Consider the following 59,621-nt stretch of genomic DNA (forward strand, 5'->3'; position numbering starts at 1 on the left):
ATTCCAGCGTAGGTCCTGGGAGACAGATGTGTTGTGACTTCTGTAGACTCCTGATGCATCACTCCTGTGCATGCTGCTGTAATGACCAACTTCCCATCAGCAAATCTGGGTCATTACATTAAAACTTCAGTCATAGTGTAAGGGAACACAAGCTCATAATGTGACATCAAACTATAATAGTGCAAAGATATAAGAATACTAAATTATTATACACAGCACTGAAGTCAATAGTAGTTTGCAATATTTTATCCTGCTGTGTCCTATTTTAGGTAAAGATAATCAGCTTGTTTTAGAACATAGAACATAGAAAAGTACAACACAGAGCAGGCCGTCTGGCCCATGGTGTTGTGCTGAGGTTTGATCCTAAAGTAAAATATAGTAACTTAATCTATGCACCCCTCAACTCACTCCTGTCCATGTGCATGTCTAGCAGTTGCTTAAATGTCCCCAATGACTCTGCTTCCAACACCACCGCTGGCAATGCATTCCATGCATTCACAACTCTCTCTGTAAAGAACCTACCTCTGACGTCTCCTTTATACCTTCCTCCTAATACCTTCAAACTATGACCCCTCGTACCAGTCAATCCTGCCCTGGGGAAAAGTCTCTGGCTATTGACTCTGTCAATTCCATTTATTATTTTGTACACCTCAATCAGGTCTCCTCTCTTTCTCCTTCTCTCCAGAGAGAAAAATCCGAGCTTATTCAACCTTTCTTCAAAAGGCAAGCCCTCCAGTCCAGGCAGCATCCTGGTAAACCTTCTTTGCACCCTCTCTAAAGCCTCTGTTTCTTTCCTATAGTACGGCAACCAGAACTGGACACAATATTCCATGTGTTTTAAATGGCTCAAAAGGATTGACTTATGAAGTGACTATTTAATTCAGCATTCCATTGTTTAATCAATAAAGAAATGCTTCATTTTGTCACTGCAAATATATAACTTGTGAATGTGGGCAACCGTCAAATTTATTCACACTCAATTGTCCTTGGCCTGCCTTCCATTGTAGTTAATGCAGGTAAATCCATGGAGCTGTTAGGTAGGAAGTTTCTGGGGTGTTGATAAATTGCCAATGTTGGTACAAGGATGTATATCCAAGTTAGTCTTATGTGTGGCTTGTACAGGAGCATATACAGACAGTGTTAATTCATGCAGGGGTGGAAGACCCAGTTAGAGTCACAGAGTCATAGAGATGTACAGCACAGAAACAGACCCTTCAGTCCAACTTGCCCATGCCAACCAGATATCCTAACCTGATCTACTCCCATTTGTTAACACTTGGTCCATATCCCTCTATACCCCTTCCTATTCATGTAACCATCCTGATGCCTTTTAAATGTTGCAATTGTACCAGCCTCCACCACTGCCTCTGGCAGCTCATTCCATCCTCTCCATCAAAAGGTTGCCCCTCAGGTCCCTCTTAAGTTTTTCCCCTCTCACCTTAAACTAATGCCGTCTAGTTCTGGACTCCCCCACCCCAGGGAAAAGACCTTGTCTATGCCCCTCATGATATTATAAATCTCCAAAAATCATCCCTCAGCCTCCTCAGGAAAACAGCCCCAGTCTATTCAATCTCTCCCTATAACTCAAATCCGCTAACCCTAGTGAAATCCTTGTAAATCTTTTCCAAACCCTTTCAAGTTTCACAACATTCTTCTGATAGGAGGGAGACAAGAATTCCAAAAGTGGCCTAACCAATATCCTCCACACCCACAACATGACCTCCCAACTCCTGTACTCAATGCTCTGACCAATAAAGGAAGGCATACCAAATGCCTTCTTCACTATCCTATCTACATACTATTCCACTTTCAAGGAGCTACAAACCTACACTCCAAAGTCTCTTTGTTCAGCAACATATCCCCAGGATCTTGCCATTAAGTATATAAACTCTTCCCTGATTTGCCTTTCCAAAATGCAACATGTCACATTTATCTAAATAAAACTCTATCTGCCACTCCTCATCCCATTGACCCATCTGATCAAGACTCCGTTGTACTCTGAGGTAACCTTCGCTGTCCACTACACCTCCAATTTTGATGTCATCTCCAAACTTACTAACTATACCTCCTATGTTCACATCCAAATAATTTATGTACAAGATATCTTACTGTTCTGTTTTAAATGAAGAATAATGTTCTTGTTGATGTTAATGAACACTAATTTACTTGAGCCTTGGAAATGCTTCCAACAGTCCTTTACTTATAGAAACTATAAAATAAAGAGATAATGCAAAACTTCTGTGAAATATTTTTGGTAAAGGGTTTTATCAGAGTTTATCCAACTGTCCTCATTTTCACCATTCAGGTGATGTCTTCCTTTTGGAAAACAAGCTGAAACTTTAAAATTGCAGTGCTCTGTCAAATTTAGAATTGATAATTTAGTTAAACTGTAACCATTAAGAGTCTAGATGACGCAGTTACTTAGAACACTGTTCATTCAACCAAGCACAATGATTAATTTCAAGCCAGATTGTACGAATAAAATGTTCCCTCTATTTATATGCTGAATGCAACCTAACAAAACTTTTGAACATTTCCTTTACTGTTGCCTGCAAGTTATATAGTGGGATACTAGCATGGGATATTTAATACATTGCTTATTGAGATAGCTTATTGGAAATGTTAGGCCACTTATTTCAAATCAGTTAATGGCTTTACAAATATAGTGGAGGAAGGAATTTCAAGCACGACCTTTTGGATTGTCATCCAAAATGGGGTTAAAAAATACCATGGCGCAATTTGAAGGCTAGGGATTGTCTTATTGTTCTGGCCAAGATTTGTCCAGCACAGACTATACTATAACTTGATTTTTTGCTCATTTATCTCAATGACATTTCTGAGGTCTTGATGTGCATAAATTTGTTGCTGAGCTTTGCCACATTACAGCAATGGCTACTGCGAACACTGTAATGATGATGCTACATTTGCATATGGATGGGGAGGGCATGCTCTGTGGTTGTAGAATACATCAAGCCTTATTAATTGGCTGTTTGGCACTCTGGTGTGGCTGAAGATGCGACTCGTGTTTTATGAATGAACTTACATTCTTCAAACTGTTTCATTTTGCAACAAAGTGCCAGGATGATAGAGTTTCAATATAGCTCTAACTTTTCACAAAGTAGGATAAGACCTTGATTAATTTGGAGTAATTAGTAGTACTCTTCATTGAGACCATCTAGAAACTAAGATAATCCCTTAAGTAGCTACTTAATGACTTCATCCCACAGCTGGAATTCTATCACCAATGGAGGGAGCTCACCATGTCGAAGGACCACATAACAAATCCATCCAGGTTTGCCGACAGCTTTCTAAGTGTAGAGTGTAGAGTGAAGGGTGTTTCTTTGCTTTTAAGCATTCTGTTCCTGATCAAGGGGACTGGATTTGAGATATATGGAGGAAGCCTACCTTTGTCTTTGCTGCTTCACTTCCATCTATCCCCGTCAGCTTCCCTCTCTGGAAGCCCCAAATTACCTCACTTAGCCAACCTCAGAGGAATCTGTTGTGATGTTTTGCATTGGCCCCTCCCCATTGATAGCAGTCGCTTCCCCCATTGTCAATGGTCCTGCTCTCAGTGCTGGTATCGGGACAGAATATTCACCTCCAAAATGACAATGTAGCAATTAAATGTTCCAGGTAGAGTGGGAAACTCTGGTGGTACTGATCCAGCTGCCAAATATGTGCTTTATTAGAGCATGGAGAGCATAAAACAGTATAGCACAGGAACAAGCCCTACAGCCCACTATTTCTGTGTTGACCATAATGCCATTCTAAACTAATACCATTTACCTGCATATGGTCGGTATTCCTTTATTCGCTGCCTGTTCATGTGTCTGTATAAATGCCTCTTAAACATTGCTGCTCTATCTGCTTCTACCACCTCCTCTGGCAGCATGTTCCAGACCTACCATCCTCTGAGTAAACAAAATTGCTTTGCACATCTCCTTTAAACCTATAACCCTTGTATTTCCCACCCTATTCATGCCTTTCATCTGGTTGCCTCTTAACCTCAGATACTCTGGTGAAAACAATCCAAGTTTATCCAACCTCTCTTTATAGCTAATACACTCCAATCCAGGCAATATCCTAGTAAACTTCTTTTGCACCTGCTCCAAAGCCTCCATATCCTTCCTATAGTGTAGTGACGAGTATTACATATAATAGTCCAGATGTGACCTAATTAAAGTCTTATTCAGTTGCAATATGACTTGGCAATGCTTATACTCAGTGCCCCCAACTGATGAAGACAAGTATGCCATATGCCTTCATCTTCACTTTACCCATTACTTTGTTGCTTTCACAGGGCTATGGACTTGCACTCTCTGTATGTCAATGCTCATAAGGGTCCTACCATGTACTGTATGCTTTCCTTTTGCATTTGATCTTCCAAAATGTACCACCTCAAACTTGTCCATATTAAACTCCATCTGTCAATTTTCTGTCTACCTTTCCAGTTGCTCTATATCCTTTGACAACCTTCTTCTTTATCCACAACTCCACCAATTTTCACATTGTCTGCAAACGTAGTAATCAGCCCACCATACTTTCATCCACATCTTACAAACAACAGAGGTCCCCCAGCACTGATCCTTGCAGAACACCACTGGTCACAGACCGCAGGTCAGAAAAAATGCCCCTCCACAACTACCCTTTGTCTTCTATGACCAAGCCAATTTTGTATCCAATGTACAACTTATTGTGGGTCCCATGTGACTTAAGCTTTTAGACCAGCCTATTATGAAGGATTTTGTCAAAGCTTTAGCAAAGTTCTTGTTGGCAATATCCATGGCTCTATCCTCTCAATTATCTTTGTCCCTGCCTCAAAAAACTCAATCAAATTTGTGAGATTAGACCTCCCCAGCACAAAGCCTTTCTGATTATTCCAAAAAAGTTAAATCTTTTCAAATGCAAGTCAATTCTAAGTACCTAAGTACCTTCTCCAATTCTTACTCTACTACTGATGTATGGTTTACAAACCTATAATTTTCTGGAGTATCCCTGTTGCCCTTCTTAAACAGAGGAACTACATTGGCTTTTCTCCAGGCTTCTGAGACCTTGCTTATGGCTAGTGAGAAGACAAAGATCTCTGTCATGGCCCCAGCAATCTCCTCTCTTTCCACCCTTGGTATCCCATCAGGCCCTGGGGACTCACCTACATTTCTGCTTTTTCAAGACACCCAGTGCCTTCTCCTTCTTAATATTGCCATGCTTTACAGTATCCCCTTCCTCAGTCTGACCATCATCCACACCCTTCACTTTGGTGAATCCTGATACAAAGTACCCATTCCTCTGGCTCCACATATAAATTCCCTTCTTTGTCCTACTCTTTCCCTAGGGTGCCTTCTTGCTTCTAATATATGCATACAATGCCTTGGGATTCTCCTTAATCTTACTTGCCAAGGACATTTCTTGAGATGGAAATGTGTTGCTGGAGAAGCGCAGCAGGTCAGGCAGCATCTAGGGAACAGGAGAATCGACGTTTTGGGCATTAGCCCTTCTTCAGGAATGAGGAAAGTTTGTCCAGCAGGCTAAGATAAAAGATAGGGAGGAGGGACTTGGGGGAGGGGCGTCGGAAATGTGATAGGTGGAAAAAGGTCAAGGTGAGGGTGATAGGACAGATTGGGGTGGGTGCGGAGAGGTCGGGAAGAAGATTGCAGGTTAGGGAGGCGGTGCTGAATTTGATGGATTTGACTGAGACAGGCTGGGGGAGGGGAAATGAGGAAACTGGTGAAATCCGAGTTCATCCCTTGTGGTTGGAGGGTTCCTAGCCGGAAGATGAGGCGTTCTTCCTCCAACTGTCGTTTCGCTGTGGTCTGACGATGGAGGAGTCCAAAGACCTGCATATCCTTGGTGGAGTGGGAGGGGGAATTGAAATGTTGAGCTACAGGGTGATTGGGTTGGTTGGTCCAGGTGTCCCAGAGGTGTTCCCTGAAACGCTCCGCAAGTAGGCGGCCTGTCTCCCCAATATAGAGGAGGCCACATCGGGTACAGAGGATGCAATAGATGATATGTGTGGAGGTACAGGTGAATCTGTGGCGGATATGGAAGTTTCCTTTGGGGCCTTGGAGGGAGGTGAGAGGGGAGGTGTGGGCGCAAGTCTTGCACCTCCTGCGGTTGCAGGGGAAGGTGCCGGGGGTGGAGGTTGGGTTGGTGGGGGGTGTGGATCTGACGAGGGAGTCACGGAGGGAGTGGTCTTTACGGAATGCTGATAGGGGAGGGGAGGGAAATATATCCTTGGTGGTGGGGTCCGTTTGGAGGTGGCGGAAATGACGGCGGATGATACGCTGTACATGGAGGTTAGTGGGGTGGTAGGTGAGGACCAGTGGGGTTCTGTCCTAGTGGCGGTTGGAGGGGCGGGGTTCAAGGGTGGAGGGTCGGGAAGTGGAAGAGATGCGGTGGAGATGCGGTGGAGGTGCGGTCGATCACATCGGGGGGGAAATTGCGGTCCTTGAAGAAGGAGGCCATCTGGGATGTGCGTTTTTGGAACTGGTCCTCCTGGGAGTCCAGGTAGCTGTGGGCATTTCTTGGCCCTTAATAGCCTCCTAATTGATTTTTAAAATTCTCTCCTGCTTCCTTTATATTCCTCAAGGGCCTTGTCTGATTTCAGTTTCCTTTTTCTTTTTGACTACACTTCCAATATCTATTATCATCCTGAATCTTGTCATCCTTAACTTTCAAATTGACAGGAACATGTTAGTCCTGAACTCTGATCAACTGGCCTCTAAAATACATCTACAAGTCAGAGTTGGATTGACCCTCAAACAGCCACCTCAATCTATTTTGTCCAGTTCCTGCCAAATATTGTTATAATTAGCCTTCCCTCTGCTTAAAACTTCACTTTCACCTGAGGACCAGTTCTATCCTTATCTACAGCTATCTTAAAACTTATGGAATTATGATCACTGTTCCCAAAATGCTCATTCACTGAAACTTTAATTACCTGATCAAGATCATACCTAATATAAGGTCAAGTATGACCCCTCCCTTAGTTGGATATTCCACATATTGTTATAAGATGACTCCTGGATGTACCTCACAAATTATACCCCACTAAGTCCTTGGCACTTAGGGAGTCTCAGTTAACATTGGGGAAGTTAAAATGACCCACTACAACAATCTTTCAATGATCTGTCTACACATCTGTTCTTCTATCTCCCACTAGCTGTAGAGAGGCCTATTGTATAATCCCATTATGACAAATATACTTTTCTCATTCCTGAATTCTACCCATATGGCCTCATTGGATGATCCCTCCAAGATGTCCTCTCTTAGTGCAGCTGTGACATTCTCGTTAATCAGTAATGTGACCTAACATAACTCTGGGTTCCCTGCTGATCCAGAAAGTGAGAGTTTGCTGTGGAGATGAACCCCCATGCTGGCCATGTTAAATTTTACCCAAAGTTTCTCTTTAGAGTGCACACAGAAGTCCCAACAGATCACAATCAATTCAAAACCGCAAACTGCTGAGAACTTTCCCTTATCCTCATAGTATAATTGTCAGTATCTAGCAAAGTTCCACCTTAATGAAATATAACTAGATTTTCAACAATCTATTAAGTCATAATTACTGCTGAAAAACCACAATGGTTCTGGAAACTAATTTCATTTTTGTAAAACTAATGTTTTCATGATGATCAAACTCCATTTTGTTCAATGCAGTGAAAACATTTTAAATGATGAGTTATTATATATCAGCTTATAATGTGTATTTTTTAACTCGTTAAAATTAAAATTACAAACTACTTTGGATAGTCAGTATTACTGGCTTGCAGTCTGGAAGAATTCTTCTATGTCATTCCTACCCTGATCTCTGCTTAATTACATCAATGTTGCTAACATCTGGACATCCCGTGGACTTGGAGCTGGTTCAAATCGACATCAGGAAAGGTAAAATTCATGTCACTGGGATCACTGATATTGTGGGCAGCTTTCTTCATGGTGAACATGAATACTCTCAGTTTACCCCTAACAGCAAAATTTCAGTCATTTGTCCAGCACTGAGGAAAACTAAAGAGAAAATAATTATTTTTAAATTCAGGATAGAAAGTTTGAAAGATTAAGTAAATAACAGGAGGATATTGAAAAAAGATATTTCTTCAATGTTTAGTTGAACCAAACATTGAAGATGTTGTGTGTGGCACTTGCTGTAATTTTGTAATTTTCCTCTTGTCAGAGTGGCCTTCATTGCAACATTTGTTCTGATTCTAACAAGACTGATCTTATCTTTGATTTCACAATCAGTATTGTCATTTTGCAATTGTTTATTCTGGGCCATGTGACATTTTTACACTGATTCCTCCCCAGACCCAGAGGATTTAAAGCTGTCTGCGATATGGATTTTCACTGTCAGTTCTGTCTGTCTCATGCTGTGTGACCAGTCATCTCTGCTGCATTAGACTTGGTTAGAAGTGTCAGAATTTTAAAGTGCCAGTGTAGCTTCCCAAAAAACATGAAGTTATTTCTTGCTTTTACAGTCTGTCTGCAGCTGTTTACATCTTGGACTACAGCTTTAGACAATTATGTTGCAGTACCATGCAATGGTCAGGGAGTGCTAGCTTTGGCGGAACTGACAGTTGATCACATCAATAAACAACGGACACACGGATACAAGTTTAGCCTGGACAGAATAGAAAACGTACAGGAACTGAAGGAGGTATGTATGAAAGCAAAGATGGTTGACTGACGTAAGTTACAAGTTGGTGGCATGGTGGCTTAGTGGTCAGCACTGCTGCCTCCCAGCACCAGGGTCCCAGGTTCAATTCTAGCCTTGGGTGACTTTCTGTGGGGAGTTTGCACATTCTCCCTGTGTCTGCGTGGGTATGCTCTGGTTTCCTCCCACAGGTCAAGTGAATTGACCATGTTAAATTGCCCATAGTGTTAGGTGCATTAGTTAGAGGGAAATGGGTCTGGGTGGCTTACTCTTCAGAGGGTCGGTGTGGACTAGTTGGGCTGAAGGGCCTGTTTCCATACTGTAGGTAATCCAATCTACGAATTGAACACTGTTTTATTGGGCAGAAATGCTGGTTCTCTGACACACTGAGAGAGGATGCGCTTCAGAACTGGATTGAGAGAGGGTGGCAGTGGGTGGACAGCTTGCAAGATTAAGGTAGTAGGGAATATTCACTAAGAAAGGGGTGGCACAGCGGCTCAGTGATTAGTTCTGCTGCCTCACAGTGCAAGAGACGCGGGTTCGATTCCAGCCTCGGGCGATTGTGTGGAGTTTGCACATTCTCTCTGTATCTGCATGGGCTTCCTCCCACAATCCAAAGATGTGCGGGTTAGGTGAATTGGACATGCTAAATTGTCCATAATGTTCAGGGATGTGTAGGTTTGGTGCATTAGTCAGAAATAAATGTAAAGTAATAGGTTAGGCGAATGGGTCTGAATGGGTTACTCTTCAGAGGTTGGTGTGGACTTATTGGACCAAATGGCCAGTTTCCACACTGTAGGAATTCTATGAAAATAGCAGGAATACTTGGAAGTGAGTGCACTGGAGCTATACATTTAAGTATAATCAATGAATCAGACCTGTCAGTGACATGCATGGGCTTTACTGACTTTTCCTTCTGTGGAAAAAACCTAAATTGATTTTGCAAAGAGTTAGAGGGCACTGCTGACCCTTCAAACCACAGAAATAGAATGGAATGTATCCATTGATTCCTCTTGGCTCCAGCCATCAGCTGATATTGGTTGGAGTGTGCATGACAAATGTCAGCCAGTTCAGACCTAAAATCTTGCTCTTGACAGAATAAGACTCTAATTTTAAGATTTAAGTTAACAGTGCACTGTCTGCAGATGGCTGAGTTGGGCCATCAATTCAGAAGATGCCAGTGGTCCAGAGATAACTGTGGGGTATATCGTGTAGTGAGTTCTACCACATCATTTTATGGTCACATGGTAATTTTCATGCAGACAGGATGGGTCTCCAAATTCAACCCACTCTGGCACAAGATGCAGGATTATGCCAAATAACTCAAACAGGGGGCTGAACTTTACCTGTCCTCTTGGTGATGGACTGGGATGAAGTGGGGATCCTCATGGGGGAGTACTGGGTTTGGGGTGGTGTACCTGTCATCTTCCTGTCACCAGGCTGTCCTCCACTAGAGGCCATGGCTGAAGTTTCATCAGTTTCAGGCCGGCTTACTGCTCCAGGTGGAGAGCAACAGGTACATCTTAGTGCCCTCTCAATAACTTTGTCAGCAGTGAGCAGTCTCCTGTGAAACAGCATTGCCAGCTCTCACCTACACCCTCGCCATTGATCGGGCTTGCCTGAGTCCCCAGATCCCACTTGCCTGGTTGGAAGGGTAGACTTCCTCCAAGGTGGACCCTTTTTCCAGGTGTTATCCCACTGTTTTCAATTGGCTCTAGGGGTCAAACAGCCATCCTCAAATCAACAAGTAACTCTGTGGCAGAAAGGACTAGGTCAGGTTAAACACCCTAGGCAAAAGTGGATATTGCAGATTCTGGACATTAGAGTCAAGATTAGAGTAGTGCTGGAAAAGCACAGCAGGTCAGGCAGCATCCAGGAAAATCAACGTTTTGGGCAAAAGCCCTTCATCAGGAATAAGGCTGGGAGCCTTGGAGAGGAGAGGTAAATGGGAGAGGGGTGGGGCTGGGGAGAAGGTAGCTGAAAGTGCAGTTGATGGATGGAGGTGGGGTAAAGGTGATAGGTCAGAGAGGAAGGTGGAGTGAATAGGTGGGAAGGAAGATGGACAGGTAGGACAGGTCATGAGAGCGGTGCTGAGCTGGAAGGTTGGAACCTTCTGTGTGTGTGTGTGTGAGAGAGAGGTGGTGGGGGGGGGGGGGGGGGAAGGGAAATGAGGAAATTGGTGAAGTCTACATTGATTCCATGGAGTTGAAGGGCTCCAAGGCGGAAGATGAAGCATTCTTCCTCCAGGCATCAGGTGATGGAGTGGCAGTAGAGGAGGCCACTGGTGTGGACTTATTGGACAAAATGACCTGTTTCCACACTGTAGGACCTGCATGTCTTCGGCAGAGTGGGAGGGGGAGTTGAAATGTTTGGCCACAGAGTGATGGGGTTGATTTGTGTGGGTGTCCTGGAGATGTTCTCTGAAGTGATCTGTGAGTAGAGGTCCAGTCTCCCCAATGCAGAGGAGACTACATGGGGAGCAATGGATACAATAAATGATGTGTGGAAGTGGAGGTAAAGCTTTGATGGATGTGAAAGACTCTTTTGGGGCCTTGGACAGAGGTGAGGGGGTGGGGGAGGGGAGGTATGGGCACAGGTTTTGCAATTCCTGTGGTGGCAGGGGGAGGTATTTTCCTGCTCCTCGGATGCTGCCTGACCTGCTGTGCTTTTCCAGCACTACTTTAATCCAGGCTAAATACCCTGTAAATGTGTGTAAGCATCATGATGCACTGTTATTCTGTTCCTCTTCATTGCAATTTTGGAAGTACACCAATTTTTCCCTCCCATTGATTTGAATGATTTCAGCTTCCAACTAGTGTTAACCAGTCTCTTGAAGCTCTAGTGGAGGAGTTGGGAAAGGTCATTCAAATGCAGAGTCATCCTGCAGATTAATACTCAGAAGGCAGTGGGAGTCTCTCGCCATGCAGTAATGTATTGGCCTGAATCCCTCAGTCTTCAGTGCTGTTCTTTGTCCTATGTATATATTGTCCTATGTCCCTGCATCAATGTTCCTTTCTACCATGGTTTCCCTGGGTGACAGTGTCATCTTGTGCTATCTACCTTCTAATTTCTTACTTCGTCAAAGTTTTCCCTCACTCAGAGAAGCAGATTTGGTGACATGCAATGAGCCGCTAACAATGGAGACCTTGTGGTTCATCTGTGAAGAATGTTTTCTTTCTGCTGGAGTCTAAAATGGTCTTGTTGTTACTTTAAGCAACTCTGTCTCTGCATCAGCCAGCTGCTTTTGTTTCCTGCCTGCTTTTTAATACGTATTCTGAGTCTGTCAACTGGATGACAGACTCTCACCCGACTCTTAGATCTGCAGTTAGAGGACAGTGTGCTTTTGCTTCATAGCAAGGCATGAGTTTAGGTGGGGTGGCTGATCATCCAGAAATAAAACAAAACAGCTGAAATGAGGAAAAAGTGAGTGAGCCACTTGTAAATAATGAAATGTAATGTGGAATATCTGAACTATTTTTATCAATGTTCTTGAACAAACTAAATTATATAAGTACTTGTACTTTCCCACAGTGAATTATTCTACAATGCACTGTAATCTGAAAACATCCTTATTCCATGTTAAATATGAAACAAATATTTTCTTTACAGGCAAATGGGACCAGCACCTATTTTTTGGACATTGATCTTCGAGAGACAAAGTGCTATGTGCTGAACCCAAAGGCACTCAATGATTGTGAAATTCGATCGTTCAAGGAAACTGTGAGTATTCTTCCCTTAAACACAAATCAAAGGATCAAAGTGTTACTTAAAATTTTAGAAATGTATAACTTATATGATGTGGATTGCTCTGGGGAAATGGTTATTGGATTGCAAGCAAGATGGGGAGAGGGCTCTTCTTTCTTTGTGATTGAACTATGGGAAGCCCCAAATGTAAAATTCCCACTGGGCAAATACAATCGAGAAAAAAATAGACAATTTGTTCACTAAAAACTTTTTTAGATCTCTCACTCTGTATCTGGTGTATCATCCAGTTTAAAATAAATTGTTTCATACTGATGTTAAAGTTATGCTAGTCATAGCACATCTAGTTTACAATGTCCAACATAAGCAAAAGGTTGGAAAAACATCCAGAGTATGTACAAAGGCCATTGAATTACCAGCCTTTGCAAAACAGAATGGAGCAGGGTAAAGATAGTAGGGGGGGTGAAGATGAATTATTTTCTTGATGATAAAAATTGGGATTGATAACAGCAAGAAGCTTAAGAAGTAATGGCACCGTCATTTAAACTTATGTTGTGATTTCTGGCCAACCCGATCAGAAATTTAACTAGGTGGCAATACTTACAATCAATGAGAATGCAAAAACAGGTGCTAAATATTTTATAAATAGGGATACCAATAGGGATCAAATGATACTTAGCTTCCTGGCATTTCGTATGTTTTAAGGTCAGAAGTAAAGGATGTGAACTTGCTGTCTAGCCAGCAATTGTAAGCAAGGAAATCATTTATCAAAAGCTAGGATCTGATTCCAACAAGATCATACCCTGTTTTAGACTGATTACATTGTTTTGATGAGCAGAAGGTGATTCCTTCCCTGCTATTCTTCACATACATTCATCTGGAGTGACTTGGCTATTCACTCAAATGTTGGCTCTGTGTTCTTGCAAGGTAGAATTCTTACCAATTGAGAACTGATGTGAACTCTGCTAAAAGTCAGCTAAGGCCCAAAATCAAGCAGGGATTAATTATTTTAATTTACCAGGGTGGGTTTTTTTTAGCAGCTCAAGGTGATTTCATTTTTATTTGAGGTGAGAACCTCTAAATCATCATTGTAGGTAGCAGTGGTCAACCCCAAGGATATAAAGCATTTTTTCTCTGCTAGAATTTGGAATAGGGCCTGCACCTTGTACAAGCTAGGTAAGGGAACAGGACATGTTGGTGCTCATATTGTTCAACATACAAGCTTTGATATCGCATGTTAAAGGACAATGAACATTCATGAAGAATATAGTTGAGTTTTTGCTTTGTAGGAAAGTATGTGGGCCAAATGTTCCAATAAAAGTTGGATTCAAAGTTATATGTATACCTTTCAATGTCTTCAGTGCTGGAGATTCCTGGATAGGGGCCTCCTGATATGAATATGTCTAAGTATTTGCAAATCTAGCAGTGATGAAATCTTTCCTAGAAACGATGTCTGATTTTTGCAGCAGTCAATGTGCAGTGTTGTGTACCTGAGATGTCCAGCTACTCACTCTGACAGTGAAAGGCCACATATGTAAAGTTAAATTTGTGGTCAGGGAAGCAATTATTTAAGGCATTAGGGTGTTAAATGAGAGAGAGTTTAGGGTACCAGGTGTGTGAAGGCTGTTGTGTCCCAGGTTGGTGAGGTTGGGTGGGTAGGGTGTGATTTGCAATGGTTTAGCATGTCAGATACGTGAGGGAGGGCTGTGAAGCAGGTGAGTAGTATGCTAGGTGTTTGGGGGTCACTGCTGTGTGAGTGGGGTGCCATGTGGGTGAGTGCTTGGGATGCCAGACTGGTGGGATTCCAGTTGGGTGATCTAGGTAGGGTCTCAGGTGCATAGGATGCCAGTGTGCCAGGTAAGTGAATGAGTGCTGGAGTAGGATTGGAGGTAAAAACAATGACTGCAGATGCTGGAAACCAGATTCTGGATTAGTGGTGCTGGAAGAGCACAGCAGTTCAGGCTGCATCCAAGGAGCAGCGAAATCGACGTTTTGGGCAAAAGCCGTTCATCAGAAATAAAGGCAGAGAGCCTGAAGCATGGAGAGATAAGTTAGAGGAGGGTGGGGGTGGGGAGAAAGTAGCAAAGAGTACAATAGGTGAGTGGTGGAGGGGATGAAGGTGATAGGTCAGGGAGGAGAGGGTGGAGTGGATAGGTGGAAAAGGAGATAGGCAGGTAGGACAAGTCCAGACAAGTCATGGGGACAGTGCTGAGCTGAAAGTTTGGAACTAGGGTGAGGTAGGGGAAGGGGAAATGAGGAAACTGTTGAAGTCCACATTGATGCCCTGGGGTTGAAATGTTCTGAGGCGGAAGAAGAGGCGTTCTTCCTCCAGGCATCTGGTGGTGAGGAAGCAGCGATGAAGGAGGCCTAGGACCTCCATGTCCTCGGCAGAGTGGGAGGGGGAGTTGAAATGTTGGGCCACGGGGCGGTGTGGTTTATTGGTGCGGGTGTCCCGGAGATGTTTCCTAAAGCGTTCTGCTAGGAGGCGTCCAGTCTCCCCAATGTAGAGGAGACCGCATCGGGAGCAACGGATACAATAAATGATATTAGTGGATGTGCAGGTAAAACTTTGATGGATGTGGAAGGCTCCTTTAGGGCCTTGGATAGAGGTGAGGGAGGAGGTGTGGGCGCAGGTTTTACAATTCCTGCGGTGGCAGGGGAAGGTGCCAGGATGGGAGGGTGGGTTGTAGGGGGGCATGAACCTGAACAGGTAGTCACAGAGGGAACGGTCTTTGCGGAAGGTGGAAAGGGGTGGGGAGGGAAATATATCCCTGGTGGTGGGGTCTTTTTGGAGGTGGCGGAAATGTCAGCGGATGATTTGGTTTATGCGAAGGTTGGTAGGGTGGAAGGTGAGCACCAGGGGCATTCTGTCCTTGCTACGGTTGGAGGGGTGGGGTCTGAGGGCGGAGGTGCGGGATGTGGACGAGATGCGTTGGAGGGCATCTTTAACCACGTGGGAAGAGAAATTGCGGTCTCTAAAGAAGGAGGCCATCTGGTGTGTTTTTTGGTGGAACTGGTCCTCCTGGGAGCAGATCCGGTGGAGACGGAGGAATTGGGAATACGGGATGGCATTTTTGCAAGAGGTAGGGTGGGAAGAGGTGTAATCCAGATAGCTGTGGGAGTCGGTGGGTTTGTAAAAACTGTCAGTGTCAAGTCGGTCGTTATTAATGGAGATGGAGAGGTCCAGGAAGGGGAGGGAGGTGTCAGGGATGGTCCAGGTAAATTTTAAGGTCAGGGTGGAATGTGTTGGTGAAGTTGATGAATTGCTCAACCTCCTCGCGGGAGCACGAGGTGGCGCCAATGCAGTCATCAGTGTAGCGGAGGAAGAGGTGGGGAGTGGTGCCGGTGTAATTACGGAAGATCAACTGTTCTACGTAGCCAACAAAGAGACAGGCATAGCTGGGGCCCATACGTGTGCCCATGGCTACTGTCAGGTCCAGCAGCCTGGGCGAGTGTTGCCAAGAGTCTCCAGGGTGTGCAAGGGGTCAGGGGAGATGTTGATCCACTCTCAGCTGCCTCTTTCCTCCACATGAATCAATAAGCTGATATTGCTGCTGTTGTGGCAACAGCAAATGGTTTATTGTCAGATATCAACATTGAAAAACAGAACAATAAGGAAAATCCATACACAATATTCCTGTGTCTAAAATCTGTGTAATGTTAGCATGCAAACATTATATATGTGAATATTAAAATTCTTTGCTGGTTGTTAACACCTTTATTAATATACCAGATGTAGAAATACCAAATGAACTGGTTAAATATTCATATGCTAATACTTAAAATTCTGATTTATAACCTTAGCTGTTAAAGTAAGACTCACAACCCAATTACCCTGAGATAATCTAACATCATGGACATTCCCAATAATTCATCAAGTGGCTTATTTAATATATTCGACACCCATTTAAAATAACTAAACCCATTTTGTTTTCATTGTCACCTTAGAAAGTAGAAGGGGATTGTAAGGTGCTCATCGAGACCAAACCTGGAGTTCCTGGTCATGTGAAAGGCTACAAGTGTGAAATATCTCCAGGTATTTACTTTTTGCTGAATTGACACATGATCATACAATTCAGAACTGTGTTGTGCTGCAAGAAAAAAAACATGTGGCTATACATCAAATATAAGTTTGTTTTCCTTAGTGAAAGGTTACCAGTTGCAAGACACCAGGCTACAAATGCTTGATGGTTCTATTAAGTGAATTTTGATTTAGGTTTTTGATGGTTAAAAAGAAAACTGCTTAATTTTACTGACTTTAGAAGGTGTGCTGAAGTGTACGGGTTAATTCCTACAGGATGAGTGTTGTAATGACACGACAATAGAAAATGTCCTCATAATCAGCTTTGAACTGGAATTCACAGTCGTTTATAAAGCTGAAATAGTGTAGGGAGGCCAGGACATCTGATAATTGGACAATGTTGCTGGGGAATGGAATACAGCAGAATGAGGAAACCCAGGTTTACTGATCAGGAACTGGATGTCCTTGTGGAAGCAGTCAGGGAGAGGAGCAACATTCTGTATGAGATTCCTGGCCATTGCACTCCCTCAGACATATCTGATGCAACAAAATTGTGTAGAAATGTTACAATCAACGAGTGCATTGCCCATGATCTGCAAGATTGGAAAAGCCAACAGGAAGATTGGCCTGACCTTTGAGAAATTTGATAAGGTAAGGCAACGATACTGAGCTAAACCACAAATCATGCCCCAAACACATGTGCAAGAAAGTCATGTGCTAACAATGTGATCCCTTAATGTGAGAAGCTGTGTTAAGTACCTCTACCATAAACATTTTGTTTGAATGAAGGTCCTTAGGGCACGTTTTGTAGTTGCAGTTGGGGAAATACATGTCAATCCGTAAGCATAGCAATAATCTTTAAAGGATTTCACACAACAAATATATGTACCCAATTTATTGGATTCAACATTGTTTAAATATCTGCACAAGTATACTGCATTTCAATTTTCTCTATTGTCATACTGTACCACTATGCTTTTAATTGGCAAGAAAAGGCATGACTAAGAGTTAACAAATGATTAAACTCCTGATTCCACCCTTAAAATCATTGCCAGCAGTGCATTGAGGAGATGCAGTGTAACTGGAAGCTTTCCTTGATTTCAGGGTTTGTGTCATACTGTTCAGGGTATGTCATGTCATTCTGCTAACCAATTATCATCAATGGCAGATTCAATGGGAACATTATATTTGGAAGTAGTACTCAAAGATGGCTGTTTGTAACAACATGTTAACATCTTGCTCTCTTCTTTCTTAGGATGCATTTCAAACTGCTGTCACTGCCAGTATCTCTGAGCAAGTCAGTGTCTAATGGCATCATTACCACTTCTGCTAATCACCAGCTCATCTGCACAAACCATTGAGGATCTAGATAGCGAGATGGAGAGGTAATGCAGTTGAGTTGCAGGGCTGGTGAGGAAAAGCAAAGTGGTAAAAGCTGCTGAAGGCCAAACCCCTGTTAGACAAAGCTCTAGAATGGTCTTGGCCTCTATTCCTTGCGATTTTAGGCATTATTAAGTTTGGTCAGAAAGGAGTTTTGAGTAGGATCAATATAAGTCACTTGTGTTGATGTAACTCACACACTTAAATATCTGTGAAACAAAATGGAGATGTCTTTGTGGGCGGCACGGTGGCACAGTGGTTAGCACTGCTGCCTCACAGCGCCAGAGACCCGGGTTCAATTCCCGACTCAGGCGACTGACTGTGTGGAGTTTGCACATTCTCCCCGTGTCTGCGTGGGTTTCCTCCGGGTGCTCCGGTTTCCTCCCACATCACAAAGATGTGCGGGTCAGGTGAATTGGCCATGCTAAATTGCCCGTAGTGTTAGGTTAAAGGGGTAAATGTAGGGGTATGGGTGGGTTGCGCTTCGGCGGGTCGGTGTGGACTTGTTGGGCCGAAGGGCCTGTTTCCACACTGTAAGTAATCTAATCTAATCTAGTCTTCTACCTCCAATCACTCAGAACAGCTGTAGAATTTGTCTGGGAGCCTATAAAAATTCCTTTGGCATCTGCAGCAGGATCCCGGGTAGCTTACGTTACTGACATAGAAGCTGCATCTCTCATCAATCTTTCACAGCCATTTTAGAAGTCTTGGCCTTCAATCTTAAAGATCCTGACTTGACCAGCTTCAATGTGTTAGCATGTTGCACAGAAACAACATTGAGACAGAGATTCATGGACCCCTCAGTAATCCAAAGTTCTGTTCTCAAACAGATCAGTGGATAAACTGAGGGATTAACCTGCAGCAGAAGCAGGCTTGAAGTGAACCAGACAATTTCACATCCAGTCCACCAAGCATCAATGCACAAGTGATGGTACATTTGGCAGAAAGTTAGCAATTCAGTTGCCACAACATTGAACATGACTAATTCAGATCACACTCATTACAACACAAATCACAAGGAGATATAAGACTTCCAGAATTTCTCCCTATAGCCAACTTCATACACTATTAACATTTCATTTGTTCATATGCTCTATGATGCACATTTTAGATGTGATCAACCAATTGTAACCACACACACAAAAATGAAATAATGCATGAAATCATGCTAGCAAAATTCTCTGAATTGCACAGTGGATTAAATACTTATGATGTGCTGAACTGAACGTAAGATAGTGTACTTCATTGTAGTTGTTTATAGTGATGCATGAACTGAGCAAAAGCTGACATTATAAGGTATTTGACATGATAAGGTATCTTGTTCATTGCTAGTTTAGCAGCTCATTGTAAACTTTACCCTTTTAATTTACTAAGGCTTTGACATCTAGTTTTTGTGTTTGCTTGTCTGAAACAATTATTCATCAGATCCTTGCCTGGGACTTTATTATGCAGGATACTCCATGATTAATCAGACTTTTGAAGATACACTTTAACATTCTAAAGTTACAATCAATAGACTTTTTGATTGGAGCTCCCTTCATGCTCACTAGATGGGTGTAATGAGCCTTGGTTACAGTAGGACAATATTTCAATATATTTCCTCTTCAAATAAAGTTAGCTTGGACCTATAGAACAGTTCATTACCAGATTAGGGCATCACTGGCTAGTGATTTATTGTTTATCCCTAATTGCGCAGAGGGCAGTTAATCACATTGCTGTGGATCTGCAGTCACATGTAGGCCAGACCAGGTAAGGATGGCAGTTTCCTTCCCTGAAAGACATTAGTTAAGCAAAGAAGATAGAACATAGAACATAGAAAAATACAGCGCAGTACAGGCCCTTTGGCCCTCGATATTGTGCCAATCCAAGCCCACCTAACCTACACTAGCCCACTCTCCTCCATATGCCTATCCAATGCCCATTTAAATGCCCATAAAGAGGGAGAGTCCACCACTGCTACTGGCAGGACATTCCATAAACTCACAACTCGCTGAGTAAAGCAGATGGGTTTTCCCGACAATCGTCAGTGCATTCACAGACTTCATTAAATTCTTAATTGTAGATTTTTAATTGAATTCTAATTCCACCATACTGATACTCAAAATGGGGGTCCCAGAACATTATCGGGTCTCAAGATTAATAATCCAGTGATAATACCACTAGGCCATTGCCTCCCCAGATGATTCCATAAAATGAAGGTGTTATAGAATCAACTTGGAAAATATCTCTTGACATTTCGAAACCAAAAGCAAAATACTATGGATGCAGGATATCTGAAACATAAACAGGAATCACAAAATGCTGGAAAAGCAGCATCTGGGAAAAGATGGCTCCAGGTTGATTAGTATTTCTATCATTTTTGTTTTTGTTTTGTCGGCATTATTTCATGCCTCTGGCTGGCATTTAAAAGATGGGGAAGCATTATATGTTGCCAGCAGAATTGTAACATAAATTCAGTCATTGATCTCTTGAACTCTAGGAAACTGGCTGACCTGTACAATTATGTTGTCTTATGATGCTGTTATTGAACAGGAAATGTTGTAATTGCTGACCATGTTTAATAATACATACAAATTACTGAATAGTGCTTTAGCTAACATTTCAAATAAACCTGGCCATATTCGGGTGAAACAGTGGTTGGCATTGCTGCCTCACAGCACCAGGGACCTGGGTTCCATTCCAGCCTTGTGCAGCTGTCTGTGTGGAGTTTGCACATTCTCCCTGTGTCTGTGTGGGTTTCCTCCACATGCTCCCACAATCCAAAGATGTACAGGTTAGGTGGATTAGCCATGGTAAAATGGGGTCTGAGTTTGAGTGGGATGCCGTTTGGAAGGTCAGTGCAAACTTAATGGGCCAAATGGCATTGTTCTATGCTGTAGGGATTCTATATTCAGTAAGGAGTCAGGTTGCATCAAAACTGAGAACCATGTGATGACTTTGGCAGTTAACTGCTTTCTAAACATTTGGATGCTTCACTTCCTGGAAGGGATGGTCAGGATCTTTCACAGCTTCTTTGATAAATTCAGTCAACTTAGACTGAATAAAATTCTTTTATTTCCATTCTCTTTGCCTGTGATGATAAATCCAGTTTATTGCTTAACTGCCTTTTGTATTTTTTGTTGTTCCATCTCCTCCAACTACAGCCCTAGTAGAATATTCTGAAAATGAGGAATGGGAACTTTCTATCGGAGTATCTTCACTCTATGGACCATATTGGTTTGTGATGAGAAACCACCTCCTCATCACTTTGCCCAAAGGCAAATAGGATTAGCAGTAAATATTGACTTTACTGACAATGTGCATTTTCCAAGAATAAATGTTTTTTAGTGAATACAAGTCTACATTTCTATGAAGCGTTCTGTTGAAAAGTGCATGTGTATAGACAGAGGTGGATCTGCTAATTCTTCCTCCCATGAACAAAAGAACCTCCCAATCTTACTGTTCAGACACAAGTGTGAAGGTTGATGATACGATGCTATTATGAGTCCTTCATAACTTCCCTGTTGCATCCACTTTTTCAAGAATACTGATTGGAAATCATAAGAGTCTATAGTGCTGTTAGTTGTTAATCATTAGAGAACCAATTCTGTCATCTCTCCTTAATGATCAATGATCAAAATCCAAATATGGTTGGCGAAAATAATTATTGGGTTAGATTTTTGACTTTGCCACCAGACTGAAACACGAAGGAACATTTCACATCGCCTTTATAGAAAAATAAAAATATTGCCGATGCTGGAAATTTGAAATGGGAGCAAAAGTGTTGGAAAAGTAACTCTTCTACAGGTGCTTGGTTGTTTTACGTTTCCATCTTGCCAACATAGTGACCTTTCTGTCCTTACCCTGATCCAGTGTTTCAGTGAAGCCCCATGGATGCTTGATGAACAACAGCTCACCTTTTGACTTGACACTACAGCGTTCTGGACTCAATGTTGAGTCTAATAATTTGAGATCAGAACTACTGCTTCTGTCTTCTTTCGTGTGTTTTTTTTTCTTTTTCTTTGTTTTGCTGGATTGATCTTGTCGTGTTTGTTTACTTTCCTTCATGTTATTAAAACCCTTTTATGTAAAGGTATTTGCTTCATATGGACTTAAGTATTTTTAAAATTTACTCTCCCAATTGCCACACTTTTTGGTTGTTGCATCATGAAATCTCTTAATTAATTTAACTGGCCTCCACCCAATCATGGAACTACTCATAATTGTTCCTCCTGCCTCTTCTCCCTCTTCAACTGACTTGAAAACTCTTATATTTCTATCTTCTTCTAAATCCGAATAAAATGTCGTTAACCTGAAACATTAACTCTGTTTCTTTCCATAGATGCTTCCTGAGTCCTTTTGTCTTTATCCAAACCCCTGATTTTAATTGCATTGACTGCTGGGTATGAAATGTGGATGGTGACCCTTTAAAAGCACTTAAAACTGCACATTGCTTTTGAGTCTTCACTGCCTGTCCCTTACAGCCTCAAATATCAATTACATTTGAAGTTATTCAAGAAAGAGGGTATCTCTTCAGGTGAATAGATCTGAAACAGTTCAAATAAATTAACTGAGGATATGATTTGGAGATGCTGGTGTTGGACTGGGGTCTACAAAGTTAAAAGTCACACAACACCAGGTTATAGTCCAACAGGTTTAATTGGAAGCACTAGCTTTCGGAGCACCGTTCCTTCATCAGGTGGTTGTCAACCTGAAGGAGCGGCGCTCCGAAAGCTAGTGCTTCCAATTAAACCTGTTAGACTATAACCTGGTCTTGTGTGATTTTTAACTGAGAATATACTTCTAAAGATCCATGGGCAGCTAGTCGTGAAACAACTGCTCAGAAAGATTTATGTTTGATAAAATGCTGGTGAATGAATCTAAACCTAATTTTATGGAAATAATGTTTACACAATGATTGGTGTTGAGAATGCTTAGAAGTAACAGGATTAAGTTATTGAACATGAGAAAATGTTTTAAACATACTTAGATAGGGAAAGTTAAAAATCACATAATACTAGAATATAGTCCAACAGGTTTAATTGGAAGCACTAGCTTTCTGAGTGCTGCTCCTTCATCAGGTGGTTGTGGAGGACACAATTGTAAGACATAGAATGTATAGCAAAACTATACAGTGTGATGTAACTGAAATTATACATTGAAAAATACCTTGACTGTTGGCTGAGTCTCTCACCCATTGGAATGACCACGTTAGTTTCATTTCTTTCATATGTAAATCACAAAATCTTTTTAAAAAGTTACATTCTCAGGTTAACTGTAACAATTGGTGTCAGCTAGATAAGATATTGAAGGTGTTAGCACCTGTGTTCCCTGTCTGCCCATAATGTTTAGTCTGATTCTCATTTAAAAAGTGAGTTAACAGTCTTACATGGATTCATGCAGTTTTTGAGCAAAGTACAATGTAACTCTGCAAGTACAAATTTATCCCACAAACTTAAATGTGTATGTCTGGGGTGGGGGTTGAGTGTGAGAGAAAGTGTATATATATGTGTGTGAGTGCAAAGTGTCTAAGTAAGTCTGTGAGAGGATGCATATGTGAGTGTGGGAGTGTGTGTGTCTGTAGTTGTGTGTGTGTGTGTCTGGGGTTGGGTGATGTGAGTGTCAGTGAGAGAGAGTGTGTATGTGTGTGAGTGTAAAGTTGTCTAAGTCTGTGAGAGGATACGTGTGAGAGTGTGGGAGTAGGTAGGGAAATGTGTTATCTAATATGAAGCTAACATAAAAAGATCAGGAGGGTACCATATTCAATTGCTACTGTAGATTATGTTATCTGATCTCATTTGGGCTTGGAAACAGGAATTACTTGGGCTCAGTAATGAGTATGGAAAGAGTCTTCCACTCTTTTGCTGACTCATCCCAGTGAAAGTATCAGTTCTCAGCCGATGTGAGTCAGAGTCAGAGGTTTACAGCACAGAAAAAAGTCCCTTCAGCTTATCAAGGCTGCACCAGTCCAAAACAACATCTAACTATTCTAATCCCATTTTCCAACACTTGGCCCATAGCCTTTATGCCTTGGATTTGTGCATCTAAATTTTCTCAAATGTTGCAAGGTTTTCTGCCACCATCACCCTTACCAGCAGTGAATTCCAGATTCTCATCATCCTCTTGGTGAAAATAAAAGTTCTCGCATCCCCTCTGAACCTCCGGCCCCTTATTTTAAATCTATGTCCTCCTGATCATTGATCCTTGTTCGAAGGGAAAAAGTTCCTTCCTGTCTCCGCTACCTTTGCACTTTATATTTTTATATATCTCAATCATACTCCTCTCAGTCTCCTCTACTCTAAGGAAAACAGACCCAGTCTATGCAGCCTTGCTTCGTAACTAAAACTCTCCAGCCCAAACAACACTCTCTCTAGTGCAATCACATCCCTCCTATAATATGGATTGCCAAACTGCACACAATACTCTAGCGGTGGCCTAACCAACTTTTTAAGCAGTTCTAACATAACCTCCCTACTCTTAAATTCTGTGCCTCGACTAATAAAGGCAAGTATTCCATATGCCTTCCTAAGCACTTTATCTATCTGTCCCACCACCTTAAGGGATCGGTGGACATGCACAAGAAGATCCATCTGATCCTCAGTTCTTCCTAGGACCCTACTGTATTGTCTTGCCTTATTTGTCCTGCCCAGTGCATCACTCATAGTTATCCAGATTGAATTTCATTTACCACAAATCCGTCCATCTGACCAGCCCATCTATATCCCCCTGCATTCTAAAGCAAAATCCAAAGTGATGATAAATCGCTTGTTCCCACAACCTGTTTGCCTTAATGACGTTAATTCTTAAGACTGACTCTTTGGAAGAGGTACTGAATGATCACGATATGAAGTCATGGTACCACTCTCTTTAGTGATTGTAACAAAAAAAGACCAAGTTAAATATAAATCTTGTAATGTTTTGCAGATTCAGCGCATGATGTTACTGAAAAATGTCCTGACTGTGCACATCTAATACTTATAAATAGCACTGCAGCTCAACATGCTGCGGAGGTTTCACTTAATAAATTCAATCAAGAGAGCAACAATCAACACAAATTTGTCCTTCATGAAATAACACGAGCTTCTTCAAAGGTTAGTTAACAGTTTGATTTTTTTTGTTCAGTAACTTTTATCTTTCGATCTCCAAGTTTTCACACGTTTACTGCTGCAAAACTAAATATAAGACCCATGAGACCAATGCAGCCACTCCAATAAGGCCAACAGCAAGGAGATTCTGTTAACACTGAAATATCCTCTTGATTTTAATTTCCATTAGCCTTCATAAAGATGGATTGGCATAGATTAGATTATAAATTGCATTGAATGGGAACTGCACCTATTGCACACAAAAACATGCACTTCCGAAGTTCATGGGCTCTCTGTTAGAAACTCTTGCATAACACAAAATTTCTTATTAGAGACAACAGGTTGGCAAATAAGGCAAATAAGAGTTTGCCACATCCTTATTAATGCTTATCTTTCATCAGTAGCTGGAGATGTACAAGAATGATCTATAATTTTCTGATATTACTTAGTGATAACATGTCCTACCTTCACTCCAGAAACTAACAATGTTACTGAGACAGTGCTAAGTTATTACATGCTTTAGTGAAACTGTAACCCATGAGGCATTGTACCGTTCTATTCTGTCTCCCTTTTAAAGTTTGTAAATAGAATAAGCTAATATTTGGCAAAAGCAGCAGTATATTAATATTTAACAGTTAAACTTTTATTTGAATCATTACTGCAACTTCAAATACAGATTTTTAAGGAGCTCTCCTTCAGAATAAATAATAAACAGCTAATTCAACAGAATGGGTTGAATTTTTAACTTGTTGCCCAGGAATAAAACTGACATTGCATTCGAATGGAAATGAGGATCCGATAGTTTCTGTAAGGGGCAGCCAATCCTCAATGTCAGTTTTACATTTGGGCAGCAAGTGAATACTCTATCACTGTGGCCCAAGATTATCTGGTTTTGGTATTAGAATGACTCAACAGAGCCCAGTATCCCTTCACCGAGTCACCCTTTATTTACACATGGAGAGTCCTTGACACTGATCCAGCTTCCTCAGAACCAGCTTTCAGAGTGAGCAAAATCTCTGACACTCCTGTTTTTATCTGTCAGCCAGGTTCCCTGAATGGGGCTGTTAATCTGGTCCAACCAGGGAACCCATATTCTATGAGGTCCACTCTGCTAACTTTGTTACAATCACTGCAGTTTGATTCTGAAGCAAGAACATCTCAACTTACCCAGATCTCCAGGGCAAGTGGAAAATGGTTCAGTTAAAGCTTCTTTTCCTGATTACCACTTTGGCAATTCCCAATAGGAACCACAATGTGTGAATGGGATTCAACTCTGATAATGTAATTCCCCATCATGATTAAATTGCTTGCACATTTTCCTCCCTCCCCTTCCTAGACCTTTCCATTTCTATCTCGGGTGACCGAATCGACACGGACATTTACTATAAACCAACCGACTCCCACAGCTACCTAGACTACACCTCCTCCCACCCTGCCCCCTGTAAAAATGCCATCCCATATTCCCAATTCCTTTGTCTCCGCCGCATCTGCTCCCAGGAGGACCAGTTCCAAAACCGTACAACCCAGATGGCCTCCTTCTTCAAGGACCGCAATTTCCCGCCAGACGTAATCGACGATGACCTCCACCGCATCTCTTCCACTTCCCGCTCCTCCGCCCTTGAGCCCCGCCCCTCCAACCGCCACCAGGACAGAACCCCACTGGTCCTCACCTACCACCCCACCAACTCCATGTACAACGTATCATCCGCCGTCATTTCCGCCACCTCCAAACGGACCCCACCACCAGGGATATATTTCCCTCCCCTCCCCTATCAGCGTTCCGAAAAGACTACTCCCTCCGTGACTCCCTCGTCAGGTCCACACCCCCCCACCAACCCAACCTCCACTCCCAGCACCTTCCCCTGCAACCGCAAGAAATGCAAAACTTGCGCCCACACCTCCCCCCTTACTTCCCTCCAAGGCCCCAAGGGACACTTCCATATCTGCCACAAATTCACCTGCACCTCCACACACATCATCTATTGCATCTGCTGCACCTGATGTGGCCTCCTCTATATTGCGGAGACAGGCCGCCTACTTGCGGAACGTTTCAGAGAACACCTCTGGGACACCCGGACCAACCAACCCAACCACCCCGTAGCCCAACACTTTAACTCCCCCTCCAAGGACATGCAGGTCCTTGGACTCCTCCATCGCCAGACCATGGCAACACGAAGGTTGGAGGAAGAGTGCCTCATCTCCTGCCTGGGAACCCTCCAACCACAAGGGATGAACTCAGATTTCTCCAGTTTCCTGATTTCCCCTCCCCCCACCTTGTCTCAGTCAAATCCCTCAAACTCAGCACCGCCTTCCTAACCTGCAATCTTCTTCCTGACCTCTCCGCCCCCACCCCACTCCGGACTATCACCCTCACCTTGACCTCCCTCCACCTATCGCAATTCCAACGCCCCTCCCCCAAGTCTCTCCTCCCTACCTTTTATCTTAGCCTGCTGGACACACTTTCCTCATTCCTGAAGAAAGGCTTATGCCCGAAACGTCGATTCTCCTTTTCCTTGGATGCTGCCTGACCTGCTGCACTTTTCCAGCAACACATTTTCAGCTCTGCACATTTTTGAGGCACTGAAGGCAATAAAAACTCATGGAACTGTACACAGGACAGGTAACTGCTTTCAGAAAAGGAGACTGTAAGACCATAAAGCCATAAAATCATAAAAACATAAGAAATAGGAACAGGAGTAGGCCATTTGGCCCTTTGAGCCTTCTGTACCATTCAATCGGATCAAGGCTAATCCACAATTTGTCACATCCACTTTCCTGCCACTTCTCCATAACCTTTGACCACCCACGCTACTGAACAAGAATCTATCGATAAAAAGAGCAAAGAACTGTAGATGTTGGAAATCTGAAACGAAAACAGAAATGGCTGGAGAAACTTAGTAAGTTTGGCAGCATCTATGGATAGAAAGCAGAGTTGACTCTTCTTTTGAATCTCTCAAGAATCTTCTTCAAGAACTGATCTATCTTAGCCTTGAATATACACAGGGACTCTTTTCATGCCACAACTCTCTGTGGCAAGGAATTCCAAAGACTCTCAACCGTCTGAGAGAAGAAATTCCTCCTCAACTCAGTCTTAAATGAGCACCCCTTTATTCTGAGACTATTTCCTCTGGTCTTGTATTCTCCTATGAGGGGAAACATCCTCTCAGCATTTACCCTGTTAAGCTGCTTTTTGTTTCAATGAGATCACCTCTCATTCTTCTAAACTCAGTATGTAGAGTCCCAACTTGCTTTTTGCTCACAACACCTCCATATCCCTTCATATCAGGGGTCACCTTAGTGAACCTTCTCTGAACTGCCTCCTGTGAAATATCCTCCTTTAAATAAGGAAACCTAAACTATCCCCAGTACTTAAAAGTGGTCACACCAGCACCATGTGCTGCCATATACTCCAACCTCCTTGAAATAAGGACTAACATTCTATTAAGCATCTTAATTACCTGCTGCACCTGTGTGCTAACCTTTGGTGTTTTGTTTGAAATGTGGGACATTTACAAACATTGAGTAATCAGAACACAATGCATTTTATTGTGGGATATGAGCCTGAATTCATCCCAAACTGATACAAAAGGCCAATATGAAATTAATTCAGATGGTCCAGTGACTTTCTAATGTGTGTGAGATTATAGCATAATGTTTCCCATTATCCTTAGTTTAGCATTAACTGACAATGACTTGGGAATCTCATTAATAGAAATATCACAGTGCTAGTTTTTTCTTTTGGGTAAATGATTGTTATTAGCTTAACATAGTCTTATCATTTCTTCCACTGTTAGCTAATGCAGTTCAATGGTATGGCTGAAGTTTCACAATCTCACCAATTTATCATGTTGTTTATTTGCAGGGCAGGTGCACAAAGTATTTCAAATCTGTTTTGCTTTCAGCTGATCATGGCAAGATTTTGAATCTGCAAATTTGTGAAAAGCAAATTGATTCATATAAACATTTCCTAAGAACATTATTGTGATTATGTTTCAGGGACTGGGGACTCCAGTGTTGGTGGAATATGTCATTCGGGAGACACCCTGTCGGAAGGACAGTGAGATATGTCCACTGATTGCCATTGTAAATCCTGTGAGTATATTGCTGCCAAAACAGTAAATAATGGAGGTTACGACACAGATTATAATCAAGTCATAGTAGGTTGATAGTTTATAGGTAAAATAATAAAGGTATCTGGTGGGGCTTTGGTGGCAAAGTGGGAGTGTCCCAACCTAGAGGTGTGTCACACAGGGTGGTCCATCTGTGGAATGAACTGCCAGAGGAAGTGGTAGATGCAAGGTACAGTTACAATATTTAAAAGACATTTGGATAGGTATGGGAATAGGAAAGGTTTAGAGGGGTTTGGACCAAATGCAGGCAAATGGGACTAGATTCAGTTGGGAACTTGGTTCCCATGGATAAGTTGAGCTGAAGGGTTGTTTCCATGCTGTATGACTCTGAGTCTCTGAGCCTTTATGGCCACTCCAATTCAGTTTCTAGTCAGTAGTAATCCCTAATCCCCAGAATGTTGATAGTTTTTGCCTCATACTACATGCTTATTATATTATGTTACTGATGAACCATCTGATTAAGAAATTACAGTCATTCCCATAGATAGGTATAGAGGGTAGGATTTGTTTGCATTATTTTTAAACTACTCTGTGGAATTTCAGTGAAAGAGATCCAGCTAGAGTTGATTTTGAATTGACATTTGTAACTAATAAGGTTAGATCACATGGAATACAGGGAGAACTAGCCATTTAGATACAGAACTGGCTTGAAGGTAGGATACAGACAGTGGTGGTGAAAGGTTGCTTTTCAGATTGGAGGCCTGTGACCAGTGGTGTGCCAAAGGATTAGTGCTGGGTCCATCACTTTTCTTCATTTATGTAAATGATTTGGATGCGAACATAGGAGAATTAGTTCGTAAGTTTGCAGATGACATCAAAATTGGAAGTGTAGTAGACAACAAAAGAAGATACCTCAGAATAGAACATGACCTTGCTCAGATGGGCCAATGGGCTGAGGAGTGGCAGCTGGATTTTAATTTAGATAAACATGAAGTCCTGCACTTTGGAAAGGCAAATCAGAGCAAGACTTATACAGTTAACAGTAAGGTCCTGAGGAGTGTTGCTGAACAAAGAGACCTTGGAATGAAGGTTCATGGTTCCTTGAAAGTAGAGCCCCAAATAGACAGGATAGTGAAGAAAACATTTGGTATGCTTGCCTTTATTGGTCAGTGCATTGAGGATAGAAGTTGAGAGGTCAAGAACCAAGAACAAAGGAGATCATAGCACAGGAACAGGCCCTTCGGTCCTCCAAGCCTGTGTTGATCCAAATTATCTAACTAAACCTGTTGCCTTCTTTCTAAGGGTCTGTATCCCTCTGCTCCCTGCCCATTCCTGTATCTATCTAAGTACATCTTAACTTACGCTCTTCCTTTAGGACCTCTCTCGTCTTTGTCCATGAGTATTCTAAAACTTAAGAAATTGTGATCACTATTCCCAAAGTAATCCACTACTGAAACTTCAACCACCTGGCTTGGCTCATTCCCCAACACTAGGTCCAGTTTGGCCCCTTCCCGAGTTGGACTATCTACATGCTGCTTACAAATTCTGCTCCATCTAAACCTCTAACATTAACTGAATCCTGGTCAATGTTGGGAAAATTAAAATCTCCTATCACCACCACCCTGTTGCTTCTACAACTTTCCATAATCTGTTTACATATTTGTACCTCTTGCTGTTGGGAGGCTTATAGTACAGCCTCAACATTGTTACCGCACCCTTTCTATTTCTGAGCTCTGCCCATATTGCCTCACTGCTTGAGTCCTCCATAGTGCTCTCCTTCAGCACAGCTGTGATATCTTCTCTGACCAGTAATGCAACTCCTCTAACCCTTTTTACCACCCTCTCTTTCCCACCTGAAGCATCAATATCCTGGGGTATTCATTTGCCAATCATGCCCTTCCATCAAACAAGTCGCACATTCCTGCTGTACAGGACATTGGTTAGGCCACTTGTGGAATACTGTGTTCAACTCTGGTCTCCTTGCTATAGCAAGAATGTTGTGAAACTTGAAATGGTTCAGAAAAGATTTACAACGATGTTGCCAGAGTCGGAGGATTTTGGGTTATACAGACAGGCTGATTAGCATGGGACTATCTTCCATGGAGTGTCAGAGGCTGAGGGGTGACCTTAGTTTATAAGATCATGAGGAGCATGGATAGGGTAAATAGATAAGGTATTTTCTGCAGAGTAGGGGAGTCTAAAACTAGAGAGCATAGGTTTAAGGTGAGAGGGGAAAGATTTCAAAGGAACCTTAGGGACAACATTTTCATGCAGAGGGTGGTGCATGTATGGAATGAGCTGCCAGAGGAAATGGTAGAAGCTGTGACAAGTAAAAAATTTAATGGGTATATGAATAGGAAGGGTTTGGAGGGATATGGGCCAAGTGCTGGCAAATGGGACTAGATTAATATAGGATATCTGGTCGACATGGATGAGTTGGAGCGGAGGGTCTGTTTCCATTATGCCAGTTCTAATAATCTGTGAGTCTAAGTTTTAATTCACATTTGCAACAAGTGGTGAAATATATGAAAATCATTTTTCATGTTAAAATTAGAACTGGTCCATTTAATGATGAAGCTTGTAGTCATAGAGTCAGACAGCCATACAACATGGAAGCAGACCCTTCGGTCCAACCAGTCCACGCCAAACATATTCCCAAATTAAACAAGCCCCATCTGCCTGCTCCTGGCCCTCTCACTCCAAACCTCTCCTATTCATCCACTTATCCAAATGTCTTTTGAATATTGTAACTATGCCTGCATCCATCACTTTCTCAGGAAGTTCATTCCACTCATGTACTGCCCTCTGTGTAAAAATATTGCCCGTCACATCTTTTTAAATCTCTCTTCCCTCAGTTTAAAATGTGCTGCCTAGTCTTGAAATCCTTCATTTAGGGAAAAGACAACTACCATAATTCCTAATTATGTCCCTCATGATTTTATAAGCTTCTGTAATGTCACCTCTCAACCTCCTGCACTCCAGTGAAAATTATCCCAGCCTATCCAGCCTTTCTTTATAACTCAAACCTTCCATATCCGGCAACATCCTGGTAAATTTCTTTCGAACCCTCTCCAGCTTCGTAACATTTTAGAAAACGTTGTAAATGTTTCCCGGAGATTTTGACTGTTAAATCTGTGAAAAACCCATGTAGTTTAGGATCAAGACAGTAGTATTATGATCACTTTGTCTGTAGTGGGTGACTTTCACACATGAGCAAGAGTTGGATGCAGAATTAAAACATTGCCATCAAGAAATTCCAATTCATGTTTCCTGCAAAAAAAGCCCTCTCCAACATCCTTGGATATAGAATTATCCCTCAGATTTCAACATTCATTTTTTTTATCCTGGCTTAGCCCTGACAGGCATAACGTTTGCAAAGTAAAAACAAGTTAGCACTGTTAAACAATTGATGATTAAAGACTTTTCTGTTTTACTTTATTGTAGACTTATGGATTCTGTGTATCAACTGTCACTCCTGCCAATTCCACTCAAGAGACAATTGTCGAAACCTGTGAGCTCTTCCACACAAAGGTATTCCTTAACCTTGAGTGTTAAGCATATACTACAGATAGACACTAATATTGGCACAGTATTACAGATATAGAGCCATATTTAAATCCACATTATATTATCTGCAGCAATAATGTTATCTATAATATTTGCCCCTATTTAACATTATTAATTGTACCCAAGTCATCACACGACAGGACAAATACACTGTACTTTGGAGGTGGTACAATACAGATAATTATCTCGTTATATAAAACATGTCACATGATATATTGAGTAAATAATTCTATTAACGATTTAATTGAATTGATTGATTGAAATGATAAAAGATTTGATAAACCAGATACTGAGTAGATGTTTCCCCAGGGAATCCAAAAGAAGCGACACATGCTAAAAGCTAAAGCTAAGCCATTCAGGATGCACATGTGCTTAAGAATTAATTAGGTGTTAAGTGAACTGAAATTCTCAACACTGACGTTGACAGATTCTGACCATGTTAGGTGAACAAAGGTTTTGAATTAACACTGAACAATTGGACTTCAGATACTTATTGGGCATAGTCATATTGAACACTAGAATAAGATCAAGAGATCACTGGGCTACTTGCCTATTCTGGAGGAGCAGATGATAGTCTCTTATTAAAAACTTTCTTATGAAAAGTCCAAAGGAAAAGCTGTTATAGCTGGGTGCCTGATCATTACAAAACAATCCTGGCTTGATATGGCCCCTTCCTCTTTTAACTGCTCTACTTCTATACAGGTTTTAGCAACTCTGCCACTAAATAATGCTGAGGGTTCTGTACAAAGACACATTTGGAAAGTGATCTTCTAGTTTCAGGGACTGGGCCACATATGACTCACAACTATTGGCTTCATCAGGACCAATTACAGATCAGACTAGAATATGGCATTCGTGGTAGGCAGCTACATGGGTGCTAAGCACCAGTTACCAATATAATTCAGACATTTCATTTGAGTTGACCATAGCTACCATGCCAGTCAAGTTTTTTTCCCCAATAGGAGATTCATAGAATCATGCATTTGACCACGAGGATGCAGGATAATGACAAGCACTACAGAGATTGAAGAGTAAACCACACAGAAATCATAATTTATGTAATGCTGGCCCATATTCTACCCAGGATGCTATCATTACACTTTTTGAAAAACTTAGAGTATCATAGCACCATGGAAGCCAGTCCTCCACAAAAGTGAATCCTCTATAATACATTATTTTTGACACTATTTCCACATTAATAAAACTTGCATGTATGTTCTGTACATCATATATTTAAGTGACTCTTAAAACAATATTTGGACATTGAGAAAAATCATGTCAATATGGTGTTTCAAAAACTAAAATGCTCGAATTTTCTCAGTTCCTGACTCCATGAAAAATGTATGAGCTATGACGTTTTAAAAAATAATTTAAAGCTACAATGTAACTCAAATATTGTGACATTGCAGGCAACAGAGGCTGTTGCTACTGTAGCAGAACCAGAAGGGAAAGGTGATGCTGCACCCGTGGTAAAAAAGGAAGGAGGCAGCGAGGCTCCTGGTACTGGTACTGATGCTGATGATGGAGTAGAACATGTTTCTCCAGTTCCAAATAATGCAACTGCTTCTATAGTAGTAGAAAAATCTGACAGTATTCCTAAGCGGAAACGATCTATTCAAGACTCTTCAGAATCCTCTGAAGAAGTGCTTTCGAGCACTGGGGCACAAATTATTCACTTCCCTGACCTACCTGAAGATCCAACAACATGTCCAACAAAACACAAATACCCTGAGGATCAGTGAACAGATTTGATACCCTCTGTCCATTCCATTCTTCGCAACATTGTGCAATATTTTCTAGATAGTTAATTAAATCAAAAGCAGAAAAATGTAACACAAGATTTACTGTATACCTTATGGAGAAATTTACAATAATAAAATCTTAATGTAAAATGTACATCGGGAAGCACAATTGAATTAAGTGTCATAATGTAGCAGCATCATTTCGAAGACATCTAACCACTGTGGTTTTGTAAATCCTTTTCTGTTGTCTGATTTTGCTATATTTTATGTGCAATTAAATGTGTTTAGAATTGGCAAACCAATATTGTTTTATGCATTGTTGTGAAGTAAAAACCTCGCTGTCGTCATGAATCTGTCAAGATGAAGGGGATGACTTTCATGGCATCGTGATGTGCCAGTGAAGTTCTGTAGAACTGGAATCACTGTAGGAGGGAAAAGGAAACGGGGCAGCCAAATTGTTTACAGAAAGATCTCGCAAACAACAATGCGCCAATGGCCAAATCATCTAATTTTTAGTGACACTGATCATGGATACAAATTGGTCAGGACACAGTAGCAGTTTTCCACCCTGCTTCAAAACTGTCTTAGGGAAGGTGTCAGCAGTGGGGACAAGATTTTGTGCCAAGAGTATGCAGGAGGAAGCAGATTATGGTGTCAACCCATGTGTAATGTGGAATTGATGCCCTCTCTTAAATAAACATGACAGAATATGTGTTCTTATAGGCTCATTCCCCCACAGTACTGGTTGACGTAAATGCTAACGATATAGAGAGAAAAAGGTTCTGGTGAGTGAATGTGAGAAGCTGGGGGCAAAATTGGAAAGCAGATTAAGAAGGGAATTATCTTTGGTTTACTACTTGAGCCATGTGCTAGTTGTCACAGGGTCGCAATGATTAAAGAGATAAATGTGTGGGTATCACAGAGATGTGGCTACAAGTGGATCAGGGTAAGGAACTAAATATCCAGAGATACGTGTCCTATCAAAAGGGCAGGCAAATGGTCAGAGCGGGTGGTGTTGCCATTTTGTTAAGAAATTAAATTTAATCATTAGCAAGAAGAGATACAGAGTCAAAATCTTTGTGGGTGGAGTTGAGGAATTGCAAAGGGAAAAAGACCCTGATGGGAGTTATGTACAAGCCTCCTAACTGTGGTCAGGATATGGGGCAGAACATAAATCAGGACATAAAAAATACTAAACAAAGTCACAATCACAATTAGAGTCAAAAAGTGTGGCACTGGAAAAGTGGAAAAGCACAGCAGGTCAGGCAGCATCTGAGGAGCAAGAGAGTTGATAGTTTGGGTATAAGTCCTTCATCAGGAATATGGAGGGGGAAAGGGGTTGAGAGATAAACGGGGAGAGGGGGTGGGGCTGGGGGAAAGGTGGTTGGCAAGGTGATAAGTGGATGCATTTGGGGGGGGGTAATAGTGATAGACTGGTGGGGAGGGTGGAGTGGATAAGTGGGAAGGAAGATGGACAGGTAGGATAGGTCAAGAGGGCGGTGCTGAGTTGGAGGGTTGGATCTGGGATGAGGTGGGCAGGGGAAATTTGGAAACTGGTAAAGTCGATGTTGATGTCATGTGGTTGAAGGGGCCCAAGGCAGAGGATTTGGCGCTCTTCCTCCAGTTGTCAGGTGGCTTGGATTTGGCGGGGGGAGGAGCCCCAGGACTTGCATGTTCTTGGGGAGTGGGAGGGGGAGTTGAAATGGTCGGCCACAGGGCGGTGAGGTTATTTGGTGCATGTGTCCCAGACATGTTCCTTGAAATGCTCCACGAGTTGGCATCTTGTCTCCCAGATGTAGAGGAGACCACGTCAAGAGCCATGGACACAGTAGATGAGGTGGGTGGATATGGAGGAAAATCTCTACCGGATGTGAAAAGATCCTTTGGTGCCTTGGACGGAAGTGAGTGGAGAGGTGAGGACTCGGGTTTTACATACCCTGCTGCAGCAAGGGAAGATGCTGGCTCTGGAAGGGAAGGTGCTGGGTATGTAGGGTGGGTTGATTAGGGGCGTGGACCCAACGAGGGAGTCATGGAAGGAATGATCTCTGCGGAATGCAGATAGTGGTGGGAATGGAAATATATCTCTGGTGGTTGGGTTTGATTGTAGGTGGCGGATATGGTGGAGAATAATGTGCTGTATCGAGATTAGTGGGGTGGCAGGTAAGGAACAGGGGGGTTCTATTTCTCTGTTGTGGTTGGAGGGGTGGGGTTCAAGGTTGGAGGTGCGGGAAGTGGAGGAGATGTGCTGGAGGGTATGGTTGATCATGTGGGAGGGGAAATTGTGGCCCTTGTATTAGGAGGCATCTCCCCTGGAGTGGATTTCCTCCTACTCGGAGCAGATACAGCAGAAGTGGAGCAACGGGGAGTGAGGGATCGCGTTTCTAAGATTGGGGTGAGTGGGAGGATGTGTAGTCCAGATATGAGGGATGATGGTTTGGGTGATGGGAGGTAAGGTGGTGGTCGGAGGAAGTGTTTGTAAGTTGGTGCCTGGCTTCAGCAGTGTAGAGGTAGGTATGCTAGGCTACCACTGTGCAGCCCCTTGTCCGCTGGTTTAATGATGAGGCTGGGGTTGGACCGTAGGGAGTGAAGGGCTGCACTTTGCTCGGGTGAGAGGTTGGAGTGGGTGAGATGGGTGGACACGTTGAGGCAGTCAATGTCACAGCAGCAGTTGGAGATAAGGAGTCAAGGGAAGGTAAGAGGGGAGGATGGGGTGTCTGAGAGGATTTGAAGGAGAAGTTGTTGAGATAGTACCCCTCCACTGACACGCTCATTTGATAGGCGGAACTGGTCTTCACCCTCAAAACCTTTTCTTTGGAATTCTCTCACTTCCTTTGGACCAAAGGGGTAGCAGTGGGCACCCATATGGCTTCCAGCTATGCCTGCTGCTTCATCGGATATTCGGATATGTGGAACAGTACATCTTCCGCAGTTACACTGACATCATTCCCCACTTTTTCCTCCGCTACATTGATGACTATATCAGCATCACCTTGTGCTCCCACAAGGAGGTTGAATAGTTCATCAACTTCAAAAACACCTTCCACCTTGGCCTTAAGTTCACATGGACCATCTCGGACACCCTCCCCTTCCTGGACCTCTCCATCTCTATCTCCTGCGACTGACTCAACACAGAAATCTATTTCAAACCCACCGATTCCCACAGCTACCTGGAGAGGATGGAATATATTGGAAGCTGGAGAAGGGGTCCTTGGAGGGTGTGTGGGAATCATGATTGAAAAAGTAATCACGGGGCGGAGGCGGTGGAAGAAAATCTTGATTCGCAATGCTTATGGAATTCGTTGGCCCAGGAGCATAGTGGGATGAAGGGAGACCTTTACTGAGGATTGATCATTCATCCTCAGTGAGAGGGAGGTCTAGGAGGAACATCTCTGGGACACACACCAAACAACCCCACCTCCCTGTGGCCGACCACTTCAACCACCGCCCCCGACTTCCCCAAGGACATGCAAGTTCTGGGCCTCATCCACTGTCAAATCAAAGCCTCCCAACAACTGGAGGAAGAATGCCTCATCTTCTGCCTTGGGATCCTTCAACCACCCAGTATCAACATTGACTTCACCAGTTTCCAAATCTCCCTTTCCCCATCTCATCCTAGATCCAACCCTCCACTCAGCAACCCCCTCTTGAACTGTCCTATCTGTTCATCTTCCTTCCCACCTATCTGCTCCACCCTCACTATTAGCCCCTCCCTGCGTTCATCAATTGCCTTCCCAGCTACCTTGCCCCAGCTCCACCCCCAACCCCGTTCATCTTTCAGCCCCCTTCCCCCTCCACATTCCTGATGAAGGGCTTAGGCCCAAAATGTCAACTTCCCTGCTCCTCGGATGCTGCCTGACCAGCTGTGCTTTTCCAGTGTCATACTTTTTGACTCTGACTCTCCAGCATCTGCAGTCCTCACTTTCTCACAATCACAATTATCATGGGGAACTTCAATATGCAGGCCGACCAGGAAAATCAGGTTAGCAGCAGATTTCAATGAAAGAAATTTGTGGAATGTCTACGAGACAGTTGTGTTGGTGTAGCTTGTGGTTGAGCCCACTGGAGAACAGGCAGTTCTGGATTTGGTGATGTGTAATCAGGCAGATTTGATTAGAGAGCTGAAAGTGAAGGAACGTCGAGGGACCAATGATGATAACATGACAGAATACACCCTGTAGTTTGAAAGGGAGAAGCTTGAATCAGATATAATGGATTGCAATTGAGTAAAGGTAGCTACAAAGACATGAGAGAGGAGCTGGTCAGAGTTGATTGGAAGATGGACCTAGCAGGGAGGATGATGCAACAGGAAAGGCAGGAATTTCTGGTCACAATTTGGGAGACACTACGGAAGTTCATTCCAAGTAAGAAGAAACATATTAAGGGGAGGACAAGGCAACCATAGCTGATAAGGGAAGTCAGGACAAAAAAGAACATGCACATAATATGTTGTATATGTGAAGATTAGTGGGAAGCCAAAGGATTGGGAAGCTTTTAAAAACCACCAGAGGACAACTAAAAGAGCAGTAAATGAGGAGAAGATGAAATATAAGTGTGAGCAAGTTAGTAAGATAAAAGAAGATTGCAAAAGTTTTATTAGATATATGAAAGGTAAGATAGAGGCAAGAGTGGACATTGAACCGTTGTGAAATGAGGCAGGAGAACTAGTAATGGGGAACAAAGAAAAGACGAGGATCTAAATAGGTACTTTGCATTAGTCTTGACAGTGGAAGACATCAGTAGCATATCAAAACTTCAAGAGAGTCAGTGGGCAAAAGGGAGTATAGTGATCATCACTAAGGGGAAAATGCTGGAGAAGCTGGAAGGCCTGAAGGTGAATAAATCAGCCAAACCAGATGCACTACAGCCCAACGTTCTGAAGGAGGTAGTTGTGGAGATTGTAAAGACATTGGTAGTGATCTTTCAGGAATCACTGGAGTCAGCAAGAGTTCTAGAGGACTGGAAAATGCCCAATCTAATGTCCCTATTTAAGAAGCGAGAGAGGCAGAAGACTGGAAACTACAGGTTGGTTAGCCTGATCTTGGTCATTGGTAAGATTTTAGAGACCATTATTAAGGATGAGGTTGTGAAGTATTTGCAAGTGCAGAGTGAAAAATTGTTGAGACAGCACATGGGCTTTGTCAGGGGGAGTTGATACCTGACAAATCTGTTAAAATCCTTTGAGGAGGTAATGAATGATTTAGACTCAGGAGAGGCAGTGGACATGATCTACTTGGATTCCCAGAAGACCTTTGACAAGGTGCCGTCCAGAAGGCTGCTAAATAAGATAAGAGCCTTTGTTGTTAGGGGCAAGGTGCTGGCATGGATAAAGGATTGGCTGACAAGCAGAGAGTAAAGAGTGGAGATAAAGGGATCTTTTTTAGGATGGCAGCTGTTTACTAATGGAGTTCCACAGGGCTCTGTGGTGGAACCAAAACTATTCATGACATACATAAATAATCTGGATGAAGGAACTGAGGACATTGTTCTAAGTTTGTAGATGATATGAAAATAACAGGCTGGACAGGTAGTGTTGGGGAAGTGGGGAGGCTACAGAGGATGAGGAAAGTGGGCAAAGATGTGGCAGATGGAATACAATGTGGGAAACTGAAGTTATGTACATTGGTAGGAAGAATAAAGGCATAGACTATTCTCTAAATGGGGAAAGGCTTTAGAAATTAAGCACAAAGCCCAAGTTCTGAATTCTCTTAAGGTTAACATTTGGTTCAGTTAGCAGTTAGGAATGCAAATGTAATGTTAGCATTCATTTTAAGAAGGCTAAAATACAGGAGCAGAAATGTATTTCTGAGGCTCTGGTCAGAATTTGGAATACTGTGAGCAGTTTTGGGCTCATACCTAAGCAAGGATGTGCTGACATTGGAGGGAGTCCACAGGAGGTTTACCAGAATGATCCAGGGATGAAAGGCTTAGTCATATGAGGAATGATTGAGGACTCTGAGTCTGTACTCGTTGGAGTTTGGAAAGATGAGGGGACATTCACATAGAAACTTACAGAGTATTGAGAGGCCTGGATAGAGTGGATGTGGAAAAGATGTTTCCATTAGCAGGAGAAACTTGGACCTGAGGGCAGTCTCAGAGTGAAGGGATGACACTTTAGAACTGAGATGAGAAGGAATTTCTTCAGCTAGAATCTGTGGAACTCATTGCCACAGAAGATCACGGGAGCTAAGCCATTGGGTGTATATAGAACAGAGACAGATGGGTTCTTGATTGGTAAGAGAGATCAAGGGTTACAGGGATAAGGCAGGCGAAAGCAGTTGAGAAGCATATCATGAGAAACATGATTGAGAGTGGAGGAGGCTCAACAGGCTGGATGGTCTAATTCTGCTTCTATATCTTACGTCTCATTGGTGCTATCTGTATTTCTGCAAATGATGTTGCTTTAAACATACATTAAAGTTCTTGAATTTTGCAGTGTGTGCTGCATGTGGAAATTGATTTGGGTGTGACTGCAAGGATTTGCTCAGACCACTAGCTATCAGCCATGGATGCGATCATTGTCATTCTCTCAGGCGGCAACATGTGCGGGATACAGTGCAGAGGCAGCAAAAGAACAGACAAGCTTCTCACAAAGGGAGTAAGAGGAGGGCAATGCTGTCAACAGGAAGCTGTGTCTGTTTGGAAGGTTCCAGAATAGTTTACTCTCTGTCACTCAAGTATGGATGACTTATGAGCAAAGTGCTCACAGAATTCTGTCTCCACATGCACTCAAGCCTGCAACCTCATTGTGGGACAAGGAGGTTACTGCCCATGGCTGGAAAGGTTACCAGAGTGCTGAATTTCTTTTCTTTTTCACACTGACTGTTGGAGGATGGAACAGGTGACCAACATACCATCTCCAGGTACAGAATCAGAAGTTGCTAGAAAAGATCTGGGCAGATCTGTGGAGAGAAAGCAGCGTTAACATTTTGGGTCCAGTAACCCTTCTTCAGAACAATCTCCAGGTCTGGCATCCCTTCTGTATCAGAGGTAACACATAGTTCTTTATGCTTAGGAAGGGGAGGTGGTTCATTGTGTTCCTTGTAAGCAGGGGGAGTTTACAAGTAGCTTCACAGATTGAAGAGTTTTCCCACAATGCAGAATGCTATCAATTGCATAGATATGGATTTGCACTTGCAGCATCTCAACCTCAAAAACGATTCCTCATTGATGGGTGATCTTGCTTAATACATTACACTGGTGAATACCCATTATCCTGGCAGCAGTACTAATGGGCACAGCTCCGACATACAACAGTCCAATACCTTACTGTCCCTTTGCTACCGACTTGTTAATATTTTCAAGACTGCTTATTCTTTTAGAACTGTCTTATAAAGTTCACCTGTATACTTTTTACACCCTTCCAGTCTAGCTTTGGGTGACCCCTTCTTGTTTTGCAATGGAAGCTAAGAAATTGGTCATCGGGCAATACCTCAGTTGGCCAGAGGCCAGTTTGTAATACAGAATGACATTAACAATGCAGTTTCAATTCCCACGCAGGCTGAGGTTACTGTGAATGTTTCACCTTCTTGACCTTGTCATGGACCTTGTCAGGGAAGTGTTGACCCTGGGTTAAACTTGCCACCAATCATCTCTTTCTAATGAGAGGTTATTATCTGGGATTATGGTGGTTTTACTTTTAGATCAGGAGCAGCAGGAATTGCCATATCTCCACCCTATCCCTGTGGAGCTCCCCACAATCTGTCTGATACACTTACTGAAGTGATGTGTTCACCAATCTCCTTCTGATGGCTTTCTCAAGGCATTGCCAGATGGAGGAGATGTCTGGAGATGCAGTTTTACTCGCCTATTGTTCATTAGTCTTAATTATCTGGCTGTGTTTGGAAAACTGAATATTGAAAGAATTGGTTCTTGCTGTTGAATTTGGAGGGGAGGGCGATCTTCCTACAGTATGCCACCATCTGCACTCCCACCCATTCGCCCAACTCTGCCTCACTGTATCCTTCGCACCTACCTTTTAGTATCATGGCAACTCAATATTCTGACCCCATTCACTAGCTCTGAGAATCGCATTGTATATTTGGTTCACAGGGTCTTCTTGGTGACAAACCTTATTCAGTTTGGAGAGTATGCATTGGAATTGTTGCAGGTTGTAAGAGCTCAATGACTCACGAGCTCGTGCCATTACTAAGGATCTTACAAAATTCAAAGCCAATTCCCAAAAAAGAGGAGGATTCAGACTCTTTGCAATCATTAGTTTGTTTTCAAACAAATAGTGAATAGGCTAACTGACAGCAGGATAGAAACTTTGAAATCAGCCAAACACTGGGATGTTAGTCATCCCTATGGGGACACTGGTGTTTCTTACTCATACTGAACTTTGTCAGCAGCATGGACACAAGGATAAGGAAGCATGTATTTCATTCCTGGCTGGCACTGCAGTATTCACTGCATATGTATCTCAATCAGATGAATTGTGCACTGCTCAGCTTTGTTGCTGTTCTCCTGCTGTGGTCTAATTAATGTCTTATACAACTCATTATAACCTTCCTATTCTTGCATTCATTGCCTCAACTAATAAAGGCAAAAATTTCATATGTTTTCTTAACGATTTTAACCATTTGTTCTGTTGCCTTTAAGGATCTATGGAAATGCACACTGAGGTATCTCTGAACCTCTGCACTTCCTAGGGTCCTGCCATTATTATGTACTTCCTGGCCTGTTAGTCCTCCTCAACTGCATCACCTCATACTTTACTGGATTAAATACAATTTGCCACTGCTATGTTCATCAGACCATTATATTATCCTGTCATCCAAGACTCTCCTCGTCAAATTTACTAAACCACCAAATTTCATGTCATCTGTGAACTTACTGAGGAAACCTCCTACATTTACACCTGATCATTAATGTACACTACAAACAACGAGAGACCCAGCAACAAAACCTGCAGTATGTCACTGGATAAAAACATCCAATTTACAAAAGAAACAACTTCCGACGATCACATTCTGCCTCCTGCCACGAAAACAATTTTAAAACCAATTTACCTAATTGCCTGAGACCCCATTGGGCTGTTACCTTCTTGGCACATCCCCATTGCAAGATCTTTTGAAAATTCTGACTGAAGTACATGTAGACTACATCCACTGCACTACCCTCATCCACACATCTAGTCACCTCCTTGAACAACTCAATCAAACCTGGCAGATATCATTTCCCCTGACAAAGCCTTGCTGACTAGCCTTGATTAATCCTTGTCTCTCCAAATACAGTACAGTTTAATTCTTGCCCTCCTTTAGACTTTAGTTTCCCACCTACGTTAGATTCATTGGTCTGTAATTCCCTGGATTATCCCTACCAACCTTTTTGAATAACAGTACCATATTAGCTATCCTCCAGTCCACTGATACCTTTCCTGTCTCTGCAATGTTTGAAAAATAGGCCCCCTGCATTTCCACCCTTGCCTTCCACAGCAGCCTGGAACTCATCTCATCTGGGTCAGGGGACTTTGTCCAGTTTTAAGTCAATGAAAGAGATAATACCTCTACTCTCTCAACTGGAATTTGTCAAGCATATCACAATCCTCTTCCCTGATTTCTGTATCTATATCATTGTTCTCTATCATGAGTACAAATGTAAAGTATTCATTTAAAATCTTGCTTCTGTTTCCTAGCTCCAACAACAGTTTGTCAACTTAGGTCCTTAATAGGCCCCCACTTTTTATTTTACCTTACAATGTTTTCTCATACCCTTCTTCACTTTCATAATTTCTTTCTGAAGTACCCCTATACTTTCTATTCGTCTTTACGTCTGCTAGTTCTCTGACCCCTCACTATTCACTATATATTCCTTACACAATTTTGAACATTCCTTGATATCTGAGGTTCTCTGGAATTTTTAGTCCCAGATTTCATTTTTACAGGAGCATGTTGGTGCTGTATTTTTACTCTTTCTCTTTTGAAAGACTGCTATTACTCTGATGAAGGTTTCCACAAGTAACTGCTTCTAGTCTATTTTGGCCGGATCTTGTCTTATCATACTAAAACTGGCCTTTCTCCAATTTAAAGTTATTTCTGGTCCATCTTTGTCCTGTTCCGTGACTACCTTAAATCTTACTGAGTTATGATCACTATCACTGGAATTATCTCCCACTGACACTTCTACCACTTTGTTCTCAAAACTAGGTCCAGCAAGTCTCTTGTACTCTATTAGGAATTTTCTTAAGTCTTCTTAAGTCTGTTAAATAATTGATTTCTACTAAAGACTCATAAAATTTGGCTTCTTGGAGACCAAGATGATCAGAATTGATCAGGGTTTTAGCTTCTGACCATCATGTGAGCTGTGATTCTCGAAGGCTGTTCCCTGATTTTTCTATTCCATTTTTTGGTCATATTGTACTGTATTATGCCTAGAATCTGTAATGACATTCCTTTGCTTAAAGCTCCAGGCTGGACATGAAAACCAACTTGACGAGCAGTTGAACCTGACATCACAGTATCACAGAATCGCGTAATTGCTCCTCATCTCATAGAATCCTTAAAGTGTGGAAACAGGCCCTTCGGCCCAGCAAGTCCACACCGACCCTCCAAAGAGTAACCCACCCAGACACATTCCCCTACTCTATTACACCACATTTACCTCTCACTAATGTACCTAACCTACACATCCCTGAAGACCATGGACAAGTTACCATGCACCTCCATCCGCTATGACCAGGGCCTCCAAGCACTCCGTTTCTCTCTCTCCCGATGTCCCCAATAGTACCCTTCCACTGACACTCATTCGTTTGGCTGAACTGGTCCAACCCTTAACAATTCCTCCTTCGAATCCTCCTACTTCTTCCAGACGAAAGGGGTAGCCATGGGCACTTGCATGGGCCCCACCTATGCCTGCCTCTTTGTTGGCTATGTGGAACAGTCCATCTTCTGTAGCACCACTCCCCACCTCTTCCTTGGCTACATTGATGACTGCATCGGTGCCACCTCGTGCTCCCGCGAGGAGGTTGAGCAGTTCATCAACTTCACCAACATATTCCACCCCAACCTTAAATTCACCTGGACCATCTCTGACACCTCCCTCCCCTTCCTGGACCTCTCCATCTCTATCAATGACGACTGACTTGACAATGACATTTTTTACAAACCCACAGACTCCCACAGCTACCTGGATTACACCTTTTCCCACCCTACCTCCTGCAAAAACGCTACCCCGTATCCCAATTCCTCCGCCTCCGCCATATCTGCTCCCAGGAAGACCAGTTCGACCACAGAACACACCAGATGGCCTCCTTCTTTAAAGTCCGCAATTTCCCTTCCCATGTAATTGAAGATGCCCTCCTACGTATCTCATCTACATCCCACATGTCTGCCCTCAAACCCCACCCCTCCAACCGCAACAAGGACAGAACCCCCCTGGTTCTCACCTTCCATCCTACCAACCTTCGCATTAACTGCATCATCTGCCGACATTTCTTCCACCTCCAAAGGGACCCCACCACCAGGGGTATATGTCCCTCCCCACACCTTTCCACTTTCCAGAAAGACCGTTCCCTCCGTGACTACCTGGTCAGTTTTTTGCCCCCCAACAGCCCACCCTCCCCTCCTTGCACCCTCCCCTGCCACCGCAGGAATTGTAAAACCTGCACCCACACCTCCTCCCTCACCTCCATCCAAGCCCCAAAGGAGCCTTCCACATCTATCAAAGTTTCACCTGCACATCCACCAATGTCATTTATTGTATCCGTTGTTCCCGATGCAGTCTCCTTTACGTTGCGGAGACTGGACACCTTCTCGCAGAGCGCTTTAGGGAACATCTCCGGGATACCCGCGCCAATCAACCTCATTGTCCCATGACCCAACATTTCAACTCCCCTTCCTACTCAGCTGAGGACATGCAGGTCCTGGGCCTCTTCCACCAACACTCCCTCACCACCTGACGCCTGGAGGAAGAACGTCTCATCTTCCGCCTCGGAACACTTCAACTCCAGGGCATCAATGTGGACTTCACCAGTTTCCTCATTTCCCCTTCCCCCACCTCACCCCAGTTCCAACTTTCCAGCTCAGCATTATCCTCATGACCTCTCCTACCCGCCAATCTTCCTTCCCACCTATCTGCTCCACTCTTCTCTCTGACCTATTACCTTCATCCCCACCTCCATCCACCTATTGTACTCTTGGTACCTTCTCCTCAGCCTACCCCCCTCCCATTTATCTCTCCACCCCGGAGGCTCCCTGCCTTCATTCCTGATGACGGGCTTTTGCCTGAAATGTTGATTTCCCTGCTCCTTGGATGCTGCCTGACCTGCTGTGCTTTTCCAGCACCACTCTAATCTCCAGCATCTGCAGTCCTCACTTTTGCCCAATTCACCTGACCTGCACATTTTTGGATTGTGGGAAGAAACCAGAGCACCCAGAGGAAACACACACAGACATGGAGAGAACGTGCAAACTCCACACAGACAGTCATCTGAAACTGGAATTAAACCCGGGTGCCTGGCACTGTGAGGCAGCAGTGCTAACCGTACCGCCTGTGTTGCAGAGCTCAATGAGGCTATTTGGCCCATTAGCTTTCTAATGAATATTATGTCTTCATACCACTCACCTGCCTTTTTCACTTTAACCTTGAATATTGTTTCTATTTAATTCCTCTCTTGAATGCTTCAATTGCCTCTGTCTCCACCATGCTTCCAGACAGTGTAGTTCAGACCCAACCTACTTGCTGTGTGAATAAGTTTTCTCTCACATCACATTCGCTATGTCTGCAAATCACTTTAAACCAGCATCCTTCCGGTCTCAATATTTTTATGTGGCAACAGTCAGACCTCTCATGGATTTAAATCTTCCATCAGATCTTCTCTTAGCTTTCTTCTGTCCAAGGGGAACAATCCCAACCTCTTCAATCTATTCTCACAACTGAAGTTTCCCATCCATGGAACAATTTGTATTTCTTTTGTACTTGCTGTAATGTGTTCACATTCACATTCACACTATAGTGTTGTTCCAGAAACATAAACGGTACTCCAGCTGAGGTTGAATAAGTGTTTTGTACATGTTCAACAGAACTTCGTTGTCCTTGTACTCTATAGTACAAATAATAATGTTTTATGAACCATACTCTCCATCTATTCTGTGATGCAGCTTAATAGCCCAAAAAGAACAAGTTTTTCAAGACAACCATTGTTAACATAAAATTGCTCAGTTGCTTCCCTTGTTCTGACCAATACCTGATACCTCCATTTCAGATTGCAGTATAAAGGGCTAATACAAGTGTGTGTTGATGGGTATATGGGTAACTGGGAAACTTGATCTGTGCTTATAAGGTTCTGCTATAAGTAGAACAGAATATTGCAGGTGACTGATTTTTGGATGAGTTGCTGCCTTGGGATACGTATGTCCTTCTGTTTTCTTCTCTCTGCTTCTGACACCCGCTCACTTTCACAGAACACAGCACTATTTCCATTCGATTCTGCCAGGTGTGGCAGTCTTGGTGAGGTTCTTGGTGAAACTTTCCTTTGACCATCATGAGAACATAGCCCAGACCTGCACTAACTACAGTAGTAACTGTACTGTATGTGTGATTCAAATGACCTTTGCTTTAGAATTTGCTAAGTCATTGAAACTCTTTGAGTTCATCAATTTTTATATTTGTTTTCGCATGTTTATTTTTCCCATGGTCAAATGTGTGGTCTGAAATCACATGGCATTTAGACAAGTAGCTGAACAATTGGAATTTACCTACTGTGGTGTAGTTATAATGCTGCTCTGAGTTTCTTAATGCTGAAAATAGCAGTTGGTCTGTCACCTAAACACTGTACAACTCCATTATTGCAGTTCTCAACAGCATGAGGCTGTTTATTACTTTGCTGATCAGCACTCAACTCTTCCAGGTCTCTTTTGCAGCCTCTTACAGAGCCATTTCCTGCAATGAGGCACGGGTAGTAAAGGCAGCAGATCTAGCAGTGGAACACATCAATGCTGACCAGCCAGCAGGATACAAGTACACGCTAAACAAAATTGAAAATGCCCAGGAAGTCAGGGGGGTAAGTACAGGTAAAATATAGCACTAAGATTAGTTTACTTGCAATGAGACTGCATTCAGAAGATAAACAATTGAAAATAAACATTCTACTACATTTTATTAACCAAATTCTGTGATTAGGTATTTACAGCATAGTAACATTGAGACAGTCCCAGAGACTGGTATTTTCAGCAGTTCTGACAAAAGGTTTACTCTACAAATATTGGCAGACCTGCAGTATAGATCCAGTATTTTCAGTTTCAATGAGACTTTTACAGCTAAATTCTTTTATATGCAACCACTGTCATTTGAGTTCAAGATCATTAAACAGTGTGGTTTGAAATTAGCTTAAATTATTATTGATAAAGTGTGTACAATTTCTTCATGGTAGCAGTTTTCTTTAAGCTTAACCTTTTGTATTGAAACAATGCTGTAATATGTTCCTAATTATGTTCTAATTAAAGCATCACTCTATTGTTGTTGGCAATGTTCATGGTGTAGCTGACCCCATTGGCTAACATGTACATTCTTACAATGCTATTGTTATATCAATATGCAGTAAAAATACAACTGGTGCAGTCAGCAATTTAATGCAAAAGATCATGAAATATTGGAGCAGGATTGGACATTTGACCCCTAATGAGTCTGATCTGCCATTCAATGAGATCTTGTGGCCTTATCTTTATCTTCAAATCTGTCTCCCATAACCCTCGATTCCCTTGTTGGACAAGGATCTGCCTAACTCTGTTCTAAATATTTTCAATGACCCAGCCTCCCCTGTTCTCTGTTGAAGAGAATTTCAAAGACTACCAACCTTCTGAGAGAAGAAATTCCTTCTCACCTTCATTTTAAATGGAAAATCTCTACTTTTAAAACATTGCCGTTTACTTCTAGATTCTTCCAAGGGTCAAGAGAAGAAAGAACCTCAAAGAATCTATCCTGTCAAGCCTCTTTAGGGTCTTTAAGTGTTTCAATAAGAACATCTCTTATTCTTTTAATGCCAATGAGTACAGGTCCAACCTGCTCAAACGTTCCTCAAAAGACATGCTCTTCCAACCTAGCTATCAGTCTAGTGAACCTTTTCTAAACTGCTTCAAACAAGTTTATCTTCCCCAAGTAAGGACACCAAAACCATACCAAATATCCCAGATGGAATCTCAACAGTGCACTATACTGTTGCACTGGACATCTCTACTTTTATATTCCATTCCCATTGTAATAAATACCAACATTTAATTTGCCTTCCTAATTACTTGAGTATGTGCATGCCAACCTTTTGTGATTAATGCACAAGGACATCGAGTTCATCTGGTGTGCAGAGTTCTCTTGGTGTTTCTCTATTCAAACAGCTCGTATTTTCTAGCTGTGCTCATATTTTCTCATTTACTTAACTTCCATTTGTGGGAGTTTTGTTCCAGTTTCAATGGGTTTTTGATTTGAATATGCACCACAGCTCTGCAAGTGTGACAGATTAGTTTTTGATCAATGCTAAATCTTATTTTTTTCTAACAGAAGCAAGGTGTGTCCTCTGCTTACTTGGAGTTTGAGGTATTGGAGACTAGGTGCCACTCACTGAACCCAAAACCTGTGGCAGAATGTGAAGTACGATCAGGCCCTGAGGCTGTAAGTCTCCTTTTTTAATGTATAAGTTGGCTGAGACATTTATTTTAAATATATTATTAATATTCTTGGAAATGTGTATGAGGTAGAGCTACTCACTTACTGTGTCTATCCCAACAAAACGTCCCGGGCAGCACCCACTCTCAGGCCATTGCTTGTTCACTTGTTATCTGCACTGCTGTGGTATCTGAGGGGGAATTGAGGGGAGCACTTATCTTCCAGTAGGTGGTACAATGTTCTTTTAGCACTGAGGCATACTGAACATCAACTAAATGGAATTTTGTGGTTACACTAGCCTTTGACTCAGTAAAGTATATTATGCACAGGCACAGAGTGGAAGAATATTTTTTGTATTACAGTGTGACATGAGGCAGACAATGTAGTCTGTTTCTGTGGTTAGATTTTTCTCGAACAGCATTAAACTTAGTTGGCCAGAAAACTTGCTCGCTTTTACTGCCTGCTATAAGCATATTGGAAAGATTTGCAGGTTGATAAACAACTCATTTGGCCACGCTATGAACACACATTTCATGTCCACAGTATATCCTTAAACCCTTTATCGCCAACTGAATACTTCTGAAGTATTGTTGTTGTTGTAATTTAGGAAACCAACCAACCGATAGACACACAATAAGCTCCAACAAACAACAATGTGCTACTGACCAGATAATCTGATTTTTTTTCTATTGATTGAGGTGCAAAATTTGGTTGCAACAGCAGAGATAACTCCCCAGCTTCTTGTTTAAAAATGTCTGTTTGGCCATAACAAAAGTAAAGTTGCCATTGTCTTACCAGACCAGAGAGCTGTTCTCTCATTAGAACTGGTAGCGGTTTAACCTGAGGGTCATCGTGTCTCAGGCAAAGGGGGAGTTTAAGAAGAAGAAATCTTCATGATAATCTCAGCTGGTGTGGGAATCAAACGCATGCTATTGGCATCCCTTTTCATTGAAAAGCAGCCACCCAGCTATCACACCACTGAAGGATTGCTTCACTAATGTCAATCACATTTCCCAGCACCTTGCTCAAATGGTCATTTAGCCAAATGTGCATCATCATAGTGGAGGTTGGCAAACTGTTTGACTATAAAGCATCACATCTTAATCTGATAATTTTCTTAACTGCCACCGAAGGCAGTATGCTGAATAATGAGCACGAGTGTCGATTCCAATTGATTTTCCTATCTATAATCAGAACAAATTGTATTTACATATCTCTGTCAGGCTGAGATCACAAATTTGAATGCTTATGTCTTATTCCAAGCATAAAATTACTTATTGTAAAAGAAAACAGAAATGTTTAGTAGTTCATGAATCTACTCAGATGATGATCTCATGATTTTATTGTATCTTGCTTCAGTACTAAGAGCAAATGCTGAAAACGGTGATGGTTACATTTTAATTAGCCTATTCAGACATTGTGTAAAACATCTCTGGGCTGATGGGACTTGAACTCAGATCTCCTAACCTAGAGTAATAACGCTACCAATAAACTGCAAAAGCTCCTCTGACTACAGCTACATACTGAGATGTTCTTGACTCCCCCCTGTATTGAGAACAAACTGTAGCTGGGGTAACAAGTAAACTGCAGATAGCTAACAATGGATATTTTTCTTAATTCAAATAGATTTCTGGTGACTGTAAAGTCCAATTACAAATCAACCCAACGACACGACTCGTTCGGATTCACAAATACCGATGTTTAATATCACCAGGTAGGACAGGGAATTGTGGTAACGTGGTTTTCGCTGTGCATGAGGCAGAGTTGACTATTGTGTTCAAAACAAGGATATTACAGCTCAATTTGGTCAGGTTCATTAACCAGATATTTTAACAAACTGGTGGACCTTTAGTGCTTTTCCCATTTCATTATTTCTTTCAATCCTTTGTTCCCCTTTTGGTCTCTGTATTTTAAATATGTATCCTTCCTGTCTCTGCTTTAATAAGCATTGTACTTGCTCTTGCATAACCTGTTTTATCCTGCAAGAGATTTTATTGTGGCCTTTTCCTTTTTGAACTCTTACTTTTTATGTCGGCTTCACTGGTAAGGCCAGAATTTGTTGCCCATCCATAATTGTCCTTGAACTGATTGGATTTCTCAGCCATTACATGGGACAGTTTGAAGTCAACCTCATCTCTGTGTATCAGGAGTCACATAGAGGTCAGGCCAGGTAAAGATGGCAGATTTCCATTCCTGAAGAACATTAGTAAACAAGATGGGTTTTTACAATAATCAATGAGGGTCATTTTGTCACTATTAGTCTAACATATTTTTAAAAATCTAGGCTATTTTTAATGATTTATGTTTTCTCCATAGTAGGATTTGAGCGCATATTCCCAAAGCATTAGCCTGAAGCTTCAGTCCAGGGATATTACCACAACACCACTGCCTCCATTACACCGCCTCTGTCGGCCTCATAATGACCTCATCTATCTTACTTTTACTCTATGAAAATTGCTGCTGGAACTTTATGTCAGATCTGGTCAAACTCACACATGGCAAACTATCATGAGCTATCTCAGAATCTAACACTGAATTATGTTGAATTTACGGCAGAGAAGCAGATAATTCTACTCAACCACTGCGTGCTGATGTAGACGCTTCACATCCATCATCCTTTATTTTACCTAATCCAATGTTAACCTCTACTGCTTTCTTCCCAATGAACATGTCTAGATTCCCCTTAAATGTATCTGTGCTGCTTGTGCCAGGTAATCCTTGGGCAGATTTTACAGGCCTGTCTTTTCAGAAGCAAAGTCAGTAGCTAGTTGACAGGAAAAGAAGAACCCTTTTCAGGAGCCATAAAGGAGCAGTAATATATTCTGTGGTGAGTTCCTGATGGACAAAGGACATCTTCCAAAGAGAGTACAGCTTTTCCTTTGTACTTAAAAAAAAACTGCCCATTTCTGTCTGCCTGTCCATTGGCCAGCCATGTTGTGGAATGGGCAGGATAATATTAGGGTCAATTCAGCTTTTATCTACCTCAACGAACTCAGCTGGCACCAACCACCCACATTATTAAGGGAGGGGGGTGAGCTTAAAGGTGGGTGGGAAGCTGGTGGGCTGGGCACTCACCCTATCTTACATGCTAGCCTCTTCCCCCCTTCACTGAAAATGTACCTGGCAGGAGCATGTATTATCCAGCCCCACGTGTTACCAATTTTAATATTCTAATCGCTAATGGAAATTCCAACAGTATCGTGGAGATTACTACTGCCACAGTTCATGACAGCACCCACTGCAATCATGTGGAATACCAGTGCCTCACAACATTATTATGGAGATTGTTACTGAGTATCTGGCAGTGTCTTCTTCAATCTTCATATACAGCAATTATGCTGAAATTATATAACATTGTTATATGGAGATTGACATTACTATAACAAACACATGGATGTGCAAAGCCATGATGGACAACTGTCTGTCATGTAGCATGGACACCTGACCAGGTTATTCCTACAAGGCTATATTTTCAATAATTCAAAACATTTGAAGAAAATGTAATGATTAGTTAAAAACTAAAATACAACTTAATTGAGTTTTCTCTATTTTTTCTATTTTTTTGAAGACTCAGATGACATGGTTTTGAGTAGATGCCCAAGCTGCCCACATCGCATACCATTCAACCATTCAGATGTCAATCCAGCTGTTATAATGGCATTACAAAAATATAACAGAAACAACAGCACAACAAATTATTTTTCAGTCCAGCAAATAACAAGAGCTGCCTCTCAGGTAAAGTTACTTTTTCTCAGAAAAGCTTAAGGAAAAATCTGAACTGTTTTTCATTTAAAGACATTTCTACAGATTCGATCAAGAAATATTTTCAAAAGAAAATCTGTTCATTTTGAGATTTACTGTCTAAATTTGACAATTTTGCATTGAACATTCAGAGACAGTGAAATTGTTCTGAGGAGATGTGGACAACAACAAAACATTAATTACCTTACAACTGATATTCTGTCTGGATGTTCCCAAAGTCTATGAGTCCGGGTAGTTTTCAGAGAATGTGGTAATTGCGTTCCTGTGCAACACCCTGTTATAGAAAACTGCATGCTATAAATAAGGGGTCCCATTGGAAAAACAAGGTTGGGGCGAACTGCCAGAAATATCAGTAAAAATCAAAGCAAAAGTAATACTTAGCCCAACAGAAATGATAGCATAGTCTAAGTAAATCTTTAAATCATGGATTTTAATGAAATAATACGGTAAATTTAACACTGAAATCACTGACTACAGCACTGTACCTTTCATGAAGCTCTTCACCAGAAAGCACACAAGCTGACTGACCACGTGATGTTCAGTCCTTCTCGAGATTCTCCCCTGATTTGAAATAAACTTCCTTCGAAGTGTAGACTACAATTTCCAGTTTCTAGCTCAGTTTCAAGGCTTGCAGAGCTGATTACTTTCCTGTTTTAGCTGAACACAGGGTTTGTATTTTGCTGAGGCTGTGTATTGCTGTTCAGTTAGTGCCGGGGTTGGAATCACCTAACAGCAAATAGGAATTTGCTTTATTAAAAAATGGTTCGCAATTCACTAATCGCATTATGGCCAAATCGCATTTAATAAACACGCGTTATAGGAGAACCACCTGTGTTTCAAGTTTGAATGATAATCCAACATCTTTTCAAAAGATTTGATCACATGGAATTTGACAAGATTCAGTATGGGAGACTGATTAGCAAGATTAGATTTTATGCAATACGGGGAGAACTAGCCTTTTGGATACAAAACTGGTTTGAAGGTAGGAGACAGTGGGTGATGATGGAGGATTGCTTTTCAGACTGGAGGCCTGTGACCATTGTGTGCCACAAGGATTGGTGTGGGGTCTACTGCTTTTCCGAATTTATAAATGATTTGAAAGTGAACAAAGGAGGTATAGGTAGTATGTTTGCCGATGACACCAAAATTGAAGGTGTAGTGAACAGTGAAGGAGGATATCTCAGGATACAACATGACCTTGATCAGATGGGCAAATGGGCTGAGGAATGGCAGATGAACTTTAGATAAATATGAGGTACTGCTTTTGGAAAGGCAAATCAGGGCAGGATTTATAAACTTAATGGTAAGGTCCTGGGGAGTGATTCTGAACAAAGAGACCTTGGAGTGCAGGTTTATAGTTCTTTGAAAGTAGTGTCCCAGGTAGACAGAGTATTGAAGAAAGCATTTAGTATGCTTTCCTTTATTGGTCAGTGCATTGAGGATAGGAGTTGGGAGGTTATGTTGCGGCTGTATAGGACATTGATTAGGCCACTTTTGGAATTCTGCATTCAATTCTGTTCTCCCTGTCATAGCAAGGATATTGTGAAACTTGAAATAGTTCAGAAAAGATTTACAAGGATATTGTCAGGATTGAAAAGTTTGAGCTATAGGAATAGGCAGAATAGGCTAGGCTGTTTTCCCTGGGGTGTCAGAGGCTAAGCCGTGACCTTATAGAATTTCACAGAATCGTGAGGGGCGTGAGTAGGGTGAATAGCCACGGTCTTTTCCCCAGGGTAGCGGAATCCAAAACTAGAGGGCATAGGTTTAAAATCAGAGAGGAAAGATTTAAAAGGGACGTAAGTGACAATGTTTTCACGCAGAGGGTGGTGTGTGTATGCAATGTGCTGCCAGAGGAAATGGTGGAGGCTGTTACAATTACAAAATTTAAAAGGCATTTGGATGTGTATATGAAAAGGGGGGGTTTAGAGTGACATGGGCCAAGTGTTGGCAAATAGGATTAGATTAATTTAGGATATCTGGTTGACATGGATGTGTTGGACCGAAGAGTCTGTTTCCATGCTGTACATCTCTATGACTCAATAGAAGTACTGTACGGGCAGCAGTGCTGCCTGAACATACTGCTGCACTGGAATCTAGTTAATCACTGCCTCTGCTTCAGTGCACGCTGTGCAGGTGGTCAATTCACATCTTCCTCATCTGCCATAAGAGAACAGTTTCTCTAGTTGTACTTATGCGTCAACTGTTGTGATAATATATCCAGTCATTCACTTTCATCCTGTATGATTACGGTGATAATTGCTTCGCACAGGTCCTAATTTGCAATATAACATAACATAGAGCATAGAACATTACAGCGCAGTACAGGCCCTTCAGCCCTCGATGTTGTGCCGACCTGTGGAACCAATCTGAAGCCCATCTAACCTACACTATACCAGTTTCATCTATGTGTTTATCCAATAACTATTTAAATGCCCTTAAATTTGGTGAGACTACTTCTGTTGCAAGCAGGGCGTTTCATGCCCCTACTATTCTCTGAGTAATGAAACTACCTCTGACATCTGTCCTTTAACTATCACCCCTAAATTTAAAGCTATGTTCCCTCATGCTAGCCATCACCATCCAAGGAAAAAACGTCTTTCACTATCCACCCTATCTAACCCTCTGATTATCTTATATGTCTCAATTAAGTCACGTCTCAACCTTCTCTCTAATGAAAACAGCTTTTCCTCATAAAACCTTCCCTCCATGCCAGATCACTTCTGAAACCTTTCCAAAGCTTCCACATCCTTCCTATAATGCGTCAACCAGAACTGAATGCAATACTCCAAGTTCGGCCGCATCAGAATTTTGTACAGCTGTAACATAAACCCATGGCTCAGAAACTCAATCCCTCTATCAATAAAAGCTAACACATCATATGTCTTCTTAACAACCCTATCACCTGGGTGGCAGCTTTCAGGGACCTATGTACATGCACACCAAGTTCTCTCTGCTCATCCACACTATCAAAAATCTTACCATTACCCCAGTACTCTTTATTCCTGTTGCCTCTTCCAAAGTGAATTACCTTACACTTTTCTGCATTAAACTCCATTTGTCACCTCTCAGCCCCACTTTGCAGCTTACCTACATCCCTCTGTAACCTGCAACATCCTTTGGCACTATCTACAATTCCACATGAGCTGCCTCTTGGTGAATGAGATAAAGGTTTGTATCTTGACTGGTTCTCTAGTACTTAATTCTGCCAATGACTTGATGGTGTTGCCAAATTGAAATTTGGTTTTCCATTATTTCACTTTAATTTTGTTGCTTGTGCCTATAATTTCTTCTGGCTTCAATAGATTTTTGCACTTGAAAGAGTCGTATGGCATGACATCAGTTTTCATCCTGGACTTCTCTCCATGCCTTCTGTGGATGTGTTTTTCCAGTCACAGATTATTCTGTATATATCGGGGCTGGATTTGCTTGATTCCTTTGATGATTTTCACGGCTAACTCAGCCATTTAACTGGGACTAATCTGGAGATAATATATAGTTTGGAATTGGCCAGTCATTTGTGAAGTAGTTGACTTCTTCCCTTGTGAATGAGGACCATTTTTGCTTATCACACTGCATAGAAGGCTATAATGGCAATGTGTGAATTGAATTTCTACAATCTCACTAGTAGCAATTGACATCAGCTAGTCTATCTAACAGCTAAAATAGTAATCTATAGTAACAAGATAATCAGTTCCTGCGTGAATTAAGAAGTCTATTTCCAGCTTCATCCATGGTCCACCTGAGATGATATCTAGCTTACTTAGCTTAATCTTTATTTCAAGAATTGCACTGATGTGGTCCTTGACTTTTAGCCCGTAGAACATATCTTTTGTTTTCCTCAGATTTGACTCAATTCCTTGCAGTTTTCATTGATGTACTTTAGTAACTTTCCTTTCAACTCCTAAGGCATAATGACGCAATTTCCTTTGTACAATGTGCCATCTAAGGCCATCAATTCATTTCTTGTATGTGCAATAAGCTCTTGTGGCAAGAAGGTTTGACCTTGATGCTTTCAGGTCATTCTTTTGCTACTATTTCATGCAACACTTGGAGAGTTGTATCTAGAGTATCTCATCTTTCAAGATAGTTCTCATGTTTTCAGCAAGGAGCTTGTCCGTTAAATTCAAGGCTTCTGCAATGTGGATGACTTCCAGAGCATATCAAACTACTGTTTCACGTTGGGTCAAGAAGGTTTGACATTCTACTGGAACAACTTCCATTTTCTTCTTAAGTGGTGTTGATCTCAACAGCACATCTTCTTCCTTTCCCACGCCATGTCAAGATGTAACTGGAGTAACATTCTTTACAAGTGCATTAGAGCAGATGGTAGAGATTCAAGGAAACCATTTTGTAGTGGATTGTGGTTGGACTTGACAATCATTTTGTCTCTTCCATGTAGGCATTAATGAAAATGTTCACAAGTGAAGGCAATGGCCTGGCATTCTTCATTTACGTTAATGTCCTGGATGCAAATGTAACAAGTTGTCCTTGTTGCATGAAGGTTGTTACAAGTATTCACTGAATTGTGTCACACTATAGGGTCACTTCAGTGTTTCAGCACATACATTAGTCACTTGATTTGAGCAGATGCTGATTTTTGTTCTGTCTGCCAAAACCACTGAACATCCTTGGCTGTGAGCTGGCATAATGATTCACACTCTGACAATAGATTGGGCAAGAATTTTGCCAAGAAGTTGACAAATCTAATAAATCATTGCTCTGCTTTCATATCTATTGATCACTGCATCACTGCTTAAGCTCTCACCTTTTTGTGATCCAGGCAAAGACCTATTCCTGCCTATACATGGTCTATGGACTATTGCATTTTAACCTGCATTTTTTTTTTCTTGCATAGCTTCACAGATATCTGGTAAGCTTGGTCAAGTATTTGCACTAGATTTTGACAGTGGTCATCTATGATTTCTTCCATCATTTTTCTTCATCTGTAAATCAGCAGGTCATACACTATATTTCTACTCCAGAGAGATCACTAACTATCTCATGTCTGTATTGATATTCTTGTGGAGACATGGAATGTCAAATGGAATGGGCAACCACCTGTATCTCCCAACCAGCATCCAGAATGTGGTTAGAAAGCTGCAGCTTTCACCCAGCTTCACTTGCTAGGAACCATCCTTTGCCTCCAGGGTCGTGAAAACCTCTGCCTTTGTATATTGCAGCAAAATTACTTTGATGGTTAGCATGGGGTAGGGAGTTGTCACTTTCTTGAATACTCTCTTGTTTTCCAACTCTTCTACCTTATCTTCTAGGTTGATCTTGAGGACAACCAGACTGTAAACGCATGACTTTACTCTGCGTGGAGCTGTTTTACAATTAATGGCTTAACTCGCTGCAACATGTTGCAAGTCTCTCTTGCTGGGGTTTTCTTCAAATCTTTAGGTTTGCTCCAGCAGAAACAAATGGATTTTGTTTGCCATTTATGATCTGGAACTCCTGATCTCGTGCTTACTATTCATTGGGCTCATTACCTTCTTAACATGAGCATGGTGCATCTACATAGTCTCAAACTTACTTTCGAAGGCTTCATTTCGGATCACCAGGTTAAGATATTTCACACTGTGAACTGAACTTTATTAAAGTCATAATCCTGTTAGACCTGTCAGTGTCTTTCTGAAGCCTAATGTTGACCTGATGTTCTCCTTTTGTAATCATGTTAATAGTCACAAAATATTTATTGCTGAAAATGTGTTGTTGGAAAAGCGCAGCAGGTCAGGCAGCATCCAAGGAGCAGGAGAATCGACGTTTCGGGCATGAGCCCTTCTTCTTCCTCATGCCCGAAACATCGATTCTCCTGCTCCTTGGATGCTACCTGACCTGCTGTGCTTTTCCAGCAACACATTTTCAGCTCTGATCTCCAGCATCTGCAATCCTCACTTTCTCCACAAAATATTTATTACCTATTGACCTAACTGAATCAACCTGCTGGATGGTTTAGAGTGATTAATTGGTCTCTTTAGCTGAGATCTCTCCAGTCGCCATCTGTATTTACTTGGTGCACTTCTTTCTAGCCATATGCAAAATAATTTGGCTTCATGAAAACACTGTAGAAGT

At 42.0% G+C, this 59,621-nt stretch overlaps 2 protein-coding genes across 3 annotated transcripts in view; both read left to right on the forward strand.

The window, feature by feature from the left end:
• The first annotated feature begins 8,335 nt into the window (after positions 1-8,335).
• On the forward strand, positions 8,336-34,347 carry LOC122556059 (alpha-2-HS-glycoprotein-like). The gene is made up of 7 exons (XM_043702466.2): positions 8,336-8,650; positions 12,257-12,367; positions 16,298-16,385; positions 24,654-24,820; positions 28,811-28,906; positions 32,329-32,415; positions 33,861-34,347. The coding sequence occupies exons 1-7, from the start codon at positions 8,447-8,449 to the stop codon at positions 34,191-34,193; spliced, it is 1,086 nt and encodes a 361-aa protein (XP_043558401.1). The 5' UTR covers positions 8,336-8,446; the 3' UTR covers positions 34,194-34,347.
• A 13,510-nt stretch (positions 34,348-47,857) lies between these two features.
• LOC122556058 (fetuin-B-like) overlaps positions 47,858-59,621 on the forward strand; it is a 15,483-nt gene continuing 3,719 nt past the window's right edge. The window contains exons 1-4 of one of the 2 annotated variants that reach the window (XM_043702465.2): positions 47,858-48,192; positions 49,683-49,793; positions 51,414-51,501; positions 53,356-53,522. In XM_043702465.2, coding sequence (XP_043558400.2) covers positions 47,995-48,192; positions 49,683-49,793; positions 51,414-51,501; positions 53,356-53,522 — 564 coding nt within the window. In that variant the 5' untranslated portion in view covers positions 47,858-47,994. The remainder of the gene's footprint in view (positions 48,193-49,682; positions 49,794-51,413; positions 51,502-53,355; positions 53,523-59,621) is intronic. The other variant, XM_043702464.2, reaches the window with a different exon arrangement.

The sequence above is a fragment of the Chiloscyllium plagiosum genome, unplaced genomic scaffold, assembly GCF_037043375.1.
Source record: "Chiloscyllium plagiosum isolate Xiang-an unplaced genomic scaffold, Cpla_swu_hap1 HiC_scaffold_13, whole genome shotgun sequence".
NCBI classification, from domain to species: domain Eukaryota; kingdom Metazoa; phylum Chordata; class Chondrichthyes; order Orectolobiformes; family Hemiscylliidae; genus Chiloscyllium; species Chiloscyllium plagiosum.

Coding starts and splice junctions, on each gene's coding strand:
- LOC122556059 (XM_043702466.2), top strand. CDS start 8,447: ATGAAGTTATTTCTTGCTTTTACAGTCTGTCTGCAGCTGTTTACATCT. Junction 12,368..16,297: donor TTCGATCGTTCAAGGAAACT/GTGAGTATTCTT, acceptor TTGTCACCTTAG/AAAGTAGAAGGGGATTGTAA. Junction 16,386..24,653: donor CAAGTGTGAAATATCTCCAG/GTATTTACTTTT, acceptor AATGTTTTGCAG/ATTCAGCGCATGATGTTACT.